This window comes from Silene latifolia, chromosome 2 (assembly GCF_048544455.1).
Source record: "Silene latifolia isolate original U9 population chromosome 2, ASM4854445v1, whole genome shotgun sequence".
Lineage (NCBI taxonomy): Eukaryota > Viridiplantae > Streptophyta > Magnoliopsida > Caryophyllales > Caryophyllaceae > Silene > Silene latifolia.
This window is the reverse complement of record NC_133527.1, coordinates 13,159,352-13,231,440: the sequence shown is the minus strand read 5'-3', so window position 1 is coordinate 13,231,440 and position 72,089 is coordinate 13,159,352. Positions and strand designations below refer to the sequence as shown.

The 72,089-nt window shown below is 37.8% G+C and overlaps 1 protein-coding gene and 1 long non-coding RNA gene across 3 annotated transcripts; one reads left to right on the top strand and one right to left on the bottom strand.

Moving 5' to 3' along the window:
* The first annotated feature begins 46,834 nt into the window (after positions 1 to 46,834).
* Positions 46,835 to 54,531, top strand: LOC141642295 (abscisic acid 8'-hydroxylase 4-like). 2 transcript variants are annotated; one of them, XM_074451067.1, is made up of 10 exons: positions 46,835 to 47,358; positions 47,973 to 48,294; positions 49,023 to 49,172; positions 50,180 to 50,428; positions 50,694 to 50,783; positions 50,937 to 51,015; positions 51,191 to 51,297; positions 51,416 to 51,534; positions 53,564 to 53,582; positions 53,639 to 53,715. In XM_074451067.1, exons 1-9 carry the CDS (start codon positions 47,153 to 47,155, stop codon positions 53,574 to 53,576), a joined length of 1,335 nt encoding a protein of 444 aa, XP_074307168.1. In that variant the 5' UTR covers positions 46,835 to 47,152; the 3' UTR covers positions 53,577 to 53,582; positions 53,639 to 53,715. The 2 variants fall into 2 exon arrangements, with proteins under 2 accessions (XP_074307168.1, XP_074307167.1); XM_074451066.1 differs by lacking the exons at positions 53,564 to 53,582; positions 53,639 to 53,715 and adding an exon at positions 54,167 to 54,531.
* A 2,363-nt stretch (positions 54,532 to 56,894) lies between these two features.
* Positions 56,895 to 64,250, bottom strand: LOC141628461 (uncharacterized). The gene is made up of 3 exons (XR_012537135.1): positions 63,877 to 64,250; positions 58,704 to 58,859; positions 56,895 to 57,360 (listed from the first exon to the last, which is right to left on the bottom strand). It is a non-coding gene; the product is annotated as an uncharacterized LOC141628461 (long non-coding RNA).
* Positions 64,251 to 72,089: the final 7,839 nt, after the last annotated feature.

Genomic DNA, 72,089 nt, shown 5'->3' with positions numbered 1-72,089 from the left:
TATTGCTCGATCGAGAGGAATTAACTCTTCCGTCGAAACCTTCAAATGGGGCACTTCTCGATCGAGCAGGTATTGTACTCGATCGAACACTAGTGGAGGGTAAACCACTCGATCGAGTTAAGATATTACTCGATCGAGCTGCATGATGATATTAACTCCTCCAATTCGTCATCTGGGGTACCATCAGCTGTCACAACCCCGTCTTCCAGCATTTTCGGTCCGTCATAAGTAAGACCGCTTCGGAGATTAATGGCATTGATCGGGTCACATGGGGGTGATTGATTCGCTTGATCTTGCGCGAGAGAAAGACGCGCCACTTGATCTTGCAATTCTACTATGGCACTGTCACTTTTGTCGGTCCTTTGGCCGAGCTGTAATGTCAAGTTCAGCACTAGGGACTTCAGTTCTGCGAGTTCTCCATTTGTAGAAGATGAATCAATCGGTTGAGGTATTGGTTTAGAGAGGCCTTAAGTGCTTGTTGATGTCAAATCTTCATATAGCTTAGAGAATGGCACTCCTTGCTTGAATTTTTGATAAGCACGGACGCGCTCTACATCCGCCATACAAGTAATAGGGTCATGCCCCTCTATACCGCATCTACCACAAACTGCCTCATACTCAGTAATAGCACAAACTTTTTCATGCTCACCCGTAGTCTGTATAATCTCCGGACTGCCTAACCTTCCACTAGGACTTTCCACCCCCGCTACTATCTGTTAGATTTTGAGTATATACGAAAAAGGAATTGACAATAAAACTGCACCGAATCGACTCCGCTTTCCTAATAGAATAACTCGACCCTTAACAGTGCCTGGGTATAATCGAACTTTCTACTGAGATAAGATGGTGCCCTCTGATTTTTGGCACAAAAATCTGAGACGTAATATAGAAAATATTTTGTTGTAGAATGTTAAACGTTCTTTTGATGCAGTAGAAGATTATGATTTTCTGTAACTTTTCTTCTCATCCTTTATCTATTTATATAGAAAGGATTGGGATTGGGTGGAAACAGGGGGATGCATTTGTGAAGAGTTGTAACTCTTCATAAATTAAGATTAAAAGTATTTAAATTATGCGGAATTTAATTACTGCCAAAGCGAGACCCCCGTCATAGTTATTCGAACGAAAACTATTCCGCAATCCCGTAAATAATTATACGAGCGTACACTCCGTACTTCCCGAACTCGTATTATATTATTTAGAAATTACCCATCAGTGAACCGATCTTAATTACGCCAAATGAACCGGTAATTACTCTTAAATCACCAACACTATCAACTCATTTTCATACCTACTTCCTCGAGGATTTCCATATTCGGCAAAGTGGATGGCCATTTGTTCAATTATGTGCCACCCTTTATCATCTTCAATAATCTTCTGGAATCTCCCATTGGCCGTATTATCAAGAATAACTCTCTGGTCCGGATATAACCCATTGTAGAATTGGGTACACAAGAACCAACGCTTAAAGCCATGATGAGGTACAGATCGGACGAGCCTCTTGAACCTAGTCCAAGCCCCGTTCAAGTCTTCAGTAGGTAGTTGCTCAAATGCAGTAATTTGAGCTCTCAACGCATTAGTGCGGAGTGGTGGGAAGTATCGTTTGTAAAAGGCTAGAGCAAGGGAATTCTAGTCAGTAACACCGGCAACTTCCCTGTCTAAGTCTCTCAACCACGCCCGGGCATCATCAGTCAAAGAGAAAGGGAAAAGAACTCCCTTAACCCTATCTTGCGTCACCTCATCAGCTAAAGGAATGGTGGAGCAATATTCTGTAAAGAGCTCTATATGCTTGCAAGGATCTTCTTCAGGTACCCCCCTGAAGAGATTTCTCTCAACCAACTGAATATAAGATGGGTGGATTCTGTAGATACCTCATTTCTGCACCTCCCGCAAGCCACCCGGTGATGATTGGGACGCATGTTTGGTATACGGAACGATTTGTGACAGTTCGTAAGTTTATCGTCAAGTGATCGCTCAAACACTTGTGTCCACCTCTTAATTGTCATCTACGCGCCGATACGGTCATTTTGTCAGTAATTAGAGTACATTTGGAGTCCGGGCCAAAAACCGTCTTCATTTTCTAATAACCGTTTAAAATGCCGAGTCAGAATGTTCTGGAATGTTCCGGATATTTCTATTCCATATTTTCCAATCTTTTGATCCTTGGTAAAATATCTCCCGTAATATTCACACAAAATATTAAGGAAACGAGATTAATCCGCTATTCCAAAATAGAAACGCGGAAATCTTCCTTCCGCAGGAGGAAACCACTTAGGAAAGGACGCAGCAGGTGCTGCGCCACTTCCAAGAGACGCTGAAGAGTCTATTGATCCAAAATACTCAAGAGGGGGGGGGGGTGAATTGAGGATTTAAAACTTTTTAAAGCTTTTTCGATTGTGCGTATGTAATTGATTATTTAAAGTTTATTGGTTAAACTTTAACTAATCAACTAACGATTGTAAGCAAAATAAACGAAACAAACAAAAGAAGAAGAGACACACGGATTTTTGAAGTGGTTCAGTTTCACAAGTCGAAACCTACGTCCACTATTCTCGATTAATAAATTTAGTACCTTTCTACGGATTACAAATTTACTAACCCAACTCGTACAACTAACTCTAGTCAGAACTCAATGAGTACCGTTAAATACTCGAGTGACTAACTTACGCTAATAAGAAAGCACTAATGATTCTTCTAATAGTTCACGTTAATGAACAAGTAAGAAATCAATTATAGCACTATTATCTTATAACGATAATGAAAGAACGAATGCACAAGTTTATAATTCACACGACCTTTTTTCGAAAATAAAACAAAACGGTTTTCTTGCTTTAAAACACGGTTTTTGTTTTGTGAAAATATATGAAAGTTATGCTCAAAGGTCTTAACTTAAATGATGTAAAGTATGGAGTATTTATAGTAAAAGAGGAGCAAGGGTTTCGGTTTACTAAAAACCCTAGATGTCGTGTGGTGTCTTGTAAAGCAAGAAGGAATTAGGTTAAATCTTTCCTTAATTCTTTTCCAAGACTTGCCTTAATAAATAATATTTTCCTATCTTAACAACTCACCAATATCTTGGAGATTAGGAAAGATAATATAAGGAGATAAAGAAATCTCTAACAAATATTATCCTAATACCTTAACCCTTATCCAAGCAAGGACTTATTGTGCAAGAAGGAAATTACTATTCACGTTTACTATTCACGCGGCACTATTCACGGGTACTATTCACACAGCACTATTCATCCCTAATATTTTTTATAAGATAGAAAAGAATAAATCAAATAATAAAGAGATAACAAATCTCTAATCAAATATTATTTTAAAGATTTACTCAATCTTTTCCTTCTATCTTTACAAAAATAATATCTTATAAGTTAGGAAAGTATAAATCAAAATAATATAAAAGAGATATTAAATCTCTAATCAAATATTATAAAGATTTACACAAAACCCTAACTTGTACAAAGAGTAACCGTGTATGAGAAAGAAACGACTCATAAGCCCATTCCTCTTTCACGAAAACCCTAGGTAAGATAAATTAGGTTTAGGGTTTTTAGAGTATGTAGAAACTAGAAACCCTAATTAGCAAGATGCCTCAACTCATAAGTTGATTCAATCATAATTACTAATTATAAGCTAATAGTAAAACCACACTCATATTAAAATAAGCTCCCTTGTAAAATAAACACTTTTACTAAAACATTTAAAACGGTTTTCCAAAAACAATTTAAAAACTATTTTGTCGTGTGTTTTATAAACTTCACATCTCAATGTTATAGTAGAAGAGCTATAACATTGAGTTCTTATATAAGTAATGTTATAGCTGTGAGGCCATAACCTTACCAATATAAAAAGTCCATTCTTACGTTACCATTACGAGATAATCACCTACGCTATTCTAATCTTCGTTAGGAGATCTTCGAGTGTAGGCTACTTCATTATTCAAGCTTCATCAATCTTTATCCAAGCTTGATCAATCTTTAATTGAGCTTCATCTTCTCATGAATGCTTGAATAATTCTTCCACTATCTTGCAATACCTTGATCCTTAATTGAGGGCTTGATCATAATATAAACGCATCATACTTCCATCACAATTCCTTAATGCTTGCGATTAGTAAGTCCAATCTAAAAGACTAAACAAACAATTACGCGCAACGAGTATATAGAAAATAAAGCACTCTTGACATCATCAAAACATAAAAATATATATCTATATGGTTCAACAAATTCCCCCTTTTTGATGATGGCAAGTCTCCTAAAATTGTGACTAAGTATATAGTTCCCTCTCAATATAATACCGTCATCTTTATAGATAAAGATCAACGCAAGATCAAACAATTATATTCAATACCAAAGCTTTAAGGACTTTAAGAGACAATCGGTCTTGACAAGGAGCAAGCTTAGGCATATACTAAATCATGGTTATTTCTTCCCCCTCTTGACATCATCGAAAAGACGAGAACAGACATAAAACGACTAGAATGATATCAACCGAGGCAAGAAATATATATAAACCAAAGCATATATTATAGCATAAGAACGATTTCAACATAAGCAAGCTCTAAATATAGAGTGTGTAATACAAACCCAGATGAATAGAGATTTTGTAGGAGAGAAGAAAATTAGTCACTCACCTAACTACGACCTACAAAAGCATGCATGCAATCTAACATGATAGACATCTCTAGCTACCGTACATATACACTCCAACCAATCGAGGTCCAAAACACATGCCGAGGACTTACAAAGTAATGTGAGGTGAGGTAATTGGGTAAGAAGGGGCAAAATAATTTGGATATGTGGAGGTAAAAGCCAAGCTAGCACCGAACACAACCAAATTTAACCAAATTCCACTACTCATCCCAACTTGCAAAATGATGCACAATGCCAAGTATGACACAAACTCACTCACATCAACAAGTTCTTCTCCTTATGTAATATGAAATGATAAGAGTAGGAGTATCAAGAAATTCTTGCTTTTCATCTTTTGTATCATTTTTCTCCTTTTTTTTCATATTCTTTTTCAATCCATTCATATCTTTTTGTTTCTTATTCACCTTCCTTCCAATATCCACCACAAATGCAACAAAATTGACCGCAACAAAACTTCCAAACTTCCCAACAAGACTAACTTGACTAAGGTAGGCTATATAGGAATGTAGTTAAATAAATAGGTCAAAACAAGGCAAATTTTGCTAATGTGAGGTTAGTAGGTAAAACGTAAAGGAAGGGTCGCCTCTCCACATGTGTCACCACCACAAACCCAAGTGTATACAGGTAATAAGAGACAAATTTCATGCTTATGCAATTTGATGTTACATGCCATGTAAGGAGTACTACTCACATCCTAAATGAAACCTATCATGAATGTCATTGGTTTATGAATCTCTAAACCTTAGAATGTACATGTGATGAACAAGAGTTACGGTTTGTATACAACACAAAATATAATAGACTAGCAAACGGAATATTCTCATAAAATAATAAAATACTATATAAGAATGTACTTGCAACGGAAAATACGAACACAGTCATATAATCTCATCTTAACTAGCCAGTCATACGGTTAGGAAACAATTATGATAGTTTAGGTGCCACCGATTAAACCAATTTCCAACCGTAAAGTCTCAAATCGTTCTCTAGCTAATGATTTTGTCAAAATGTCTGCCCATTGTTTTTCAGTACTACAAAATTCAAGTTTTATATTCCCCTTCTCAACATGGTCTCGTATAAAATGGTGTCTTATTTCAATATGTTTGGTACGTGAATGTTGTGCGGGGTTTTTAGAAATTATTATCGCACTAGTATTATCACATAAAATAGGAATGCATCCTACGTCAACACCATAATCACGTAATTGTTGCTTAAGCCATAAAAGTTGAGTACATACCAGTCCTGCGGCAATATATTCGGTTTCAGCAGTTGAGAGAGCGACCGAATTTTGTTTCTTCGAACCCCACGTAATGATACACGGTCCGACAAAGGTGGCGACACCTAACGTGCTTTTTCTGTCTAGAGAACATCCAGCGTAGTCGGCATCCGAATAACCGACAAGATCAAAATTGCATTCCATTGGGTACCATAGGTATAAGTTGGCCGTTCCAATCAAGTAACGTAAAATTCGTTTTACGGCCGTCATATGCGATTCTTTGGGAGACGATTGATATCTCGCACAAACGCATACGTTAAACATAATATCGGGTCTACTTGCGGTCAAATATAACAGTGACCCAATCATCCCACGGTAAGTAGTTTCATCAACTGATTTACCGTTCTCATCCAATGTCAATTTCTTGTTCTCGACCATTGGAGTAGGCATAGCATGTGAATTTTCCATTCCGAATTTCCGAATCAACTCTTTGATATATTTCTGTTGATGGATCTTTATGCCTTCATCTGTTTGTTGTATTTGCAGCCCTAAGAAGAATTTTAATTCTCCCATCATACTCATCTCGAACTCGGAAGTCATCAACTCAGAAAAGTATTTGCACAAGCTTCGGTTGGTCGATCCAAAGATGATATCATCGACGTATATTTGAACAACCAAAAGTCAGAATCCTCAGTTTTTAGAAATAGGGTTTTGTCGACGGATCCTCTACTGAATCCACTGTCAAGTAGAAACTTAGATAATCGATCATACCAAGCCCTAGGTGCTTGCTTCAATCCGTATAGGGCTTTATCTAATTTGAAAACGTGATCCTCAAATTTGACATTCTTAAAACCAGGGGGTTGTTCAACGAAGACTTCCTCTTGTAGATAACCGTTCAGGAATGCCGTCTTAACATCCATCTGGAAGAGCTTCATTCCCTTGTGTGCGGCGAATGCTATCAGAAGTCTAATAGCTTCAAGACGAGCAACAGGTGCGAAAGTCTCGTCATAATCTATTCCTTCTTGTTGATTATATCCTTGGACCACCAATCTTGCTTTATTTCTGACAATGACTCCAGCATCATCTAATTTGTTCCTGAAGACCCACCGAGTTCCAATGACTGTACGATCTTTTGGTCTAGGAACTAAATGCCAAACCTTGTTTCTTTTGAACTGTTGAAGCTCTTCTTGCATAGCTATAATCCAATCTGATTCAGCGAGAGCTTCATTGATATTCTTTGGTTCGATCATGGATAGAAAAGAGTAGAAGGAACAGAAGTTGTTTAAGGAACGTCTTGTTTGAACACCCTTCTTAATATTTCCAAGAATATTATCCATGGGGTGTGAATTCTTGTATTTCCACTTCGTCGAAGTGCTTGGTTCTCCATCGTTATTTGAGCTTGTCCCGACTTCATTTGGTTCGGAATTAGAGGAAGTTCCCCCTGAATCCAATCCGGGTGTTGTGTTTGAGCCGATTACAACCTCGGGCTCTACACCTTGATTTGGATTCAATGTTACAGTAACATCATCTATAACATTGGTTTGGGAGATCTTGTCTTGAGTCAATGTTATAGTATCATCAACTATAACTTTGCCTTTCTCCTTTTTATCTTTTGAGGAACGATCAAGTTCATCGTTTATTCCCTCAATCTCATTATCCTCTAATTCCAAATCCGGGGGATCGTCTCTTGAAAGACGAAAGTCGGGTTCATCCAAGTCTTCTTCCTCATCCTGTAATGGCTTATCGAACACGTTATCTTCATCAAAAATAACGTGGACACTTTCTTCAATACAAAGAGTTCTCTTATTGAAAACTTTGTAAGCCTTGCTATGATCTGAGTATCCTATAAAAATTGCCTCGTCACTCCTAGGGTCGAATTCACTTAAACGGTTCTTACCGTTATTATGTACAAAACATTTACTCCCAAAACAGCGAAGATGGGAGATATTAGGTTTTCGACCTCTAAGAAGTTCGTAGGGGGTTTTCTTGAGGATAGGTCGGATCATAGCACGATTATGGATGTAGCAAGAAGTACTAATGGCTTCAGCCCAAAAGTTACGAGGTAAACCACTACACAAAAGCATTGTACGTGCCATATCTTCTAAAGTTCTATTCATACGTTCAACAACACCATTTTGTTGAGGAGTTCTTGGTGCAGAAAAGTTATGTCCTACACCATTAACTCTACAATATTCTATAAACGTTTGGTTGTCAAATTCGGTACCATGATCCGTACGAATAGATACAATATTAGTCTTATATTTGTTTTGAACACGTTTCATAAGACAATCAAATTCATCAAAAGTTTCGTCTTTTGAATGAAGAAAGATAGGCCATACATACCTTGAGTAGTCGTCTACAAGAACAAAGACGTACCTGGATCCTCCTCTACTCCTTACCTTCATAGGTCCACATAAATCCATGTACCAGTTCCAAGGCTTGATTTGTGCTTACTACTCTTTTAGGTTTGAACGATGATCTTACTTGTTTGCACCTTGCACACGTGTCACACATCTTTTTTTGGTCGAACTTGATCTTAGGTAACCCCTCAACCAAGTCCCACTTCTTGAGCTTGTTCAGGGTTAGTGAGCTAATGTGACCAAAACGTTTGTGCCATAAACAAGGATCATCTAGTGTAACTTTCATGCACGAAAAAGAGTTAGTAGGCACAGCATTTAAATCTACCATATACACGTTCCTTTTTCTGTGGCCTTCAAGAATAACATTGCTAGTTCCTTCAATAATGATGCGACAACTATCAGTATAAAAAACTACTTTGTTACCTTTGTCGCATAATTGAGATATGCTTAGCAAGTTGTGTTTTAGACCATCCACGAGGTAAACGTCACTGATTGCATGAGACTTAGAAATTCCGATTTTGCCAACGCCAATAACTTTTCCCTTTTTGTTGTCCCCGAACGTCAGTTTTCCTCTGTTGAAGGGTTTGAGTGAAAGAAATAGATTCTTATCTCCCGTCATGTGTCTTGAGCATCCACTGTCAAGATACCATTGATTGTTTTCTTTCACCTCTTCCTGCATAATGGATTAGATATAGTTTTTAGGTACCCAAGCTAAGTTGGGTCCCTTATGATTAGTTACTCTATAAACTAGATCCTTTCGAATCCAGACTCGTCTAATGATCGTTTTTCTAACCCTTGGTTTATTTGACTTGGGAGGAGTTCTAGGGTTAGGGTTTTCTCTAGGTCTAGGAATTTCTCTAGGTCTTTCTCGACTATTTCCCTTGTGAATAGGTTTACTGGGTTGAGGTCGACAGGGGTTTTGTGAAGTGCTAGGTTTCTTAGAGTAGTCAAAGGCCATGTCATAGAACCAACGAAATTTATTATTTCTTTCTTCGTTAGGTTCGTTAGTGGGAGTTTCCTTATCCTCGACAAATGTGTCAACAGTTTTGGCATGTTCGGCATTTTTTCGTAAATCATGAGCCTTTTTGACACAATTGATTTGGATATGACCCGTATGACCACAGTAATTGCAAATCAAATATTCAGGAAGATCAACATACTTCCTTTTTCTAAAATCATAATCCGAAGGTGTTGATTTGCCTTTAGAGTGATCTCTACGGTTGTACCACTCATGTCCTAACCCCATCTTCATATTATTGTCAGATTGTTCGGTTAGGAAGTTTAGGACTTTTGTGCTACCTTCCCATTTGTCATGGACCTTTCTAGCGTGTAGAAGAAGGTCTTTTAGGGTTTTAATTTCCTCTTGACATTTCGTGTGATCTACATCATTGTCCTTTTTAAAGTTGTCACGAAAGTCTTGGAATCGTTTGTTAAGAATAAACACAACATCGGTGTGTTGTTTCTTAACATTGATCATATCAGTCTTAGATTCCTTCAATTGCTTTAAAAGAGAATCTATCTCTTTCTTTTGATCTAAGATCACTTCTTCATTAGATGTGACCTTAGTTTCCAAAAGTTCTTTGACTTTTCTAAGTTCTAAAGTTATAGCTTCATTAGCTATAACTTTGGCTTGAAGGTGCTTGATGTTAAGCTTTAGGTCGGAAGTTATAGCTTCATTAGCTATAACTTTGGACTCTAATTCCTTCTTTTCAGCCATAGTAGAATCTAATGTTGTAGCTTTCTCAGCTATAACTTTAGATTTCAACTTCTTAGCTTTAGTCTTGAGAGTATGATTCTCTTCCGCGATTTCGAGAATCTGTTCCTTTAGATCTTTTAATTCCAAATCCTGTTCGTGACACTTATCAAGAGATTATTCAAAGAATTCAATTAAAGCACTTTTAGACAATTTCCTAACACGTTTTTTAAGCTCAAGATAACTTACCTCTTCATCGTCGTCTTCGTCTGATTCTCCAAGAAAGCAGTAGTTTGAATGAGAGATTGTGCTTTCATCGTCACTGTCGGAGATTAGGTCAAGACTAACACTGCTGAGAGAAAGGTTTGCTACTTCGTCGTCTTCAGACTCCTCGTCATCTTCAGAGTCAAGGTCTCCCCAACACGAAGCCATCATAACTTGCTTGAATTCTCTCTTTGTCTTCTCACGTTTCGTCTTGTCCTTTATCTTCTCCCATGTTGGACAATCTTTGATCATATGACCAGATTCTCCACACTTGAAGCAACCTCTGTTTGCGAAGGATGACTTTGATTCAGTAACCTTCTTGTTGGACGATTTGTTGTTGTTGTTGTAGGATGATTTTGTTTGTTTATTTCGAAATATTTTGTTTTTGGAACGGCGTGCAAACAAAACAGTTTCATCCTCTAATTCAGAGTCCACTTCTTCACTCTTTAAGGCCATACTCTTATTTCGACTAGGTTCAGCATCATCTTTGTTAAGAGTAATTTCATGGGCCATGAGAGCACCAATGAGTTCTTGATAGGACAGGTTTTCAAGGTCTCGTGATTCCTCAATTGCAGTGACTTTAGCACGCCACTTTTTAGTAAGGCTCCTAAGAACCTTTCTAGCAATGTCCTCAGTACTGAATTTCCTACCTAGGTTTTTCAGTTCGTTTATGATGCTTGAAAACCTGGCCGACATACTATCTAAGGACTCATTAGGCTCCATAATGAATAAATCATATTTTTGCATAAGCAAATCTATTCGGTGCTTCCTAACAATGGAAGTACCTTCATAAGCTAGTTCAAGCCCATCCCATATCTCCTTGGCCGTGGAGCAAGAAGAAAATCGATCAAACTCCGTAGAAGTCATTCCGTTTTGCAGGAGACTTATTGCTTTGGAGTTCTTTTCGGCCTTCTTCTAATCGGCCTCGACATAGTCCTCTTCTTTCTTTTCGTAGGTAGTGCCTTCCTCGGATGCTACAAGAATTTTGTGCGGTCCGTTTTGGATAATCCTCCAGCACTCCCAATCGTGACCTTTCACATAGTGAGTCATCATGTTTTTCCACAATCCATAATTCTTCCCATCAAAGACGGGACACTTGAGATATTTGGAATCCATTTATCACGTGATAGGCAGCGGAATATAAAACGATAAGATAAATGAAAAACAAGGTAGATCAGCCTCTTTGCGGTTAGGCAATCAAGAGCACGAGGCTCTGATACCAATTGAAGAGTCTATTGATCCAAAATACTCAAGAGGGGGGGGTTGAATTGAGGATTTAAAACTTTTTAAAGCTTTTTCGATTGTGCGTATGTAATTGATTATTTAAAGTTTATTGGTTAAACTTTAACTAATCAACTAACGATTGTAAGAAAAATAAACGAAACAAACAAAAGAAGAAGAGACACACGGATTTTTGAAGTGGTTCAGTTTCACAAGTCGAAACCTACGTCCACTATTCTCGATTAATAAATTTAGTACCTTTCTACGGATTACAAATTTACTAACCCAACTCGTACAACTAACTCTAGCTGTAACTCAATGAGTACCGTTAAATACTCGAGTGACTAACTTACGCTAATAAGAAAGCACTAATGATTCTTCTAATAGTTCACGTTAATGAACAAGTAAGAAATCAATTATAGCACTATTATCTTATAACGATAATGAAAGAACGAATGCACAAGTTTATAATTCACACGACCTTTTTTCGAAAATAAAACAAAACGGTTTTCTTGCTTTAAAACACGGTTTTTGTTTTGTGAAAATATATGAAAGTTATGCTCAAAGGTCTTAACTTAAATGATGTAAAGTATGGAGTATTTATAGTAAAAGAGGAGCAAGGGTTTCGGTTTACTAAAAACCCTAGATGCCGTGTGGTGTCTTGTAAAGCAAGAAGGAATTAGGTTAAATCTTTCCTTAATTCTTTCCAAGACTTGCCTTAATAAATAATATTTTCCTATCTTAACAACTCACCAATATCTTGGAGATTAGGAAAGATAATATAAGGAGATAAAGAAATCTCTAACAAATATTATCCTAATACCTTAACCCTTATCCAAGCAAAGACTTATTGTGCAAGAAGAAAATTACTATTCACGTTTACTATTCACGCGGCACTATTCACGGGTACTATTCACACAGCACTATTCATCCCTAATATTTTTTATAAGATAGAAAAGAATAAATCAAATAATAAAGAGATAACAAATCTCTAATCAAATATTATTTTAAAGATTTACTCAATCGTTTCCTTCTATCTTTACAAAAATAATATCTTATAAGTTAGGAAAGTATAAATCAAAATAATATAAAAGAGATATTAAATCTCTAATCAAATATTATAAAGATTTACACAAAACCCTAACTTGTACAAAGAGTAACCGTGTATGAGAAAGAAACGACTCATAAGCCCATTCCTCTTTCACGAAAACCCTAGGTAAGATAAATTAGGTTTAGGGTTTTTAGAGTATGTAGAAACTAGAAACCCTAATTAGCAAGATGCCTCAACTCATAAGTTGATTCAATCATAATTACTAATTATAAGCTAATAGTAAAACCATACTCATATTAAAATAAGCTCCCTTGTAAAATAAATACTTTTACTAAAACATTTAAAACGGTTTTCCAAAAACAATTTAAAAACTATTTTGTCGTGTGTTTTATAAACTTCACATCTCAATGTTATAGTAGAAAAGCTATAACATTGAGCTCTTATATAAGTAATGTTATAGCTGTGAGGCCATAACCATAACCTTACCAATATAAAAAGTCCATTCTTACGTTACCATTACGAGATAATCACCTACGCTATTCTAATCTTCGTTAGGAGATCTTCGAGTGTAGGCTACTTCAATATTCAAGCTTCATCAATCTTTATCCAAGCTTGATCAATCTTTAATTGAGCTTCATCTTCTCATGAATGCTTGAATAATTCTTCCACTATCTTGCAATACCTTGATCCTTAATTGAGGGCTTGATCATAATATAAACGCATCATACTTCCATCACAATTCCTTAATGCTTGCGATTAGTAAGTCCAATCTAAAAGACTAAACAAACAATTACGCGCAACTAGTATATAGAAAATAAAGCACTCTTGACATCATCAAAACATAAAAATATATATCTATATGGTTCAACAGACGCAGTGCCTGCTGCGCCTCTTCCTCAGTCCTTTTCTGCGTATTTTTCGTATCTTTTCGAGATTCACTTCCAAAGTTTCTCCGAAAACCCTAATTTCGTCCGTGATTAGTATAACTAGAGACCTTCGGCCTCTCATATTTCTCACGCGAGTGTCCGCCCTTCTCTTCTCCCTTTGCATTCTAGACCAAGCTCTTCCTTTTTGGCGCCTACGTGCTTGATCTTTCGATCACGTAAGCTCGGATCTTTTTGAGTACCAGCCTCATTTTGCATGACCGACCAATTTGACCAACTCCACAATCAATCAACTTTAATCATCTTGTTCGTTTTCCTCCTAGAGGGCACTTTCGTCTACATTCGAGTCGAGCATCACTAAACGTTAACGTAGTTCATCTCATTTCGTCAAACATGTAAGTCTAAGGGTGTAAATCCTTATTTTAATATTGTTCTTTATTTTTTGTAATCATTAATGTAAGATTTATGTCGAAAGTATTCTTAAAACCGATTTGTAAAACCACGTTTTAAACCTTTTTTACGGATTAACAGGAGACAAACGTCGAGAAAGGACGCAGCAACTGCTGCGCCTCTTCGAAGGAACGCAGCACCTGCTGCGCCTCTTCGTGAGGCTGCCGCAGTTCCTGCTTCCTTTCTTCTTCCTTCGTCTTTTGTTTATCCTTTTGTTTTTGTTTCGTCTTTAATTGTTCATTGTTCTTTAGCATGATAATCTGAGTATGATAGTTTTAACATATAATTCATCATTAATATTTAATTCTTCTTTTAAATTCCCGACTTAAATCCCTTATAATTCATATTTGCGGGTTTTCATCATCCAAATCAATTCGAGTTTTTTGAGGTTTGATTCATTAATATTGAGTCTCTGGAATTCATCATTGGTATATTTGCATATGTAATTCATCGTCACCATCATTAATTCGCCATTAATAACTTAATTAACCTAATTAATTTGTATTTGTAATTGACCTATTAACCTTGTATCTTGTAATTAATTCGTTCTAATTAGTTTTTTCCATGTTTTATTATTTTTATGACCTTAATCACATGTAAATAATCTGTTATGCACTTCCACCCGAGTCAAATATTATTAATCGACCATTAAATTCACCAATTAACATTAACGAGATGCGATTCCGGCTTCACAGCCAGAACTCAACCCAGGAAAAGACGCAGCGAGTGTTGCGCCTCTTCCAAGAGACGTAGCTCTGCTGCGCCTGTTCCCGGTTAATTTCTGTCCCTGAATTCCCGTTTCTGCTTTGACCTAGTTTATTAATTTCGTGTTTAATTAACTATTAATCGTATTATCACCCTTAATCTGTTCGTTTATTTGTTTATTCTTTCTTTTCTAAAATCATCCGTTTTAAATGTATTTTCGACATAAATCAATAAATCCGATGTAATTATTGTAATTTTCTTTATTGTATTTCTTTTATTGTATTGCTTGTATGTCTTCACATGTAATCAACTTAAATTTCCACTTCGACTCAATTGTATGCTAAATTAATTGTTAACCGACTTAGTCTAATTCTCACATGTTTGGATTAAAACGTTGGATGTTGCATTGCATGCATATAAATCGACAATATATCGAGTATAGACAATTTTCCTAATCATTAGTAGAGGCCGCTATCGAGACGGGCGGGATTAGGTGTTTGATCAAAAGAGCTTCCTAATACGTACCCTCACCCCTTACTCCAGATCTCTGTGAACATCCGTGTTCATTGGCATCCACGAGATTCATTCTAGACATAGAATGCTAAGGGTAACGAGTGCTTAGTGTTTATGTCACTACTTTGTGTCTTGACATGGCACGAGATATTCGAACGGTTTCCAATTTTCCACAATAAATTGGTTGCGACTCCACAAATGCAAAACAAACAAAAGAAAAGCTTGCTTCGCTTTTCACCCCCGTGGGCCCGCGTCCACAGTTTGGCGACTCCGCTGGGGATAATACCCTTACGTGTAGCCAAAAGGGTGAAACTTGAACAAGGTTAGGGAATAGTTTATACAAGACAATCGTCGGTTTTTCATAACTCGGTCTTCCTAGATCGTTTCATTCGGCCTTCCTAGGCCCAACCCAACCCATTCGACCAATCGTCCCTTCTAAATGGTCCTAATTCTTATTTGGGCCTAAGGATGGATAACGATTGACGCCATCCATACCATGGTACTAACTCTTGTTTGTATCAAGGACTTTCACTACTTGAGGAAATGGACTAGGAATCGGCCTTACTCTTGTTTGGTACGAGCCTCTCCACATACTTCGGGTTTGATTGTTCGGTATGGCAACCCACCCTTTAAACTAAAACCTTTCTAAATGCACTCAGCATCCCGTTATAATGCCTGTATAAATGCTTGTACCATATGTGATCACCATTTCTAAAGAAAACCATGACGATTTTTGTAAAATCAAAATCCTTTTCAAAATGTAAAAATTTTCGAAACATAGGCCTAATATTAGCGCAAGACCAGTTGAAACTCTGTTCAATTGTCGAGTCAAAATTCGGGCCTCAAAGCCCATTTCAAAACCTCACTTCGAGTCCACTCCTACAACTACACTACAGTTGACTAGGACCAACATTTTCAAACTTTGTCGTTTCTTCAAAGCTCACTTGACACAGGTGGCACACTCCCACTTCACAAGTCAAAAACGTTTTTTTGGGGTAAGTGTGCTAGAATGGTTGATCGTGTTTTGATTCGTCATCAATCTCTTATCCAGTTTCCAAGATGCCTGACACAAGCGACGTGAGCAACAACCAACCCCGGAATGGTAATGATTAAATCCTAGCCGCGCTAGCTCGTCTCCAAGTCACTCAGGATCAAGTGTATGATCGCCTCGACACAATCGAAGGCCGAATATATGCCGTGGAAACAAGGATGCCTCCTCGAGAAAGTGAAGTGTCTGATTAATTTGTGAATAACTTCGGGGACGAAAACCCTCCCGTAGGTATGACTACAGCTGAGAAACGACTCCAATACTTGGAGGAACAATTGATGTATCTCAAAGGGGATGACATTTATAGGGAAAATAATCGCAAATACGAAGCCGTGAGTTCCAAGTTGCCAACCAATTTCAACATGACGGATATCCCTAAATTCAAGGGGGATGAAAACCCTTTGAACCATATCCGTGCTTTCAAGGATTACATGTCTATCAAAGGCATTAAACCCGAGATGTTCTTAAGGATCTTTCCTTCATCTCTTGACACCGTCCCAAAACAATGGTTCTATTCTCTAGAGCACAAGAAAATCGCTACCTGGGACGATGCCGCAATCGAGTTTGCCAAGCAATATGCGGATAATGCTGAAATCCAAGTCAACATGCGCACTTTAGAGGTTCTTACCCAAAATGACAAAGAAGGTTTCACCAACTTCCTAAGTAGGTAGAGGAAGACTAGTACCCAACTTGTTGAACGTCCAGATGAAGCTACCCTCGTAGAGAAGTTCGTGGACAATCTAAAGCCCATCTATGCAATTCATTTGAGGTACCAAAACATTAAGACTTTCAAAGACTTGACCGTACTAGGAACAAGGATCGAAGATGACATCCGTAAAGGGCTCTTATCCAAAACGGTAGGTCGTGAGTATCAAGGCTCAACAAGTCGTTCTTACGGCTCTATTAGCAAAACTGATGAAGTTAACCTTCTCGAGCCATCTAAGAAGAGTACCCCACCAAGGAAATTCACAAATATTGGGGACACATACTCCAATGCTCTAAAAAGGTTGATGAAACTAGGAAAACTTCAACCCATAGGCCCTACGCCCGAACCAGAAAAGAAATCAAAATTCTGGGATGAGAATTCATATTGCGAATACCATAGAGGTAAGGGACATGACACAGAAAAATGCTACAAGCTGAAAAATGTACTTCAAGACATGATCGAAGACGGTCGCCTACCAATACCGCCTGGAGGCAAGCCTAACAACATTCAGAATCCTCTTGGAATTCTAGTGATTACAAGTGAAGAATCTACCATAGATTGTTCACACCTCATTTCTCCACTCGAAGGTGAAATCCATGCAATAGAGAATGAAGGGAACTACTCTACCATTTCCCCAACCATAATCGATTTCATCGCATGGGCAAAAAGTGTGAATAGGCAAGTCATAGAACTAGAGAGTGTAGTGGCAACCCTACGTGATCACAATACAACACCTAAAGAACGTGCACCACTAATCTTATCTCAAAACACTACAATGCAAGGAGTAGTAGCCATGGTTGATGAACTAGTCAACCAAATCATCCAATTAGAGGTTGAGATCATAAGAATGAGGGAAGTTGCTACTGTCAATGGAGTATGGGCCGACGATGATGAAGATGAGTATCTCACTGAACACTATCTAGTCAAAATCAGTGAGCAAATAGTCCAAAATTGTGAAGATCAAGATGTAGACCACCTTACTCGTTCGGGACGTCCATACCAAAACACTTCTCAAAATGGTCCTATAGTGAATGGTCCAACCAACGTTGTCACACCAAATGATAATGAAGATGACTCTACTGACCATTTGCTAAAGCAACTACAAAAGACAAAGGCTGATCTTTCAGTCTGGCTACTAGTGGCAAGCTCATTCCCACATCGCCAAGCTTTACTGCAAGCCTTGGCCAAACTAAATGTGGCACATAACTCCACACCCAATGACGTAGTCAACTTGGTCTTCCAAGAATCACCGAAGCTAAGTAATCCTATTACTTTCTCGGATGAAGATTTGCCACCCTTTGGTGCTAGTCATAACTTGGCTCTTTATATCACTGTCATTTGCTTAAAGAAGAATGTGCCAATGACTTTGGTAGATGATGGCTCCGCAGTCAACGTCATACCCTTGAAAACGGCATACAAATTGGGCATGAAGGAGTCGGATTGGACCCCTACCAACCAAGGTGTTCGCGCATATGATGGTACACGACGAAAGGTAGTAGGACTTGTTAACCTAACCATAGCCACAGGGCCGATTGAGCGAAAGGTTAACTTCCAAATAGTGGAAATTGAAGCATCCTTTAACATACTTCTGGGAAGACCTTGGATTCACGCTTCCAAAGCGGTAACATCCACCCTCCACCAGAAAATCAAAATCCCACTAAATGGTAAAGTGGTGACGATCACTTCATCACCCATCAAAGCAATAATCAAAAAGAAGTCAAGTAATCAAGTCCTTGTGGATCCAGTATATGAACTTGGGGGCTTCCATAGCATAAATGTCATAGAAAGTGAGTTGGCACCCTTATACTTCAATCCCTAATCCAACTTAGTGGTCAACCACATACTCAAATCTCAGGGATACTTCCCGGGAATGCCTTTGAATCCTATCCGAAGAAACACCTTTGCACCCTACAAAGAAGGCAACTCACAAAGAATACCACTTGGATTAGGATACAAACCCACTTAAAAGGAAGTTCTCGAGATGCTCACTCAAGTTCAAAACCGTAAGAATGCGGGAATTCAAATGCGACCCTACCTCCCCACCCTAAATGGATACTTCGTTAGGGAAGGAAGTCAAGAACCCTTTCACGGATTTCCCGAACCTTGGCACTATCTCGAAAGGAAGCTAGCCGGAATCGAGATCTTTCACGATTGCTACTTCATTCCTCCAGAAACGGTTCCTACCATCAAGACTCGTCAAGCACCTTGCTTAGACGAACAAGCTATTAGTCTCCTATTTGGGGAAGATCGATTTGTTAGAGCCGCGCAGGATGAGATCATTACCATGATACTTCAAGACGATCACTTCAACCCTACCGCGTTAATCACAGAAACCAACATCAATCAGCAGAAAGGATGGAGAAAGTCGATTAAGTGGACAAACAACCAAGGAAGACTCTTCAAGCTCACCACTGGAGAAGGAGAGATGTTCAAAGGAGAGCCAGAAGACGATGAATTCGAGTCAGAGTCAGAGTCGGAGTCAGAGTCGGAGTCTGGAGAAGTACCTAAAGTGTCTCATCCTGTCGTCATCCCCATTCCCCTTGTTTCTCCTACCTTAGCATCAAATAGTAACAGTAGTTCGGGAAATGTCCCAACAACTGTCCCTTTGCCGCCACTGACTACAGATCAGATGGCTTCTTTGTTTCAACTTTTCTCAAACTTTAATATGAATAAATCAGGTTCTGCTTACTCTTCGTGTTATTTTGAATGCAATTCTGTTTACGATGATACTGAGGATGACCCAGACCCAGACTCGATCGAGATACCTTCCTACATAGCAAAAGAAATACTATAAGAGGGGGAAGCGGGACCAGTAATAGAAAACACTGAACCCATCAACGTAGGAACCGAACTAGAACCCCAAGAACTTAGGATAGGGACGACCTTAAGCTCTACTGAAAGGGCCAGTTTCATAGACCTCCTACACGAGTTCAAAGACGTTTTTGCTTGGTCCTACAAGGACATGCCAGGGATCGACATGGACATTGCAGAGCATAGAATCCCAATCAAACCGGGTTTCAAACCTGTAAAACAGAAGCTTCGTTGAATGAGGACAGAATGGGCTCTCAAGATCAAAGAAGAAGTCGATAAGCAATTCAAAGCCGGGTTCATCAAAGTTTCCGAGTACTCAGACTGGCTAGCTAACATAGTACCCGTACCCAAAAAGGATGGGAGAATCCGTGTTTGTGTTGATTTTAGGGACTTAAACAAAGAAAGTCCTAAAGATGACTTTCCTCTACCACATATCGACATATTGGTGGACAATACAGCAGATCACGCGTTATTATCTTTCATGGATGGGTACGCGGGTTATAACCAAATCAAGATGGTCGAAGAAGATATGCATAAGACCGCATTCGTCACTCAATGGGGAACCTATTGCTACACAGTTATGCCGTTTGGATTAATCAACGCCGGAGCTACATACCAACGCACCGCAACTACACTTTTACATGACATGATGCATAAAGAAGTTGAGGTATACGTAGATGACATGATTGTCAAGTCTAAGGATAGAGAGAGACACATTGCGAACCTTCGCAAATTCTTCTCAAGGCTTCGGAAGTACAACATGAGGCTCAATCCTCAGAAATGCGCATTCGGAGTAACATCTGGTAAACTCCTGGGATACGTTGTTAGCCAACGAGGAATAGAAATAGACCCTTCCAAGATCAAGGCTCTAATCGAAATGCCGCAACCTCAAACGGAGAAAGAAGTTAGAGGATTCTTAGGTAAGGTGCAATACATAAGTCGATTCATATCGAAGCTCACCATGATCTGTGAACCTATCTTCAAAAAGCTCAAGAAAACAGATCACACCATATGGGATGATGACTGTCAAAAAGCATTCGACTGAATCAAGGAGATACTAGCCAAGCCACCAGTGCCCATGCCACCTCAACAAGATCAACCTCTTGGTTTATATCTTACGGTAACTGAAATAGCCATGGGCGCCATGCTAGCTCAAACCGTAGGAAAAGAAGAAAGAGCTATCTACTACCTTAGTAAGAAGTTCTTGGAGTACGAGTGCAAATACACACCACTCGAGAAGACATGCCTCGCTCTTGTGTGGGCAACGAAGAAGCTACGCCATTACATGCTTAGCTACTCCGTCAAAATCTACTCCAAAATGGATCATGTCAAATACCTCTTCGAGAAACCCGTTCTCAATGGACGCTTAGCAAGATGGACTTTGATGGTCTCAGAGTTCGATCTCAAGTATGTTCCTCTGAAAGTCATAAAAGGGCGCGCCGTTGCCGAGTTCATCGCAGAAAATCCCATCAATGATACGCAAACAATAAACACCTGGTCGTTTCCGGATGAGGATATACTCCAAACCGATGTAGACTCCTGGGACCTTTATTTTTATGGAGCATCGAACTTAAGAGGATTCGAAATAGGAGTGTTGCTCATTTCTCCTGAAGGCGAGCACACACCAATCTCTGTCAAACTCGACTTCGAGGTGACAAATAACGCTGCAGAATACGAAGCTTGCCTCATTGGATTACAAGCGGTAGTAGGTTTAGGCATCAAGAATCTTCGAGTGCATGGAGATTCATCTTTGATCATCAACCAAATCACGGGATCTTGGAAAATCCGAAGTAAAAGCTTAGCACCGTATCAAGCAAGAATAGACCAAGTAGCCCAATTCTTCGATCAAGTAACCTACCTCGAGAGGAGAATCAATTTGCAAATGCTCTTGCAAAACTTGCATCTTTGATTAATATGCCGGATAGCATGGTAAAAATGCCTTTATGCATCGAACGACGGTCAGAGCCAGCTTATGTGCACCAAATCACCAATGAAGAGGAAATCGCAGAGGAACCTTGGTTCCAAGAAATCCTGAAATTCAAGCTCAACGGCACCTATCCAACCGATATGGACAAAAGGGGACAACGCGTCATACGCTTACTAGCTTCCCAATACGTTCTCATGCAATGAGAGTTGTACAAAAGAACACCTCTTGGTGTAATCCTATGTTGCCTTGATCATTCACAGGCACGGAAAGTGATGGAAGAACTCCATGATGGAGAATTCGGTCCTCATATGAGTGGACCCATGATGGCAAATAAGATCACACGTTTGGGGTATTATTATACCACAATGGAATGTGCAACATGTCCCTCCTTCACTACTCTATACAATGACATCTCCCTGGCCATTTTCTGCTTGGGGAATTGACATCATCGGCAAGATCACTCCAGCCGGAACAGGAGGTCACTGGTTCATCCTAGTAGCAATCGATTATTTCACCAAATGGGTAGAAGCGGCTTCCTAAACTAGTATCACAACCAAGAACGTGACAAAGTTCATACAAACCAACATCATCTGTCGATACGGTTGCCCACATGAGATCATTAGTGACAATGGATCACATTTCTAAGCTGAGACTGAGCAATTTCTAGCCAAGTACAAAATCAAGCATCACCACTCCTCGCCATATAGGCAACAAACTAATGGCGCGGTAGAAGCGGCAAACAAGAACGTTGTCACAATCCTCAAGAAAATGATTGACAACTATCGAGATTGGCCAAGCAAGATACCTTTTGCTTTATGGGGATACCGTACATCTGTTAGGACGCCCACTAGGGCCACCCCTTTCTATTTGACCTACGGCATGGAAGCTGTACAACCAGTCGAGCTAGAAATACCATCCCTGCGTATTTTACTCGAAAGTCAAATCCCGGAAGCCGATTGGAAGAGGGATAGATATGAAGAACTCATCCTCCTGGATGAACGTAGATTACGTGCATTACATAATGTGCAGACATATCAGGCACGTATCAAACGAGCCTTCAACAAAAGGGTTAAGCCAAGGAACATCAAAGCAGGAGACTTGGTACTCAAATCAATTAGAGCTCTTCTACCTGTCGATCCACGAGGAAAATTCAAACCCAATTGGGCTGGGCCATTTCTAGTCAAGTCCATACTTCCAAGGGGTGCGGTTATGATCACAGACTTAGATGGGAATGAATTTGCCAACCCGACAAACCTCGACCAACTGAAACGTTACTATGCCTAGAATAGGAGCAAAAACGTGCCTCGCGTAACCTCACGTGTCGCTCTTGTGGCACGGAATAAACGGCCCCTGGCCAAGCTAAAATAAGCTGATGTCACCTTGCTCTTGCATTTTGACAATTTGTCATCCTCGTATCATCAAATAAACTGAATCGCATTTTAGGAGTAAGTAAAAGCTCATGCTTATTTTCTAAGTTCATTACAAGCTCTTGCTTAGAACAATTATTCTTTTACATTTACTTGAACTACGCGCAAGGGTTTGATTTCATTTTTTTAAATGAATACGTAGGCAATCCTTCACAGGATACAACACATTATTTTAAATGTAAATAGAAGGACATTTGCAAATGCATTTGAAATTCGACAAGAATAATAAAAGAAAATCATAACGGTTTCGTAACCAATCGACCCTTTTTATTTCATTTCTAATAATAATAATATGCCACATAATATAAATAATGCAAAAAAATAGGCTAGGATTTTAAAAACCCTACCTTCTTATTACAATAATAATAGTAATAAATACTAATAAAGACTCAGGCTATTCTTCAATTTTCCCTTTGCCTTTGTCATTTTTATCATATTTCTTGTCCCGACCTCGAGCCGGACGCTCTTGCGCCACCTCAGACCTAATCACCAACGGTCTCTCTCGTGGTCTAGCCTTGCCATTCTTCCACTCCCTCGGTTTCTTCGAAGGATGAACAACTCGAAATCCGGCTTCTTCCTCTCCCTCGGTCAGATGCTTCTCCTTCTCCTTCTCTACATCGCGAACCTTGTAGTCAACCGGCTCGCGCTTCCTCAATCTCTCGCGCTCCTCCGGAGTAGTAGCTTTCCTCCACCGCAGATAGGAATCTGACACCCATAGAGCACTAACAGAAGAGTTCAAGAACCACATATTTCTTTGAACCCATTTGATGGCCCATTCTCTTCGACTCTTAGTAGTAAGCGCCACGGCAGTCTGCGGGATAGTGTCAAGCTTCGGAATCATCTGCTTCAATCCGACCTGCCTCATCAATCTCTCCGGGAAGATGCATATCATAAACTCCAAGCCAGGAATGCGCACAGACCGGGTAGGATCCAAGGATGATACTCCAGTGACAGATTTGAGATGCCACCATGGTACGATCCATCTAATCAAGGGGCCATCATCACTCTTCAGTTTGTTTTCCCAATAGTTGCAGACTCGAGTGAAGTCCACCATGTAGAGCCTAGTCCTCATTGCAATTGAGCGAGCATGATAAGCAGGAACATTGACTGGGGGCTCGATCAATCGCAGACGCTCCATAAGCCAGACCTACCAAAAAGCAGGTATTAACAAAAACACGAAAACAAACGAAAAAAACAACAAAAAAAAACAACAAAAAAAAAACAAAAAAAAAATAACAAGAAAGAGTTTTTTATTCTTTTACCTGCAAAATAATGGGACTTCCCAGATAAGAAAGGTCACGGTTGGCTTTCCTGTTATCTAACCCTAACAGGATCTCTCCTAAACACAAGCAAGCTGGGCTCCTGCGCAGCTCCATCTGCTCAATCAGGCTCAGATAATGGGGATCACCTCTCAAATCCTCATCCACGTGCCCTTGAAGGACATATACATGTAGTAGGCAAAACCCGAATGCCCTTCGCCTGGCAACATAAGAGATAGTGGGGTCTGCCCTGTTTATGAACCGATCAATGAAGTCCAACATTCACACTCCTTTTGAGGTCACAAGACGGTCAACCTCAGCTCTTGGCAACCCAAGCAAATCTCTGAACTTATTCTTATACCCTCGAGAAGTGGAGGGAATAGCAGGCATATGTTCCGGATCCCAACCACCAATCACAGCAATTTCTTCGGGAAATGGGCAAATGTCGCCTCCGGGGAAGGCAAATACGTGATAATTCGGGTCCCAATAATCAAGACAAGCATCTAGGAACGGGTTGACCACCTTGATCAACTTCAAGCTCAAAAGTGATCCGAAATTATAGGCACCCATGTCGTGTTTCTCCACATTGGAGAACTCATTTGTCCACTCCTTCAGACGAATTTCGAGAGTATTCATGGTGTATGCTTATTTTGAGAGCTTTATGTAATAAGACGAAGGAAAGACGGAAGAATTATGTGAATAAAAATTCCCTCGACGTCTCTATTTATACTAAAAGCTGTTTCCTAAAATACGTCAGGACGGATACACTGGGGAACAGGCGCAGCACTTGCTGCGCCTCTTCAAAGGGACACAGCTCCTGCTGCGCCTCTTCCTCAGCCTTCTTTCTGTGATTTTCCGCGTTGGATCTTTCCTAATTCCTTAAATAATAATTTCGTATTTATACGGGTTATTATTTTGGTAAATCCGTCAAATTGCCATGCTTCGTGTTTCCTAAATTCCACGGGCATGCATTTCGAGGCGATATCGACATTTTCGTCATTTTAGCACACTTATACATTTCTTTTTAATTTTCTTTTTTGGGGAATCATTTCACCAATTTAATTTATTCATCTTCAAACTTATACATCTCTTTTTAAATTTCTTTTTCGGGGAATCATTTCACTCCCGTTCCACATTACATTTCAAACTTACATGTTTCTATTTTTTTCTTTTTTTAGGGGATAGCCCTCCCTACCGTCCGGTCATTTCCGACAAATTTTTTGCATTTTTGAGTCGTTGTTTTGCGCTAATTTAGGCCATGTGTACAAATGCATATTCTATGTGAATTTCTGTGTAAATTTCGGTAGCATGACGGCATAAACCGTCATCTACCAAACTTGTTCAAAGCTAACCTGCAGGTACAAACAAAGCAACCCAACAGCAAAGGCACTCATGCCATCATATATACAACTAAAAGGGGATATGTACACCAAACTGGGGGCTCGAGCCCCAAACAAAGTCCGAATGTCCAAAATATAGGTCCAAAAATGTACAAAGTGTGCAAAGTACAGCCGAAGACACAAAAACAACAACCAAGCTACTGGTGGTCGCCGTCTAGCTCAGCGACTCTCGCCTTGAGAGCAGCAACCTCGGCGTCACGGACCTCGAGCTCCCTCAGCAAACGAGTTGTCTCCTCCCGAGACTGGGCTAGCTCTCGCTCCAGGTCGCTCTCTCCCTGCAAACGCAAAAATTGGCTCATGTTAATCATTCCAAACAATAAGGAAAGTTAGAAAATTCAAAAATGAAATAAACGGAAGGTTCATACCTGACGTCCTCGGCCGCCAACAAGTGCCTCGATGGCAGTAGCCCGCAGCCGGTTGGCTACCCTCCACAAAGCCACGAACCGGGATGGCGCAACCTGCATTTCAAAAAACGAGATTCTTAACGATTAGGCAAACTCAAGCAAATGTGTTCTTACACAAAAAATTATACAAGTTAGAAGAACTCACCCTCCGAATCAGATGCTGCCACTCATCCAAGCCAGCATCCGTCACCGCCACGCCAAAGTCACGCAGCTCGGAGATCGTCGTCATCCCCGTCGCGTCGGTGTACTCAAGGGTCTCGGGGTACTTTGGGGGCTCGATACCCACCGCCTCGGCCTCCTAAAAAGTCAAATGATTTCCATTAACCGATGATCATTCATCGTGTTTTCAAAATGATCAAAAGAAGGGTAAAACACTCACCACGACCGGCCAGTACGCCAACCTCCCGTAGAGGAATGCCGAGTAGTCCTCACCAGAAAGAAGGAGGACGTCACCACCAACACCTGCCAGGTTAGCCTCCCTCTCAGCTTCAGAAGGCTCCCTGAACATCGTCCGAGGAGGATCGATGGGAACCGTCAAGACGTCCCGAGAGCACTGACGAGTCAAACGCTCGCCCAAGTACCACACAGGACCCATCGACGTCCTCAGCAGCAACCGACTCGAGCTCCTAGGTCGAAGGACCTCAGCCACGAAGGGAGGAGCGCCGGTGTAGTCCACCCAAGGCCTGGGCACCTACTAGAAAAAACAAACGAAAGGTCACTCTTATGATCAGTCCTAAAAGTAATAAAGAAAGACAAAAAACGAAAGACGAAGTACTCACGCCGTCCAACTGAAGAGCGTTCACCTCCCGTCGATAGACGTCGTGAAAGGAACGCTGGCTCCTCATGCAGCACATCACCCAATCCCTCACAACGGGATAGGCCTTCTCCACCAGCTCCGTCCTCTTGGGCGCGAGGCCCGGGAAGTAGGAGTACACCCACGCCTGTAAAATAAGATAGTCAATAACGATCTTTCGTGATTCGATGAGAAAAGGAAATGATCTTTGATAAAATAAAATGAAGGTTCATACCTCCAACAACAGCCCAGGGCCAACAGCGGCAGGAAAAGTCCCCTTCTCCATCAACTCCGGACGAACCATGGCCCTCATAAAGCGAATAAGGACCGCAAAACCAGCAATGACCCAGTCCCAATAGCCTAGGTCGCTCAGGTCAGAAAGAAGGGGAATAAGCTTCGTCGATAGCCTCTATCCCTTGTCTCCGAGTTTGATCGAAGACAAGAACCACCAGAGCCACAAACGGACTCTCTGCTCTGCAGTACAGGGAGGAGGAGCCATCTCCCTCCCCTCGATCACCACCGACGTCGGGGTCTTCCCCGCAAAATAATCCCGGACGTAAGAACTAGGCACCAACCCGGGAACCGCAGCAGCCTTCGGCATCAAGTTCCAGCCGATCAATCTCCTAGCCTCAGCCGAGTCTACCCTCATGGTTGTCTCCGACCACTCCACCACCTCGGTCCCACACGGCAAGCCAGAAATCATGCTATAATCCTCCAACGTGACCCCCACCTCACCAAAAGGCATGTGAAAGGTGGAGGTCGTGTCCCAAAACCGATCCAAGAAAGCTCGGACCAGGCTAAGGTTAGCCCAAAGCTTCCTCCTCGTGATGTCCCTCCAAGCCTGCACCAAGGCACCAAACGCTCCTCGCTCTATGATGGCTCGCTCCTCAGCTGACAGCCTCTCGTAGCACCCCATCGCCGTCGTGTAGCCCGAGAACGATCTGATGTTCCCGGCCTCCTATTTTGATTCGAAACAAGAGATATCTTTAGCTTGAATGAAGAAGAAAGGGAATAACAAAAATAAATGAAATAAGATAAGTGAAGAGTGATGAGTTCGAGTTACCAAGCTCTTCACCGTCATGTAGGACAGGTGACCCTCTGCAGCCCAAATGAGGTGCCTACTGTCCCAAGTCTCAGTCCACGCCAGTGCTCCTCTCAGCTAGCGACCACCCCGTCCAACGTTGGCCCGTCTCGGGGCCTCCTCTTCCTCAACAACCTCCTCCTCGAGGACCTCGTCCTCAGCAGCCGTCACCGCGGCGGTAAGAGCCTGCTCTAACGCCTCCTCAAGCAAACGAGAAGGGTCAAGAGTGGTGTCCACGTCCATGGGAGCTCTCCCAGACGTAGAAGCCTCGTCCCTTGCAAGATTGAAGTGAATTTAGGCCGCGTCAAGCGACGAAAAACCTTGATTAAGGGATCAAGGGATTTTCGAGTTTTCAAAGCTCCAAAATCGCTCATTTCTCGCCATCTTTGGCAACTTTCCCATAAACCCGACCGCTCATGTGGTAATTTGGGTCAAGTCAAGCCGAAGTTAAAGCCTAGTCATGGGTTCGAGTCGTAATTTCGACAGCATTTCGTTATAACGGTGATTATGCCCTAGAAAAGTGTCCTGAAAAATCCGTCACAAACCAAAATTCCGAAATGGTAGGAAGTTTACCCATCATACAAGGATTCCAAATATCAAGTTTCGTCACAAATGGGAAATCCTAAGGCTATTTTCGAAGCGATTTACGGTTTAGCTGTGAGACCGTCTCGATTTCACTCAAATTCTCAAAACTCAACGAAAATTCGAAACAAATACATGGTTATGATCCTTATACTACCAATTAGCCATTTAGAAAGCCAATTTTGCAAGGCAAAATCATTTGGGGGAAAAGCCCCAAATTTTCGACATTATTAGGGTTGAAAACCCTAATTTGTCGGTCCAAATTGATCAAATACAGAAGATTAATGCAAAAACAATACACATACCTTGATTAGCCATGGCAAATGCAAGCTTTCAATCAAATTTTGACGGGAAATGGTTGGAATTTGAGAGAGAAATAAAGATTTTATGTTTCGAAATAATGACGCAGCAGGTGTTGCGCCTCTTCCAAAGGACGCAGCTCTTGCTGCGCCTCTTCCTCAGTTTCCCTCCAGATGAATTTTTCAAAGATTCGTTATAAGTTCGTTATTTGTGGGCCCATATTTGGTGCGCCTCTTCCTTGATGCCATATCACATATTTGGTCCGTTTGATATTTATTCTTCGCCCGGACCCGCATTTCCAAGACAACTGCAAACTACTACGCATTTTTTACCAAGACCTTACTTGTCACAACGAGCAAGTATTCTCTGACAGGTGTATCGACACGCCTTTATTCTGTTCCCCCAGCGAGAGTTCACGACCAACAACCGTTCTTCTCGAGACATGGAGATCAGTTCCCGATTATGTTCCCCAACGAGAGCACACGGACAGGCAATCGTCCCTCTCGAGACATGGAGATCAACATCGACCCCAAGCTCTTCCGAAGTTTGTTTGAAGCCGACCCAAGCAGATTTCTCTCAGCAGTTCCTGACTACGTCCTACCGCCTCTTCCAATATCGCGTTTTGTTTCCCCTGGAGTTTCAAGGAATTTTAGGTATGGTTTCTTCTTATGGCTGGCGAGCTTCCTTACGTAGTCCAATGGACTTTAAACGACCCTCCCAAATAGTCGACAGACTATAAAATGTTTCCGACGACAAGTCCTTGGCTTAGACCCCTTGAGCCGCCTCGCGTCGCCATAGTCGTCAGGTTGTAATCTTCGATTGAACTATACTTTGACTTTCGCCTTGTCCAGGCCTCGGTCAAAGTGGGGGCTCTGTAGATACCTCATTTCTACACCTCCCGCAAGCCACCCGGTGATGATTGGGCCGCATGTTTGGTATACGGAACGATTTGTGACAGTTCGTAAGTTTATCGTCAAGTGATCGCTCAAACACTTGTGTCCACCTCTTAATTGTCATCTACGTGCCGATACGGTCATTTTGGCAGTAATTAGAGTACATTTGGAGTCCGGGCCAAAAACCGTCTTCATTTTCTAATAACCGTTTAAAATGCCGAGTCAGAATGTTCTGGAATGTTCCGGATATTTCTATTCCATATTTTCCAATCTTTTGATCCTTGGTAAAATATCTCCCGTAATATTCACACAAAATATTAAGGAAACGAGATTAATCCGCTATTCCATAATAGAAACGCGGAAATCTTCCTTCCGTAGGAGGAAACCACTTAGGAAAGGATGCAGCAGGTGTTGCGCCTCTTCCAAGAGACGCAGTGCCTGCTGCGCCTCTTCCTCAGTCCTTTTCTGCGTATTTTTCGTATCTTTTCGAGATTCACTTCCAAAGTTTCTCCGAAAACCCTAATTCCGTCCGTGATTAGTATAAATAGAGACCTTCGGCCTCTCATATTTCTCACGCGAGTGTCCGCCCTTCTCTTCTCCCTTTGCATTCTAGACCAAGCTCTTCCTTTTTGGCGCATACGTGCCTGATCTTTCGATCATGTAAGCTCGGATCTTTCTGAGTACCAGCCTCGTTTTGCATGACCGACCAATTTGACCAACTCCACAATCAATCAACTTTAATCATCTTGTTCGTTTTCCTCCTATAGGGCACTTTCGTCTACATTCGAGTCGAGCATCACTAAACGTTAACTTAGTTCATCTCGTTTCGTCAAACATGTAAGTCTGAGGGTGTAAATCCTTATTTTAATATTGTTCTTTATTTTTTGTAATCATTAATGTAAGATTTATGTCGAAAGTATTCTTAAAACCGATTTGTAAAACCACGTTTTAAACCTTTTTTACGGATTAACAGGAGACAAACGTCGAGAAAGGACGCAGCAACTGCTGCGCCTCTTCGAAGGGACGCAGCACCTGCTGCGCCTCTTCGTGAGGCTGTCGCAGTTCCTGCTTCCTTTCTTCTTCCTTCGTCTTTTGTTTATCCTTTTGTTTTTGTTTCGTCTTTAATTGTTCATTGTTCTTTAGCATGATAATCTGAGTATGATAGTTTTAACATATAAGTCATCATTAATATTTAATTCGTCTTTTTAATTCCCGACTTAAATCCCTTATAATTCATATTTGCGGGTTTTCGTCATCCAAATCAATTCGAGTTTTTAGAGGTTTGATTCATTAATATTGAGTCTCTGGAATTCATCATTGGTATATTTGCATCTGTAATTCATCATCACCATCATTAATTCGTCATTAATAACTTAATTAACCTAATTAATTTGTATTTGTAATTGACCTATTAACCTTGTATCTTGTAATTAATTCATTCTAATTAGTTTTGTCCATGTTTTATTGTTTTTATGACCTTAATCACATGTAAATAATCTGTTAAGCACTTCCACCCGAGTCAAATATTATTAATCGACCATTAAATTCACCAATTAACATTAACGAGATGCGGTTCTGGCTTCACAGCCAGAACTCAACCCAGGAACAGGCGCAACGACTGCTGCGCCTCTTCCAAGGGACGCAGCTCTGCTGCGCCTGTTCCCGGTTGATTTCTGTCCCTGAATTCCCGTTTCTGCTTTGACCTAGTTTATTAATTACGTGTTTAATTAACTATTAATCGTATTATCACCCTTAATCTGTTCTTTTATTTTTTTATTCTTTCTTTTCTAAAATCATCCGTTTTAAATGTATTTTCGACATAAATCAATAAATCCGATGTAATTATTGTAATTTTCTTTATTGTATTTCTTTTATTGTATTGCTTGTATGTCTTCACATGTAATCAACTTAAATTTCCACTTCGACTCAATTGTATGCTAAATTAATTGTTAACCGACTTAGTCTACTTCTCACATGTTAGGATTAAAACGTTGGATGTTGCATTGCATGCATATAAATCGACAATATATCGAGTATAGACAATTTCCCTAATTATTAGTAGAGGCCGCTATCGAGGCGGGCGGGATTAGGTGTTCGATCAAAAGAGATTCCTAATACGTACCCTCACCCCTTACTCCAGATCTCTGTGAACATCCGTGTTCATTGGCATCCACGAGAGTCATTCTAGACATAGAATGCTAAGGGTAACGAGTGCTTAGTGTTCATGTCACTACTTTGTGTCTTGACATGGCACGAGGTATTCGAACGGTTTCCAATTTTCGACAATAAATTGGTGGCGACTCCACAAATGCAAAACAAACAAAAGAAAAGCTTGCTTCGCTTTTCGCCCCCGTGGGCCCACGTCCACAGATTCCAAAGGTCCTCGAATCAGTAGTGGGTAAGAAGAAACCTTTAGAAAGAGAATCCACCGTAGGCTCTGAATGACTGGCGATATTCGGTATCCTAGCAGATAGAGTCTACAGCAAAGCAGGTACGACAATGTTCTCTTCTAGAACAGATTTCCCGCAAAACTAATTAAGAACTTTGTAAAAATATGAGATCAAACTCAAGGAATAAATTACTTGAGACGAGAGACAAACTTAATAAAAGCAACAAAATTACGCCACCTCCCCGGCATCGGCGCCAAAATTTGATACCGTCGTCAGGTACCAAAAATAAATACTTGTTACTACTAACAGAAGTCAGTGGCAAGTAGGGTCGATCTCCACATGGAGATGGAAAAATGTCAGCTTAACTAAGTCCGTCAGGGTAGCCATTTCTTTGGGGTTTTGATTGTTTTGTTCTAATCTAATAAGGACAAGAAAGAGAAAGAGAATAAAAGAGTTAAAAGCAAACAAATAGAGAGAAGGTAGCTAAGACAATCGGTTCACCGCGATTTTCAAGTAAAGCGATCTAAGGTCTCAGGTCAATGCAAGTTTGATCTATCGGGCAGCGAATATCTCCTCTCGGTCTCAATTCACCCTAAGGCACTGTTAGCTTAGTTTTCGCCCTCACTAGAGTGTCCTAATGTTCGTTACAGGTCTTACCCCTTCCAATCTTTCGATCTAGGTCAAGGCGTACCATGATTTATTAACTATTTGCGTCGACTCAAATAGGCAAGAACAGTTAATTGTAACGATTAACAACATAGATCAATTTCGCATTAAACCTAATCGCTCAATTCACAATTCCATTAAAATCATGGCTCCCCTATGTCTTAGCAAGGAGGAATTAGCTATGCATTATCATTGAAGGAACAACAATCACACACAAGTAATAAAGATTAAACATGTTAGCAAGAACAAGGAGAGATTAAAGATAACAATTATAGAATAAGGAAAAGGAAAAAAATAAAGAGCAATAAAGGATTATGATTAAGATAAGAATAATAATACCGATTACAAAAGTAGCAAGATCCGAGTAAGGTTTCAGAGGAAAAAGAGTATGAGAGAGTAAGGAGGAGAGAAGAAGAAGAAGTAGTAGTCGTACTACTTAACCTAGCTTAAATCTAATTTACAAAGCCCAACACGAAAGATAGACTAAAACACGCTTAAGACACAAAGCCTCTCAATCGAGTGAAATGAAACCATTCGATCGACGACAAATCATGAAATTCCTCTCGATCGAATAAAAATGGAACTCGATCGAGTACTCCTTATATCATCCATTTCGATCGAGCAACAGAACAGCTCGATCAAGTGATTCTTTGATGGGTAAAGCATTCGATTGACCAAATAGTGTAGCAGAATTAGTCGATCGAGCTATATTAGCACGTATAGGCTCCTTGGCACCTTCCGAGGTCATCACACGCATCTCTAAGATTCCAAGCTCCGATTCCTTATTCTCTAGAAATGCATACAAATGGGACAAATTTAGCTCGATTTTGCTCCTTTCTGGTCCGTACCTGCAATTTATACAAGACAATCCAAAGTAGACTATTCGGGGGCTTTTATAGCTATACGCCACATAAATATCACAGAAATGCGTGTAAAAATGAGTTAAAAACCTTATATAAAATACTCGCATCACCTACCTATCACCCACATCTCTATACTCTCTCACCTAGCCTGGACACTAACCCAAGAAGGGGAAATAGTTCATGCTTGGAGTCATCAAGTCGGGATGTTTTCGCTGTCGACTTCGGTCTGCATCTCAAGGTAAGTCGTTGTTTCGTTGTTGTCTTTCAGTAAGTTTTTGGGTAGTCTAGTGATAGAATGTGGTTATTATTTGTAGGGTTCGCCTCAGAGTCTTGCCTGGCTAGTTGTTGGATGCATTTTCATAGATTAGCTATAAGGTAGGGTTTCCCTACTCATTTTACTGTTTAACTGATTTAAGATTGTGTGGTAATTGTTGTACGATTGATATTGTGATTATCTGCTGTTGTTGGATTCAAGTTGGTGTTAGTGTTGTGATGGTTGATGATGATGTTCGCGAGGTGCGTTCTCGGCTGAGTGGAGTCACTTGCGGGAGTGGCTTCACGCCCTAGTTTTGCCCTCTGTGGAACCCGCCACAGGAGGGGATGTGCCTATTAATGAACGGGGTTATTGCTCATTGATGAGCGGGACTTAGGTGGGTACGGCTGCGGTCCCCCACTGGCAAGGCTACACACTTTAGTGTGTAGTCAGTTACGTGATGAGATTGAGAGTTGGAGATGGATGATGTGACAGCTGTTTATCTTTATCTTACTTTGTCTTATCTTGATTGTTCAGTAAACTGACCCCGTGTTCTGTTTTAAAACTGTGGTGATCCATTCGGGGAAGCAGTTGGCTTAGCCGGTACAGCTAGTCTTGATACTTGCAGGAAATGGAAGGGAATCGAGTCATCACGCTACCGAAGTAGAAGTCACCGTCACTCATGCTTAGTAGTCTTTATAGTTATTCATGTTGTATCTTGCCAAGCTGTTCTGCGATGTAAAGTCTTAAGTTATTTAATAAATGTTCTTCTATTGTTCATTTGATCTACTACCTCGGGCAACCGAGATGGTAGCACCTTCATACACTGGGGTGGTCCTTGGTAAGGCACCTTGGTGTACGGGGCTTTTACAGAGTTAGTCCAGGATTGATCGAAGAACCAGCGTGCTCGATGGAGTACTACACGGGCTCGATCGAGGAACCCCCCAAGATGATGATTTTTCGCGTGTTTCAGCTACTGCATTGGACAAAAGTAGGTTCCTCGATCGAGTACACTCAAGGCTCGATCAAGTCACCCCTGAACTCGATCGAGTGTCCATTGAACTCGATCAAGTCACCCCTATAGCTGACGGCGCTGCTTCTAATACTATTTCTAAAGCAAAAGAAGCCGATCCAATTAAAATTCAATTACCTTTTCCTCAAAGATTGCAAAAACCTAAGCTTGAACAACAATTTGGGAGGTTCGTGGAGGTAGTAAAGAATCTTCAAGTGACAGTGCCATTTACTGAATTGGTAAATCAAGTGCCGACTTATGCTAAGTTTTTGAAAGAGATCTTGTAAAAGAAGCGGTCTTTTGATGAAATGGAGACTATCGCGTTCACTCATGAATGCAACGCCGCATTGCAAGCCAATTCTCCACCTAAGCTTAAGGATCCAGGCAGTTTTTCTATTCCTTGTACTTTAGGCCCTTTAACTATTGACAATGCTTTATGTGATTTAGGAGCGAGCGTTAGTGTCATGCCATATAAAACTTGCAATCAATTAAACATGACTAAGCTTAAATGTACTAACATGACTCTACAAATGGCTGACATGTCTATTAAGCGCCCTATGGGTATCTTAGCAGATGTGCCAGTTAGAATAGGGAAATTTTTCATCCCAGTCGACTTTGTAGTGATAGATATAGCTGAGGATTCTCGTGTTCCTATTATTCTAGGACGACCATTCTTGCATACAGCAGGGGCGGTTATAGATGGTAGGCATGAGAGTCTTATGTTCAATATTAGAGATTATACTATCACTTTTGGTCTTGATAAAGCACCATGTCCTCCTGATTCAAAAGCTTCTTGTCATATGATTAATACTCTTGATCCTACTTTTGACGATTGCCTTGCTTATTGTTTGGACAGGAATCAATCTGACGCCCCAGTTATTGCGTGATACCCATGGGGCAAGGAAGTTGATGAAATTGAGAGGTTAATTTATGGAGATGAACCTCCTCATGAGATGGTTTACAGCTGTGATGAGAGTGTTGACTTGTAGGCCGAGTTGGATGCTTTGGAAGCAAAGATATTCAGAGAGGAGCCAGTCAAAGTTATTGATGAAACTCCTATGACGGATGAAGTGCCATATCTCCTTCCTCAAGATGATGACTTGAAGAACGATGAACATTGCTCATATTTTATATTAGATTTTGAGTTTGATGAGAAACGACTTTATTCATTATTTATTTTCTTTGCTTGGACTATCTATTGGTGCTACTTATGTTTGTGTGTAGCACATGCGCTACTTTTTTATTTACTATTACGTGCTTTAAGTTGTATTGATTGTGATTTGTATGGGGCATTTGTTTTAAAATGTAGGAAATTTGCTCGCCAGGTGGATACTCGATCGAGTGCTGGCAGGCTCGATCGAGTACCTTTTGCTTTGGGTCAAGAAACGTAGCCAAATGATGATATGAATTATGCGGTTGCTTATTTTCCCTTTTTGCAGCTGGTTTGGGGGAACTTCTACGCTCTTACCCAGTATTCTCTTCCCTTGTATCTACTTTTATTGTATTATCTCTATTTCTTTTCCATTCCTTTTGTTAGATGTGTCATTTAGGTTGCTGGAAATTTTTGTGATTGCTATGCTGTAGGCGTCACAATGAAGACACTGTGACATTTAGGTTTGGGGGGGGGGGGAGTCTTATATTATGTTGTGTGCTTTTTAATCAAAAATTCCATAAAATTTAAAAAAAATCAAAATCCAAAAACATGTTTTTACTTTGTTTTAGGTCTAGTCTTGGTGAATTGAATGACAATGATGTTAAATTGCATTATTTTTGCATTTGAATCCCAAACAGTTGTTCATGTACATTGTTTTGACCCGTTATTCATGAAAACAAAGCTCATAATTCGAGTCTTAACTGTATTGACATGCCTTATACTAATTAGATTTGACAAAATTATGTTGGTAAACTATCTAAATTCTGAAGTCTATAGAGCTTCCTAGGCCAGAAACATCAATAAACTGGTCTCATTTGTCAATTAGGCTTGGGTGTGGTTTCTCCTTGTGGAATATGTAATATTAAACTGCATACGTGTGACATTGATTTCTTGATACTTTTATTGCTTTCATTTGACTAAGTACATGTGGATAGGCGGTTCTTACCGTTCAAATAAGCCTTACATTACCTTTTGTTTAGCCCGTTTGAACCCTTGTAGCCGTTCTATATCCTACATTTATTAGCTACAATCCAAGAATTTGCCTACCTTTTCGGGACAGTCGTAGTTGCTTATTTTTCATGTCTATTTTGCTACTATGGTTGGGATTGGGACTTATTATTGTCAATTGTGGGTGTAGTAGAATTATTTAGCAATTATGTTGTATCCTTGTATTGGAAAAAGAGAAAATATATGAAGCAAAAGAAAAAGAAAGAAAACAAAAGAGTAAAAATCGAAAAAGCGAAAAAAAGAGAATTGAAAAGAAAAAAAGAAAAGAAATTGGTTGCTTCATTTGGTTTTGTCAAAGATCAAAAGGATGGTCTTTAGAGTCTAATGCATATTTGGAGAGTACTTCATTCGCTCTCATGTATTGTAAAGTTAAGATTATTTCTCTAAGTTGGGTTCATTTTCTATCATAGATTTGGTTTTGGTTTTGGTTTAGCGTTGCGACTACCGTCTTAGCTCCACATATCCATAACATGCTTTTGCACAAACCATTTCTATCCCTTTAACCCATTTGTCACCCTTATTGTCCTTGATACATGTACTTTTGTCAACATATTGGATGCATACTAGTTGGGGAAATCTCTATCACATTAGATTGCATGCATGTTTCATAAGTCGAGTGACTGTTCTACTTCTTTCTATCTTCACATATAACTCATCCTTACATACTTATGAGTGCATGAGTTTATCCGCGAGAATCTGACTGATTTGTCTTGCAATATCGAAAGATATTTGGCATTTGTCTATAGTATGGTGACTTGAGACTTGAGCTACGTTTTCTATTTCTCGTACCTTTGAATCTGTTTTATTGGTACACTTTGGTCATTGCTTTGTTACAAATATAGATAGCTTGGGATTTGTATGTGCATTAACATTAGCTCTGAGTTATTTGTTTGCCATTTGTATGATTGTCTTATGTAATGTGTGATGCTTTGCTTAGGGACAAGCAAAGAGATGGTTTGAGGGGGTTTGATGAGTCATAATTATATACATATTGATGCCTCCCCTTAGTTGCTTTTGATACGGTTTTCGTGCTAGATTATATTATTTACATGCCTCTTATGTTAGAATGTCGATACTTCTGCTGTTTGATATTTAATGCAGAAATGATGCATTTGAGGAGCAAAGGAATAAAATGGGCATCGCGGAGTGGGCATGAAGGAATACACGAAGTATGGCACGAGAATCCATAAGAATAAAGGAAGAGAAGTTAAGAAGATAACACAAAGAAAAGAGCTGAATTAGAGTGGTGCCTCGATCAACTACACCTAGGCTCGATCGAGGAGGCTATGTACTCGATCGAGTAGCCATAGGATAGATCGGGGAACCAATTGTTTATAACTTTTCCGCAAATTTCCTTAAGTCGGTTATGTTTTATTATAAATATCCAAATCGTACCCTAGTTTATTTTTACGTCTTATTTTACCTAGTTTCATATAGCTACTTTAAAAACTCTCTTAGAATACTTTTATTTTAGCTTATTGTTCTTACTTCCGGATCTAAGCATTCCTTTAATTACGGTATTAATATTTCCTCAATTATTATTATCCAATCGTTATTCATCTTTCATTATTGTTCATCATGTTTCTTATTATTGTTTTTGTTATTCTTCCCTTTAGTATGAGTAGCTAAGCCTTTAATCTACGGTGAAAGGGGACCTAGGTTGTTAGAAAAGGGTTATTAATGAATTGATTGTTAAATTGCTTTTGATTGTTGTTTAATTATCGTCTTAAATCTAGTTGATTAATTACTGATCAAAATTGATTAATTAGTCTTGCATAAACTAGGATTTTCACCGACCGGGTTAAGACTAGTATAGGCCACGATAATTGAATTAGACCCACTTAATAATAGCGATTGCATGTTAAGTTTAGATCTAAAAAGACATATTAAAACCGACCGATCATATGACTTTCAACAATATAAATTGCTCAATTAACGAATTAAACCTTACCCTTGGATGACTACCTAGTGAACCCGATCCCTAGACTCTTTTAACATATTTGAATCAATCTTTGTTTCACTTGCGATTAGTTGTTAGCATTCAAACCAATCAAACCCCATAAATTTGTTACTTCGAGACGAACTTAAATATAAACAAATCAGATTAATTACCTCGCCTCCTTGTGGATACGATACCCTACTTACCGCTAGCTATTTGTTAGTAGTATTATAGGATTTATTTTGACTAAGGCCAAACGACTGAAATTAACCTTATCATGAAGTCCACGCCTAAATGCTTCTACCGTTGTGGGTATGCCACATTTTGGGATGGAGACCTTCTCTCTGTTGAACCCGTTCAGGTAGTCCCGAGTGGATTCCTCAAACCTCTGGACTACCCTGTATAGGTCACTTGTTTGTTTTTCTGGCTTGCGACTGCTGGCGAATTGTTAGTTAAAGGCATTGATACGTGCATTTTATATAGTCTTTTTAGGCCTTTTTATGCACGTATTTCTATGCTATTATCGTAGTTTATGCTACGAAATGCCCTGAATATGCTACCTTGGTTTGTTTTGTCTTATTTGCAGGAATGAACCAGAAGGTAGTGAAATCAAGCCTTTTACCATCCATTTAGCATGCATTTGGAGGAAGAGTGAATTTGGAGCGGGAATGTAGCTATTTTGAGATGCGCAAAGAAGAAAGATAGCTAGGCGAGCAAAGGAAGAACTTCAAATTGCTAGTGCCTACTTTGGAGAGCCATATCTCGAGTTATACAACAGATATTCAGGTGATTCTAATTGGAGATGAAATCTTGTCCTCTTAGCTTTCCAACGCCACCGGAATCGCCCTGTTTTAACGAAGAAATGGCAGCCGTTTGAAGTTCAATCGCAAAGCGAGAAATTGTCTTATTTGAAAGTACTCGATCGAGTACAATTATGTTCGATCGAGTCCTTTTTCTACTCGATCGAGTAGTTGCATTTTAGGATTTACTCGATCGAGTAGATTTTCTATTCGATCGAGTGGTTTAAGCTTTATTTTACTCGATCGAGTAGTTTAAAAGCACTCGATCGAGTGGTTTGCTATTGGGCTCGGGATTTTTAGTCCGTGATTGGGTTTATGTTTGTAAAATCTCGCTTCCCTATATAAAGGAAGTCGGGATTAGGTCATAATTATCCTGGATACTACTAGGACGACGCTTCTATCATACGTTACTTTTTCCTCCTGTTACTGTTGGACATTGCTTTTCTTCCCTTTTCCGAATCCTTACTCTGTAACTTTCTCTTCCCTTTTATTCTTCTTATTTAATGTTTATTATTCTTCTTTCCCTTATTCTTGATCTTTTATTATTCATGTCTAGCTAATTCCCTTTCTAGGATTTAGGTGATTCAATGGACTAATGTTAATTGCTAATTAGGTTTATAGGTTGTCGTTGTTGTTTTAGTCTATGTTGTTAATCGCTGCTATAATTGTATCCTGCTAGTTGAGTCGACACAATTAGCCTTTAATTTAGGTAAGCCTTGACCTAGACCGAAAGGTTGGAAGGGGTGAGACCTGCAGTGAACAATAGGATGCTTTAGTGAGGGCGAAAGTTAAGCTAATAGCATTTTAGGGCGAATTGAGACCGAAAGGAGATATTCATTGCCCCTTAGACCGACACATCGACTGATCTGTGACCTTAACTGCGATTGACTGACGTTCATTGAGGACCCGAAATCCTAGTTCTCTCTCTTTATTGTTAATCCCTTTATTTTTATCTCTCAATTTCTCTTGCCACCTCTCTTAGTTTAGAAATCATATTCAAACCTCCGTTACTCTTAGACTAATTTAAAACAGATAAATCTCATTTTTGCCTCCCTGTGGAGATCGACCCTACTTGCTTGCTGCTAGCTTCTGTTAGTTGTATTTAGGTTTATTTTTGGTACAGAAATGACCGTATCAGGCATTAACCAGATCTACTGGGCAAGCTCACGAACCACTGTAGCGCTGCCCCCGACAAGGTTGATCCAAAGCCTTTGCACATGAACGCTATCTTGAGGGAACCAGTTGTTGTCACCACCATCATTTTATGCTTGTACTGGTTGACGTGGTCCAATGGATCAGCTGTCCCATCATATAAGGTCATGGTTGGTGGAGTGAATCCTTTGGGTACACTGACGAGTGCTATGTTGTCCACAAAGGGTGAATCTGCATAGCTTTCTGGTGCTGCTATCTCCATGGGACGAGGCATTCCCGACACTTTGCTGATCATAGCCCTAAGCTCCTACAGCCGCTGCTCCAGTGAGGCACTTGCTCCCACGGGAATGTTGTGGACTGGCGAATAAAAGCTAAAGGGACTACAGGTTACTGGCGTTCCTCCTGTGGCGTACGGTGGGACAACGTAGCTGTAATACCCGCCCTATTTAAGGACCCTTTGACCGACTTTTTTGACCACGGAAGACCTTAGGAGGGGATAAGTGAGAGGATAAGAGACATATGTAGTTGTTTACTTGACCTAGTATGGACTACTCAGCCGAGTGGTGGTAACACTCGACCGAGTAGGGCCTACTCGGCCGAGTATGAGAGTACTCGACCGAGTATAGCCGATGTTGACGCGTTATTATAAAACGCAAGTTCGTAAGTCTTATTTCATTTTCGACGGTTCCATTTCTCTCTAACCCTAATATATCTCTCTCTCACCTATCACCCACCTTTCCCTACACACTCATCTAGCCTAGACACTACCTGTGGAAGGGGTTTGGGTTACATGTGGAGTATGCAAGTAGAGATGTCATCGTTGTCGTCGTCGGTCCGCATCACAAGGTAAGTCATTGTTTTATTTTCGTCTTACAGTAGGCTTTTTTGGGTAGTCTTCTAATAGGATGTGTTGCCGTTTGTAGGATTCGTCTTGGAGTCTTGCTTGGCTAATTGTTGAAAGCATTTTCATGGATTGGCGATGAGGTAGGGTTTTCCTACTTGGTTTACTGTTTAATTGTTATAAGATTATGTTTGTATTGTTGTACGATTGATTATCTGCTGATCATTGTTGGTGTTGGAGTTGGTGTGGTTGTTGTGATTGTAACACCCCATGTTAATTGAAGAGGTCCAATGATAGGCTTAAATGACTAGTGCTTAAAAGGATTAAAAGTACTACTCATATCAACAAAGTGCACTTTCTTTTATGGTCATCCAAGCGAAAGAACTCCAAAGTTAAGCGTGCTTGGCTGAGAGTAGTCTTAGGATGGGTGACCTCCTGGGAAGGTTTCCGGGATGCGCATGAGTGAGGACAAAATGCGCTAAAAGGACCCGTGTTGATCTGTGGGCCATGTACACAGCCTGGTGACCTATCATAAGTAACCACTCCCGGCCCGGTTTGGGTCTGGGTGTTACAAGTGGTATCAGAGCAACCCTGCGACCGTGTGGTGATGGGAGGCAGTTGTTATATGCTCCTTGAGGCGGTGGTTATGCGCTCCATTGTGATCACACATCTAGCGGGGGGAGGATTCTGGGTTAGCGGTTATCCTCCCAGGCGCAACGAGGAAGACGTTGCGTTCTTCAAGTGGGGGTGATTCTAACACCCCATGTTAATTGAAGAGGTCCAGTGATAGGCTTAAATGACTAGTGCTTAAAGGGATTAAAAGTACTACTCATATCAACAAAGTGCACTTTCTTTTATGGTCATCCATGCAAAAGAACTCCAAAGTTAAGCATGCTTGGCTGAGAGTAGTCTTAGGATGGGTGACCTCCTGGGAAGGTTTTCGGGATGCGCATGAGTGAGGACAAAATGTACTATAAAGGACCCGTATTGATCTGTGGGCCATGTACACAGCCTGGTGAGCTATCATAAGTAACCAATCCCGACCCGGTTTGGGCCGGGGTGTTACAGTGATGGTTGTTGGTGATGTTCGCGAGGTGCGTCCTCGGCTGAGTGGAGTCACTTGCGAAAGTGGCTTCACGCCCTAGTTTCGACCTCTGTGGAACCCGCCATAGAAGGGGATGTGCACATTAATGAACAAGGTTATCGCTCGTTGATGAGCGGGGCTTAGGTGGGGATTGGCTGCGGTCCCCTACTGGCGGCGAGGATTACCTGTTGCGATGGGTAATCTGGCATGGCTACATATTTCGGTGCGTAGTCGGTTACTATGTGAGATCGGGAGTTTGGAGGCGGATGATGATCAGGTGGTTGCCTTTTTGTACTTATCTTATTTTGTTATACAGTAAATTGACCCCGTGTTGTGTTTTCAAAACTGTGGTGATCCATTCGGGGATGGTGAGCAGTTGGTTTGTCAGGTATAGTTGGTCATTTGCTTGCGGGCTTGGAAGGGATTCGAGTCATCACGCTACCAGAGTAGATGTCCTTGACACATACGCCTAGTAGTTATCGTAGTTGTCATGTTGTATTTTGCTACGTTGTCCTATATATGTTGTAAAGACTTAAAGTTATTTAATAAATGTTCTTTTATTGCTATTTTGATCTACTACCTCGGGCAACCGAGATGGTAACATCTTCATACAATGGGGTGGTCCTTGGTAAGGCACCTTGGTGTACGGAGGTGTTACAGTAGCTAGTAGACAATGGGGTTGCATTCATAATGGGCCTGAACTGTGCATCCAGAGCCTGCTGTGTGTATATGTTTGCTCCTGAGGGAGCGCTATTCGTAAAGGGTTCGCCTTGGGTGTTCCCAAATACGGGCGGTGTACTATTGAGAGGTGAGGGGAAACTGGGTGTTAAGGTTCCCAATCCCACTGGGGTAATTGCCCTTACCGCTGTTCCTGTTGGTGGCGGCTTCACTCCCGGTGGTGATAGTACCCCGGGGGACGCGTCATCATTGGCTGTTGCGGCACTCCCGATGGTGATACCACTCACAGATCTAGCCTAGTTACCAAATCCTGTGGGAAGATTTTTCCCTGGTTCCCCTTGTGCGCTTTCTGATTTGGCGTACGCTCTGCCTTTTACAGGAGCATTCCCTTTTGGGACACTGCATCCATCCTGTCCTTGAAGGCACGGCTGTCCTTTCGCAGGATCTCGTTGTTCTTCTGTAGGCTCTCTACAACACAGTGCAAAGTGTTCATGTTTTGGAGTAGCTGTTGCCACGCATCCGGTGGTGCTGATCCAGCGCGCTGAGAAACCACTGGCGTTCCTGCTGATCAGACTGGGCTGCTTTCCCTGTTAGACATTGTTTGGCCATGCACCCCTGGCACCTTACTTGCCCGCTTTGATCCCACATCTAAGGTTCTGGTTGAATGCGGGGGCTTAGCTGGTACTAAAGTCGTCTTGGATATCTGGCTAATGGTAACCGTCCTGCTATTGAGGGCCACTAACTCTATCGTCCCTGTTGCGGCTGGAAGGGTCTGTGCCGCAGGCTGTGAGATAGAACCTGCAACGCTGGAGGTGGAACTTCGGGCACTGGACGTATTATGATTGGATCCCGACATGCTTGGACGTACTGCTTGGAAGGTTGACTTTATAATATGACCACAGTGCCCCACGGTGGGCGCAAAATTGTTTTGGTAAAAATTTACCTAATAGTCACTTTGTCTTTAGATGGGTTAAAGCGGTCTATTTCTAGTCGATTTTAAGGTAGTGTGGGTGTACTTATAAAATGAAGGAAAAAAAATAGGAATTGCAAAAAAGTAAAGGACACAAGAAATTGGTGATGCGGAAAACCCGAATGTGAGAAAACTGCGGAGGGAGTCGGTATCCCACCAAATGTATGCACTATGACTTATGGGGTACTGAGGAGGAACAATGTAATGATGCAATTATAATGAAAAATAAAGTATAATGCCCTTGTATGATGATGAGTGGTATTTTCTGGAGTGGAGACTTGAAGTGTGAGTGAGTGATTGAATGAATGAATGTCCTCGTTGCTTTGCCGTTGCTTCATATTTATAGCTGTTCCTTTTGACCCGCTCCTCCTCAGCGCCTACTCCCTATTTCTGCTCAACTTCCCTATTTTTGTGGGATTTTTTTTATTTAACCGAGTCTCGTGGGTTTTGTTCAGCTTGCGTGGGACTGCAACTTTGTGTGGAGTTTGCTTAAGATATTTTCTGGCCACGTCATCAATCCGTTGCTCTTGCTTTGCTCCAATGATCGATTGCCACGTCATCAAGTGAATTTTAGGTAGAAAATTACCCAAACAAAGATCAAGTTTTCAACATCTCATTTTTAAAATAGGAAAAAGCAAAGAAAGAGAGAAAACATCTATAAAACAGTATAATAGTTATTGTGTACGATGGTTGTATGATGCAACGGGCCCGGGGGGAGGGGGGGGGGGGCGGGGGGATTGATCACCATGACCCTTTTATAAGAAACCAACCACTTTAAAAAAAAAAGATTTACTTTATAATTTATAAATAGTGGTCATTTTATAATCTAAATGATTATTTGATACATAGAAAATTGTTGATTACGGCCTTATAAAAACCAATTTTTGAAAATTACAGTGTTATAATTTTTTTTTTTTTGAAAATTACAGCCATAATATCACTTTTCTTTGAAAATTGCATCATGATCACGTTTTCGGTGAATTTTGTTAAAATGTGACCGAAATACCCTTGTCTATTTGTTTGCCTACTTACCCAGTTCGTTTCACTTTACCTCTCATTTAACCCTAAACCTCTCATCTTCCTCCACACTACTCTCTTAAATTTTTCCCAAAATTGAAAAACCCTAATTATTTTCAATTTGTAGAACATGACAATCATTGTAGGAATTAAATTTGTTGGTGTGCCAAAAAGGGTAAGAAACAAATGAAGAGAGAAACGGTACTCGAGCACAAACAAAGCGCTATTTCAGTTGTGGATAGCAGTCGGCTAGTGTTTTCAAGAAGCTACTCCCTCCGTCCCGGTCATTTGTTGCCCTTTGGTTTTGGCACAAAGACCAAGGAAAAAGAAATGAGTCAATAAATGACAAGTGGAACAAATTGAGTGTGAATGATCAAATTGTTCATCAAGTTCATTCTTAAAATAGAAAGGACAACAACTCATTGAGACACCCCAATATGGAAAAGGACAACAAATGACCGGGAGAGAGGGAGTATTTTTTAATTTTACCAACCTTGTCTTTCTCAACAACAGGTCAAAGACCGACAAGGGGATCTAGTTTCATTTTTTTTTTACTTCCGAATTTCTGAGGTGTTGTAAATCTTTTTTTTTGACAACGGAGGTGTAGTAAATCTGGTGTAATGATAATGTGTTTTAGTCTGTTGTTCGAAGTTCCATGCTTGCCATTGTAATTTGCAAGTCAAATGAGATTCTTGTGCGAATAGTGTTATAAGCATAACTATTCTCAAAGCAAATTAAACACATTAATAAAATTGAAAAACTTTAATTATTTTCAATTTGGGGAAATATGATCATAAAGAACACTAATTAATTTTAAGAGAAAATGGATATAATAGAATTACAATTAAATTAAATTGATTAGGGTAGAATGTGAATAAAAGAGACGGATTAGATTAGGTAATATTATTGGTGAAGAAGAAATAGAGAATTAGAGAGGAGATGGAGTTATGAATTGTTAAGAAGAGGATAAACATAAGAGGTTGTTATAGGTTGAAGGTATTTTCGTCCTTAAAAATGAACTTAAGTTACAAAAATTCAAACTTGTCTCAATATTCCACCGGAGTAAGATTTTTGGTTGCAATTTCTGATCAAAAGTGTTATTATGACTATAATTTTCAAAAATAAATTTATAAAACTGTAATTTTCAAAAAATGGTTTTATAAATCTGCCATTAACAATTTTGTCTTCGATGCACTATTTATCATAAAATTGTCAGTATGTGCCTATGAAGAGCGTTACTATGAGCCTCACAATTCCATAGCTGGCGACGCAAAAGTGTGTCGACCCCATAAATCCTTTTTGCTCAAACGCAATTGGATAATGGCCTACAAATAGCCTACGTTTGCTATAACAATCCGTCTTATTGTAGATGTACACTATCCGTCTAAAGTTATAAGCGGATAATATCCCTTTCACAAAAAATAAGTGGAGTATCAATTTTTCACCCACTTGCACTATCTACACTCATTTTGTGAGAGAGACACTATCCGTCTACAGCTTTAAACGGATAGTGTCTGTCTAAAGTGAATTTGTTTTTGCTATAAATACCCTCATTTTCTCATTCTCCTAATCAACCTTAATTAGAAGCACAAGCATTGCACTTAGCATATAATTAACTTAGGTTTCTTATTTTAAGTTTAAACGCTTTTTTGCCTTTTTCATCAATAGCAAGAGTGAAAGATGTTTTTTTATGTGTCTACTTTGAGCATTGGAATTGTGTTAATTGTTTTTGGGTATATGTTGGTGAAAAAGTTTCATCAATGGAGACTTTTAAGACAATATGGAGTTAAGCTTCCACCTGGTTCTTTGGGTTGGCCTTACATCGGAGAGACTCCTCAACTTTTCTCTCAAAATCCACATGATTTCTTCATCACTAGAGAAAAAAGGTTTGATTTATCATTTTTTATCGATTTATTTCGGACACTGTTTTGTACGTACGTTTCCTTGTTCTCGCCATTATTTTCTCCAAATTTATTGGTTATTTCTATAGGTAATTAGGTATTTATCATCCACAATAAATATAAGAAGATATCTTACTCTGATGGTTAAGATTGAAATTTTGTGAATTATAGATCAACAAATTTAGATCCCCTAAACAATATTAGGGTATATATCTTCACTAGGGCATGCATGCAACGTGTGCATATATAAAACACAAGCATTGTGCATTTTTATATACCTTAAGGGATGAACATTCACCCATATGTAATCTAGATTCTAGTCTAGTCATAGTTTTCGTTTCACAAAAAAGTGATCATTTAATGATAAAAAGTTAACTAAAATTACACTTTCTAAGTTCTAACAATAATCTTGATAGTAACTTTTTATCAGAAAATGTTCACATTTTATCCGTCTTAATTTTAGACAGATTCAACTGCCTAAAATGAGAATTTGCGTTTTAGTTAAATGTTATCGGTTTTTTTTTTAACGTGGCTAATGTTAGATACAATTTTAGTACAAAAACCTAACTTGATGTTTATGTGAATCTTATTATATATAGGTACGGAGACGTATTTAAGACCCACATATTAGGTTGTCCATGCATCATGTTAGCAAGTCCAGAGGCCGTAAAGTTCGTTTTGATGACAAAAGCTAGCTTGTTTAAACCTACTTACCCAAAGAGCAAAGAAAAGTTGATTGGTAAATCGGCTATCTTCTTCCAACAAGGTGGATATCATGCTCAAATCCGGAAATTAGTACAAGCTTCTCTTTCACTCGACACCATTAAACCTCTTGTTTCCGATATCGAAGCCATTGCCAAATCTACCTTGGATTCATGGGCTCACGGTCGTCAAATTCATACCTTTAATGAATTGAAGAAGGTATGGCCTCCCATCCATTTCAATATTTCGAGAATTTTCGTGGTCCTTATTTTGAATACTTACTTTTACCGTAAGTAGATTATTAATTATACCGAGTTTTGATTACTTTTAAGAGTACAACTGTCTGTGTAGTTCACGAGTTTATAATAAAAAATTTAACTTCTATTTTAAAGATTATTAGTTTTATAATAAAGTTTTTGAATTCGTTCGCTTAAATATTAAACTAATAAAATATTACAATATAACTCAAACATTATACATATATTCAGTTAATTTTGAGTTTTAACGTTAAAAATTAAAATGTACTCTGTAACTTATAAATTTTAAAAGTTCAATAAAAATTCACGTAAGCTCAGTTGCTAAAATAAGGTCTAATGTAATACATGAGACGATGCATATTTCTTTTATATCCGTACTTTTAATAGACAACCAACATTTAAAACTGTCTCGTATAACCTAAATTCTTTTATATCTCGTTTGAAATTAACCTAAATTCTTAAGTCATTTTGATACCTTTTACTTCTATTAGCCTAATAATTATCTTACATTTAAAACTGTCTCATATTACGTCTCTAAAATTTCGCATGTGCACGCATGTAGGTAGGAGTAGAAGTTGCTAGTAAGGTTTATTCTAGAAAAAATCATTTTGATTTGATATTAGTTTTATATGATAAGACTTTGTTTCTTATATATTTGGTTTCTAAATTAAGAATTGTGATTGGTTGCAGTTCACTTTCGATGTCGCAGTCTTGACAATCTTTGGTGAGCTGGAGGATTATTACAAGAACGTCCTTAAGGAAAACTACGTTACCCTAGATAAGGGTTACAATTCTTTTCCTACAGTTATTCCTGGTACCCGTTACTTCAATTCTGTTATGGTACGGTTTTTTTTTTTTTTTTTTTTTTGAATAATTGTACTTATTACTCGTCTATCATTTATTCACGGTACAATTCTTTATAAGTTTTGATACTATTTTCATTATTGTACTCTAATATACAGTAAATGGTTAACCGTTGCTGATTTAATGAATTTGAGGTTATTTCATCAAGATTTCGGTTTAGTGACAAGATATTGAGAAATTTTGTGCTTTAGTAGACTGAATTTTGAGCAAAGTTTCATTTTGGTTATCCCACTTTTAACAAATTGAAAGTTAATTTTAATAATAACTCGTTTAAGATTAATAATGCGCAAATGGAAGACGAATTTTCATACAATTTTTATGTAAACTACTCTGTATTTTCTACTGTAATTTGTGATTATTAAAATGAAATTAGGTTAAATTAAATGATTACACTATAATTGAAAAACTTGAAGGCAATCAAAATGAAATTAAACAAATACTCCGTATAATTTTGATGAAATTTAGTTTAAAGTGTATCTAAGTCACCAAAGTACCTAAAATAGGATTTGAATGTAGGCTCAAAAAAACAAAATATATATGAGTTTACCGAAGCAATTAGCTATGAAAATAATATTAATACTTTGAATTAAAGAAATTTAAGTAGACAATGTCACCTTAAAATATGTGGTCTCATGAAAGACGTTCTGTCTCACAATATTACAATTTAAAATAAAATGGTATCAGAAGTACGTAACCAAATGTTTGTTATTTACCTCAAAAAAAAATGTTTGTTATTGATAAAAATTGCCATGGTTTACCATAAAATGGGTAACCTCGTTATGAAAACGTGTACAACATGGAAAAGTCATGTTAAGTCACGATCAATAATAAAAGGGTTATGAAAAACCCATAAAGAGTTACGGAAAAAGTGATGTCTTAATAACTTATCAATAAAAGGCCATCAATCTCTCACAAGCCTTATTGCTACTCAAAATTAATTAGTTTAATGTCACTCATATATTTCATATTTGTGCATAATCCAGGCAAGGAAGAAATTGGGGCAAATTATTCGGGAAATTATAAATGAGAAAAGAGAGAAAAGATTGGCAACAAACGACCTTTTAGGATGCCTCTTGAACTTTGAAGATAAAGATGGAAAAACATTAACAGAAGATCAAATAATTGATAATGTCATTGGTGTTCTGTTTGCTGCCCAAGACACTACGGCTAGTATCTTAACTTGGATTTTCAAGTACATCACTGATGATGACACTTTACTTAGCCAAATACAGGTAAATTTTTCGCCCCTCCTAACTCCAAGCATGCATACATGATTAATATTTGTGTACGATAACAAGTTGGAATGTTTGCATACAAGTACACATATGTCAGCTAACTCAGCTGGCTATCTAGACGTTGAACTGGTGATGATACCCACAACCGAGGTTTGAATTTCACTCGGTTAATTTGGATTAATATTACCCTCTTTAAGCCATAAAAGCTATTGAGTGGGCTTGTTTTATTACAAGTAGCTAAATGAATTCTATAAATCGTCAGAGGGAGCAAAAGGCAATTTATGAAGCAAATGACAACGGAAGGCGACCATTAACATGGGCACAAATAAAACAGATGCATGTCACGCATAGGGTAAGTAGATTTATTTAGTAGAATAATGTCAAATAATTTTCGAACTTTACAATAATATCATCTTTTTTTTTTTTACTTCACCTATAGAATAATGAATAGATGATCAATTTAATTAATTAGTTACTTATTGACTTATTGATTATGCAACTTTAGGTCATATTGGAGAGCTTAAGGATGGCCAGCATCATATCTTTTACTTATAGAGAAGCAGTTGAGGATGTCGTATACAATGGTAAATAATTTTGTTATTTCATTTTTAGAGATCCTAAAATTTGGTATGAGTACATTTTTTTTTTCCCTTCCGAACCAAATAAAATCCTAGATTCACCACTGATTTGATTTTTTCATGTTATAATTGTCGTACCCTTACTTTTCTTTTTCTCAAAAGGTATTTGAATATAATGCAGGTTACCTAATTCCTAAAGGGTGGAAGGTACTACCTTTATTTCGAAACATACATCACAATTCTGCCTTTTTTGACAATCCGCAAATATTTGATGCTTCCAGATTTGAGGTATGTCAATTTCCTCGCCCTATTTCCATGAGGAGTAGGGTTTCATATAATATACGGAGTAGAACCTTTTTTTTTTTTTTTTTTTAATAATGCTCAAAATAAATTAATGTAACTGCAGGCGGGTAAGAAACCCTACGTATATATGCCATTTGGTTATGGATCTCATGCATGCCCAGGAAATGAAGTCGCCAAATTAATGATCCTCATTTTCATCCACCATCTTGTAACTCACTTCAGGTACATTTCATATATACTCCATTTGATTAAAGATACAATTTATTTTCTATTTATTTTAGTTTAGTTTAGTTTATTTTATTTTTTTTTATGACGAGGGGTTGAATCCCCCCGGGTCCATGCATTCCCGCACCACCACATGGACCATGTAAGCCACCCCCTTTGGGGGCTGCAGTAGCCAAGTGATCATCGCCCCAGCTGGTAGTCGAACCCGGGACCTCTCAACTCCTGCACTTCTGCAAGTTTCAAGGTTTAACCCGGCTACCACTGGACTAACACCACTTGGTTTTAGTTTAGTTTATTTATACTATCTATCATATCTAGTACTTTATCACATTGAGGTGGAATGATATACACTTCATCCTTAAATGGGCTGATATTATCGGACAATGTTTGCGTCCCACTTGACCGTATGTACCGAGTCTAAATATCATCCTCTCATATACTTCATTTTAATAGACCTTATATTACGTCTAGGTGAGGACATGACACTAAGACGCGATACCCCTCTTAATGACTCGACCATATCTCAACCCGATTATCTAACCTAATCATGCACAAAATTAAAGGCATTATATGCTTCTGGAATAAACTTGTTAACAAAAGAACAAAAGAAAAATTGTACACTATCTACTGCTCACTTTTCACGGCCACCCCATTAATTTTGAGGCCGTACTCTCACACGTACTGAATTGTTGCTTTCTCATTTATAAACAAAGAATGTAGTTTTCAAAGGGAACAGCCTTCTAACTCCTCATTTCGTGGTTCATATTGTTTCATAGTTGCCTCATTTTTTTTGAAACTGAAATATTGTGGTTTAGTTAAAAAAAAAAAAAAAATCCTCCTTATCTTTTACTCCCTCCTATTCCGAATAACCGGGGAAGTGGTGATTGACCCCCATAACTTTGTACAATTGTGAAATTAACCCCCATAACTTTTAATTAGAGTAATTTGGCCCAATAACTTACCTAATAAGTGAAATTAAACCCCTTTATCAAAATCTCACGATAAATTCAATTTATCATATCAAAAAAGTAAAAAATAGTTATGTTTTTATGAAAAATACAAAATAAAGTTTACAAAAAAATAAATTAAAAAAAAAAATTAGATAAAAAAATTAAAAATACTTTACGATAATCAAACAATTATTATTTTTATATAAAGTACATATTTTTCAACGTTTTTTACAATTTTAGTAAAAAAATTGCAATTGCAAAATATTTTGTTAGGTAGTTGTGTTAAAATTCAAAGTCGGAATAAAAGATTTTCATGATAAAAAATATAAACAATATAATAAAAGGGTAAACCAATATTCAAAATACTCTATTTTTCAACATTTCAAAAAAATTCACAAAAAAATGTTAATTGTTTGTTTTTTTCAAAAAATCATACCGAATTACATACGTATGTAAAAAACAATTGAAAAAATATTTTGCAATTGAATTTTTTTACAAAAATTACAAAAACATGTTGAAAAATCTGTACTTTATATAAAAATAATAAATTGTTTGGTTTTGTAAAGTATTTTTAATTTTTTCTATCTAATTTATGCTATTTTTTTGTATTTTCTTAAAAACATAACCATTTTTACTTTTTTAATATGATAAATTGAATTTCTCGTGAGATTTTGATAGAGGGATTTAATTTCACTTATTATGTAAGTTATGGGGCCAAATTACTCAAATTGAAAGTTATGGGGGTTAATTTCACAATTGCACAAAGTTATGGGGGTCAATCACCACTTCCCCGTCCGACCCTAACTGTCCTATTTACCATTTCCATCTATTCACATAACTGTCTCATTTGCCATATTTGGACATGTTTTTTTGACTTTCCTACCCTTGACTCTTTTATTTATTTACCACTCCAACCACCCATAAACCATCATATTCAATACTTTTCATTATTTAACTCCTATATTCTTACCCTTATACAATATTTTTCATTATTTTAACTTCATTCCTTAATTTTCGTACTTTTCATTATTTTAACTCCATTCCTTAATTTCCGTGCCATTATCCAAATGAGACAGTTATTCGGAATAGGAGGGAGTATTTACTTTAATAGAATGGTAAATTAGGTAAACAAATAATTAAGATGGCGCCCATGGTGGATATAGAAGCAAAACAACATGTACTTCCTCCGTCCCGGTCATTTGTTATCCTTTTCCATATTGAGGTGTCTCAGTTAATTGTTGTCCTTTATATTTTAAGAATAAACTTGATGAGTAATTTGATCATTCACACTCAATTTGTTCCACTTGTCATTTAGTAATTAGACCTCTTCCTCTTTCCTTAGTCTTTGTGCTAAAACCAAAGGATAATAATTGATCGGAACAGAGGAAGTAATTATATAGCGGTTGAATCACATTATTTTTCATGTACTTAAATGTGTCACTCTAATGACAAGACAATATCTGATATGAAAAAAATTATTTTAGTTCATCTATGTCGAGTCTAAGGTTTTGACAACGTTTATATTGTAACCAATATGGAATCAATAATAATATAATTCACAATATGATAATATTGTAATAGTCTTAGATAAAATAATATAGATTTAGATATTACCTTTATAAATTAGACGGAGTATATTATAACTGATGATGTAAATTTATCATGTCTTGTGCGTGTAGGTGGGAAGTAGTAGGATCTAAGGAAGGTGTGCAATATATGCCGTTTCCGGTACCGGAAAAGGGACTTCCGGCCAAGTTTTGGAGAATACTTCTTAACTACAGTTAATCCATGCAACATAACGTATTGGTGTTAATTATCTCTCCATTGCATGGCGTAGAAATAGTGTTTTGGAGTTGAGATTAAACTCGTCAGAATATTCTTGAAATTGCAAGCGCGAGAATGAATGACACGACTAAGTATATGTGAGGTGCATTGCTAAGTGTATCTACAATTGTTAGCAGAGTATAGAATTGTAAATTACGAGCATGAAATTGTTAATTCCAGTCACTAAAGAATTAAGAAGTTGTCCTTGGCCATTTTGTTAGTTGTTGTGGCTAATTAAGTTCGATTTTTTTTTTTTTTTTTGTTAAACTGTAAGCTTTTCATTGATAATAGCATAATTTACATCACATTTTCAACCGACACCATACTAATTTGAGTGCAAATGTTTAAATTAGATGCACCTTAGACAACCTCTTTATAAGTTCGGCCACATGGTTTACACTGAGTAAAACGATTTCTAATGACTCCCTGAATTTGTTGCACAAGGATTGTGGGTCTTAGTACACACTGGTACAGTCGAGCATCATTCCTCTGTATCCAGATGAAGTACCAACTGGTCAGAACTGCAGCAGTTGAAACACTTTTCCAGAGCTTGTTCCATCTTCTATTAGCAAGTGACAAGAAATTGCCCTCTTTGCTAACATCAGTACTTGACCAATCCCCAATTCTCTGTAATACTTCATGGCTGTACTTACACTCAACAAACAAATGTAGATGAGTTTCAGAGTGCAGGTGACAGATGCTGAACAAGTCATCTGTACTGACCTGAAACCTGAACATTTTTTCCTTAAGCATAATAGATTCATAAACAATAAGTCATGCAATGAAGTTGTGTTTTGGGACTGCAAGAGGGCACCAGATGACCCTATGCCAGTCCACTTGATCTCTTTTCAACCTTAACCAGTAGTAGCAACCCTTACAGTATATACCCCAGAATTAAGACTCCAGTGACAATCAATAAACCCCTCAGACACAGTATCCTTGACACTGCATATTTTCCTCCAATACCAGATATGATGTAGAAACTACTCGAAATTATGGAATAGAACGATTTTGTGAACTGTTCGTTTTAGATTTTTAAGTATGCAGCGGAAATTAAATTGTTTATTTTGGTTTTTGTGTGATAATGAACGAAAATATAAAGGATATGACGTGAATAAACTCTCCTCCCTTGCAAGGAATTCGAACTCACACACGAGTGGTTTTGTGATTCTCACCTCGCAAGGATTGGCCCACACTCTAATCTCTCCATCGCAAGAAAGAAATAAGACACTTAAAACTCGCAAGCAATAAGCAACAAGAAAACTTGTATTGATTCTCAAACTCGATTGTGTAAAACTGAGTACAATGACCCTTATTTATACTAAACTAGTTCTCCTACTCTTACTTTAAAAAAGACAACGAAACTTTTCTAAATCATGCTGAAAACTGACGCCACAATCAGCTCCATAAAACCGACTCCTACTATGGCACAATTGCCTTATTACACTCTTGATAAGATTAGGAAAGAAACAATAAAGAAATAATAATACTACCTTAAATTTATTGACTAGAATAAGTAAAGCAGAAATAAGAAAACTAATAATCATAAAGCATCATCAGAACCGACCTTGAGAGCCCTCGGTTGGCGTGTTGGTTAAACCGACTCCACCCCGTCTCCGATCCATTGCTTCTCCATGTTATCATATTCATGACACTTGAGCCCATTTTCGAATCCTTCAGAAATGTGAGTTATATTTTGACTAATTAAGACTTCATTTTCATTTTCTTCAAGTGCTCCTGCATCACTCTCCCCTTCTTTTTGAGAATTTGACCTCAAATTATCGTCATCTAGGTATGATGACAAATCCCCAATATTGAATGTCGCACTTACACCTCCATACTCACTCGGCAGTTCTAGTCTGTAGGCATTAGTCCCATAGCTCTCAAGTATCTTGAATGGTCCATCGGCTCTTGGCATCAACTTATTCTTCCTTTTGGATGGAAAACGTTCCTTCCTTAAGTGTAACCATACTAAGTCTCCAACTTTGAAAACAGGTTGATTTTGATGTTTATTCACTTTCTCCTTGTATCTAGCATTAGCTTTTTTAATTTGTGCTTTAACTTGTTCACAAACTCGAAAAAATGCAGCTTGTCTTTCCTTTGCTTCGAAACTCATCACATCCTTGTTTGGGATAAGAACCAAATCAATAGGAAGATACGGATTCACCCCATAAACAATCTCGAATGGTGATCTTCCAATAGTCATTGACAGCGTGTGATTGTATGCTAACTCGACATGAGCTAATTTAACATCCCAATCTTTCGTACTCTTGCTCACCAACCTCGGTTTGTCCATCTGTTTATTTAGGATTTTTTTTTCTTGGTAAGTATTTCATGCCACTCACAGAAGGTCCTGTCTTTGACTCATTGTTCAGTTTATTTAGGATTTTTTTTCGTTCTATTTCCCTTCAAAATTTCCTTATTTATCCTATATTCGTTGGTTATTTTATTTGTCTCACCGTAGTTTATAGTAGAACCGTCTCATTGATCAGTTTATTTAGGATTTTTCTTTTCTTTCTATTTTCCTTCACAATTTCCTTATTTATCTTATATTCGTTGGTTGTTTTATTTGTCTCACCGTAGTTTATAGTAGAACTGTCTATATATATATTATCATTGATGTTTTTGATTTGTTTCGTCATATAATAAACAACTCTCTATAAAATATGGAGTGAGGCTATTGATTATTGAATAACAATGTATAATTATAATGAGACGAAGTGAAAAGCGGCCCGGGTCATTATCTTAGCCTAGCTTCGTCCCTGGATGGTCCTCCATCCAAACTCCGTTTTAACACGAGGAAATGGCCCAAATAGCTCAGCTATGTTATGTACGGTCTCAACTCTGGGATCCAATTCTATCTTGTAGGGATTGTGGCTAATTATGAAAGGACTCGGCTGGATTTGCACGACGTAATCATCTACTATTCCTTTTCGGCGCTTAATCATACTACAAATTCTTTGAAGCTCCGTGAACGGTACAGGTTTAAGCATGAAATCCCACGCTGGAGGTTTCCAAAACAGTTCGACATCAAATTTAGGGGACATCACTGCATTAGTAGACAAACATGCTCAATCATATTCGTATACCTTTTTTTATTTTTTATGATAATAAACCAAATATCACGGGTATTGTAAAATTCAATTGAAGTTATTTTAAAACTTAAAAGGCATGAGTCATTAGCGTAATGGAAAAACATTATATAGTGTAAGAAGACCTAATCGTCTATATGCTCAAAGAATAAAGACTCCCAAATTCCAATGGTTTTCTCTCCAAAATGCATTCACCAAAATTAGGAAACAAATGAAAACAATAATCTTTTTGATAAATAATATTTTACAATTAAACCCTAATCTTGTTTTTTTTTTTGAGGGAAACCTCTTATCTTTTCATTAAACTTAAAATTATGATCTTTTATTAAAATTAAATAAAATTGGTATAAAATTATAAACTATAAATTGTTAAATTTTACAGTAATGCAATCATTAATACTCTAGAGAACGACTTGAAATACTAATTCGTGACAAAAAAAAGTTCAATAATATAATTGCAGAAAAATTATAAAATTAAACCTTAGTTTTCTAGTAAAAAAAATATTTTCATTAAAATACACAATTTATAAATTTACTCAATTTTCTTTAATTAGTTTTTCGTTTCAAGTATTTCATTTTATATAAAAAATGATGAAGTGAAACATAAAAAATTAATGAGGTGCCAATTTAAAATTTATGAGTAATACTCAAAAAATAAAAACTATATATATACCTCTCATGCATTGAGCGGAATCCATACTAGTTAAATAGTATATATTGTTTAAGATGGTGCAATATGCGTTTAATGTTAATAAAACAGATGTAATTTAAATATTATATAATAATAGGCAAATTTAACAAAAGTAACTCAATCTTTGATATGTCTTTCAGAAATAACTCAACCTTTTAACTTGAACAATAATAATCCAACCTTTGTATTTTTGTCACAAAAATATCACAAAATATCACCTAAATTAATTTCTGCCTAATACTAAGAAATGATCTTTTGTAAAATAGTTTCATAAATTTTTATATAAAGTTACCTTTTGTGAAAGACATGTGCCACGAGAAAAAAATTTGTCACCTTTTAGTGAAAGAACCTCGCTTAAAATTACTCCCTCCGTCTCGATCAATTGTTATCTATTGTATTTAGCACAAAGACCAAAGAAATGCAAGTGAATGTCTAACAAAGTAATATAATTATTATTTCATCCACTTGCATACTACCTTTTACCTATAAAACTTATCATAAATAGAAATAGATAACAATTCACTGACAAACCCCAAAATGGAAATAGATAACAAATGACCGGGACGGGGAGTACAAATTTCTTAAGGAAGGAAAGTTGTGGAATCTTACTTTTAGTTGTCGGTAGGTCTTTATTATGTCTCAGATGCTCAAGTTGCTTTAATTCATCCATGTCGGGCATATGTGCGTCTAAAATGACAAGGTCGAACTTGTTCTTGTTCTCTCTTATTATCTTGAGAGCAATACTCACTTGGCTTGTTGTGGTGACTGCATTTATTAATATTATACCACGATAAAATCAGCCTAACTCCGATGGTTCTGCCCAAAAACATAGGCTTAAGAAAAAAAATCGACATGAACTACCAACACAAAATAAACTTTAAAACTCGAATTAACTCGAACTTGCGATAAGATTTATATATACATAATTTTCAGGTCAGTTCTTGAAATTTACATATGTAATTGTTCTCAAACATGGATTTGAAAAATAATCCTGATCGAAATTACCTAACTCGAATGACTTAAAACCCTAAATGACTCGAAACAACACACCTAAAAACCAGACTGAATCTTGAAGCGATCGGGATGACCCATCTAACTGAAGTCCTTAATATATGAAACCTCCAGTCTCCAGATGACCCAACCGAAAACCCTGCCTCGTTGACCTCTTTTCCAGGTTTAATCTTAATGTCATCACAAATACTTTGGAAGACTGTTTTATACAAAATTATCTTAAACTACCTATTAACTATCGCAATAACCTTATAAGATATAGTTAATAAAAATATTTTTTTTAAGATTATTAAGGTAAACATGTAGTATTATACAATAAAATTCGTGTACAACCACCTTACACTATAGCGCATCTTACTTACTATATATTAATCATCTAACCAAACGTTGACATGCCAGTTCATATTACAAGCATATATGATGTGTCAATCAATCAACAATATATTAGAATAAGATGCTTTTAATTAGGAAACATCATATTATACTGGCAAATTATCTGTTTTTCCATCCTCTATATACTAAAAGATTAACAAAGCTAGAATTTTCCCGCCTAAGTTTTGTGCCTAAGACGCAATATTATCCCTGAATTAATTCTATACCATAAATACTTTATGCTTATACTATAATTTGCGCACAAACGGAATTACAATATTTATAGTCATATTAATTACCATATACGGAGTATAAGATTCTCAAAAGGTTTGCTTCCTATCTCCATTTTGTTAAATAAGAAAAAATTTGCCTGCAAACTTCATTTACTTAAATAAGGAAACATATGAACATTAAACTACTAACTTTTCATTAAAATATAACTTTATATCAAATTAAAAAAAATTTTTAATTAGCATAAAAAAAAGTTTAAATACAAATTGATAATCTTTGTTAGAAAATGATTTTATGTATACTTTTTGTCTATAAAACAAAAATATAACTGATATTATTAGTTCGTGAAAATAAAAAAATCAGTAAAATAAGTTGAGAAATTTACAAAATAAAATTATTAGTTTTGTGATAAAAAAATTCATTAATATATACTATGGTTCATGACATTTTAAATGTAAAAATGAGTTAATTAATAGTAGATTTATTAAATGTAAAAATACGTTACCGACAGCATTTTAATTACAACTTTCTCTAATACAATTCTCTACAAGTGCCGTTCTATAGCACGGGATCTATACTAGTAATCAATTAATACAATTTTTAACATTAAATTCAAATTCATAAAGGTCAAATTAGGGTAATAATTACAAAACTAATATGATCGTTTGATTTATTTATGGGAAACAATTTACGTAAAACGACTAATAATATAACATGCGCAATTCAACGTATATTATACTTAAAAAATAATATCATTACAAAAAGATATAAACTTAAAATAATATAGTTATGTATGAAGTTAAAAAAAAAATTAACCCCTGGAAATTCTAATTTTTTCCATAAGAATTTTTATTTTTCTAGAATAGTTTGATCTACCAAAGTTTAACAATCAAATTACGTATGTAATAGCTTTCAAAAAATATACTCCCTCCTATATCGAATAAGTGTCCCATTTGGATAATGTCACAAAAATTAAGGAATAAGGTTAAAATAATGAAAAGTATTGTATATGGTTAGAATATAGGAGTTAAATAATGAAAAGTATTTTTTTTTTGAAGAAAAATAATGAAAAGTATTGAATATGATGGTTTATGGGTGGTTAGGATGGTAAATAAAGAAAAGAGCCAAGGGTAGGAAACTCAAAAAACATGTCCAAATATGACAAATGGGACAGTTAATTATGTGAATAGATGGAAATGTCAAATGAGACAGTTATTCAGATTAGAAGGGAGTATATTAAAACGTATATTAGGCTTCGTATGATGTATAATAATGAAATCTGACTCCGAGAGTCGAATTCGTACTGCTGCCAAAAAAAAAACAAATTTGGACGATTTGTTAACGTCAAACTATGTCGAGTCTATATGTTGTTTTTAACATCGTCTTAGCATTATTTCCGGTCAAGGAAAGTCAAGACTTAGACGAAGGCTAAAGAGCAGACTCCAGTAGAAACCGCACCCTGCGACTTTCACTTCTCCCAAGCCTATTTTGTCCGCCTTAAGTCTCATACGAAGCCTAATATACGTTTTAATCTACACAATTTTTTTTTATAAGGTAATGAAACTAGATTAATCGGAAATAACCCTATATCATTCTTGGGATATGTGCAACTCTATGGTGTTGTTTGGCCAAGCTTCAAAAGTGTTTTTGTAATTGAAAAAGTAGAAGCTTGGCCAAACACGGTAAATTAGAAAGTTTTAAAAGTTTTTTTGAAAAGTCAAAAACTAATTATTCACCCCCAAAAGTAGAAATAGATATTTACTATTTCTACTTCTACTTCTACTTTTCACATAAAGAACCAAAAAAAAACAAACAAAGGTTGTATTAAAGTATTTAGGCCAAACACATAAATTTTATGAGAAGCCGCTTTTACAAAAATACGGCCAAACAACAAATTTTTTTTCAAAAAGTTACTTGTGAATAAACTTCTTTTAAAAAGGAAAACCCATTCTACATCAGCAAGACCAAACAACACCTATATATAGCTGAGAAGTTGAGAAGGTAAGATCATCATATCTTTTACTCCCTTCATTCAAGTCCAAATACAACAAGGTCAGGTCCCACTACACACTTGCCAAAGCAAGATTTGCGACGTAAATATTTTCAATTTTACGTTATAAAATAATATAAAAGTTTGATATTCTAATTGCATTTACAAAGACGAATTAAACAAGATTACACATGAATATGGGGGTGTTTGGCCAAGCTTTCTAAGTGCTTTTCTAATTGTAAAAGTAGAAGCAGGGTCAAACACTATAATTTAGGGAGATAAAAAACTACTTTTGAAAAGTCAGAAGTTAATAAAAAGCTACTAGAAACAGAAGCACCAAATTGATGATTCTGCTTCTACTTCTCCCAAAAACTCTTAGGATTATGGAAACTAAAAAAAAAAAAAACTAAAAAGCAGTAGTAGGCCAAACACATCAATTTGTTAAGAAACTACTTTTTACAAAAGTTAGGCCAAACAACCACAACTTTTTCAAAAAGTAGTTTATGAAAAAACTCATTCTAGAAAGTAAAAGCTATTTCACATAAACTAGGCCAAACAACACCTATATTTTCTCTTATATATTGTTAGGAATATCGAATATTCTCTTCGAACATGAATAGTGGTAAAATATAAAATGTTGTATTTGGTCTTGAATAGAGGGAGTATCATTTTACATCTTGCATTAGGTTAATCTTGTAGTGACCAAAATTTAATCTTTCCGTTTTTCAAGTTAATCTTTCTTCAATATTTGGGGAATATGAGGAGCTAATTTTCTCATTTGTTGGTGTAAGTTAATCAAAGTATCCAATTTTTGCATTTTAAGACTCTTCAATCTCTTTTAATTTATCTACCGCTCTTTCTTTGTTCTTAATTTCAAATGTTAAGTGAATGAATGTGTAACTTGATCATCCTTGCATCTTGTTTACTTAATTAGTGCAAATTCTAGAGAAATAGTCTAATTTATCTAGGATTTTTTGAAGCAAACTTGTTGTATGTTGATTTGGTTTAAATGATTCATATAACAAGTAGGAAAGAAAATGTCTTTTCTTGTAAATAATTATTAACTTAATAAAAAATTAGTGTAGATCCCCGTACTACAGCACGATATTTTTTAGTTTTGTTTCATAAATAGACATTCTTATTAAATTAATTGCATAAATTAAATATACCTAATGTTATAATGTACTAATATAATCTTAGTAAGAGGTAGAAAATGAAAGTTTATTACAATGAAAGACACTTTAATTTAAGTTATTTTTGTCTAAGACCATTTTTACTTTACTATAAAAATTAACTCTATAATGTTATATCATTGCATGAAACTAATTTATGACATTAAATTAAAATTAAGCGATGTAAAAATGTAAAATTTAATTAAAACGCTTATAAACCTTATAACAAAAACAGATAAAAACAGTATACCACGCACTTAAAAAGACGATTTACGAATAGTTAGACTAATATTTTTTTTATTAAAAAAATACATAAAAATTGCTGCGTCCTTTAAAATATACACCATATTGATGAAGAATAATATAAGAAACAGATTTTACGTAATTTTAGGGTCTAAGTTATGACAATAATTATGTTAAAGACTGCATAAGAAGAAGTTTGCGTAATTTTAGAGTGGAAATGACGAAAAATAATATCTATGGAAATGGAAATGATTGCATAATAAATTATGAATTTTAATGAAGAAGTCATAAATATGAATTTTAGTTATTAAGAGATTAGAGTTTAATTATAAGAATATATTAATTTAGAAGATAATAATGTAATGAAAAAATAATAATTTGTTACCTTATTTAGCTAGATGCCTTTTGGAGGGAAAACTAAGAGAATTTTTATTCTTTTAGCAGTGGGGGATATTAATTTCGAATATCCACATGGTGGTTAAGCGGGTGAGAGACGATAATCCATATCTCACCCTAAATCCACTCATATCCATATCCTACCCTAAATTCGAAAAAAATCGTCATCCATATCCCACCCATTTAATTATCCACCGGGTAAAAGTGGGACTCCCATCCCTAATAACCATATTAACCCATCTCAATTTCCATAACATTTTTTTCTTTCGAAAATCTAGTTTTTAGGCTTAAATTAATCATTTAATCTGCATCCCAAATTGAAAATACATGAAATGAATAGCTAAAAAGGTAAACAAGAAAATCAAACCATGAATTTTGCACTTTCTCAAGTTAGTCTCAAGAAGCCTCAGATGAACCAGATCATTGTCAACGGCCAAAACTCTCACTTTCGTAGAAAAATGATCATGGGGTTGATCATGATCCCCTTGTTTTTCGACCGCCTTTTTTCTCCCCAAAATTTCCAAATAATGGAAATTTTTTGAAGCAAATTTATCATCTTTCTCGACTTGTAATATCTGTTTTAGTTTTATTCTAAAAATGAACAGAACCCAGAAGCAGAGAAATATAACACCATATTTTATATAGTAGTCCATGAATCACGAATATAATGCTTTATTATGTTTTGAAAGAGAATTGTGGAACCAAGATGATATATTTTTATTGCATGAATGACCTCCAATTGACGATTACATGTGAATAATTTATTATTAGTAGTAGTAAAAATAAGAATTCAAGTCTATTTTTAAGATCTTAGTATAGTATAACTAACGAACTAGAATTAAGGACGATATAACACCTCCAAACCATACTTTTGTCCCAAATACTACTATACATCTACTTGTATAATTGGTAAGTATTGTACAGTCACTATATATATTTATCCGAATTTATGTGTAATTTTTCCGAATTTACTGATAGATGAACCATCTTAACCAATATATTTATCCGAATTTATGTGTAATTTTTCCGAATTTACTGATAGATGAACCATCTCAACCAAACCTTAAGGTGATGGTTGAGGCCCAACTATTATAAATATTCCTATTACGCTCCCTCACTCAAATGCCCATTAGGCTTGAAGAGTGGTTGGTTGTGCACCGGCTCCCCCGTACCGTGTGCTGGAATTCCACTTCGAGTTTTTGAGGAGTTTTTAGGTTGCCAGGATTTGAACCCGTGATCTTCGGTCACACTGGCTCTGATACCATGATAGATGAACCATCTCAACCAAAACCTTAAGGTGATGGTTGAGGCCCAACTATTATAAATATTCCTATTATTTACAACATAACTCAAATTTTATAAAACAAAACTCAAAAACTTTAGTTTAGAGCTCGAATTCTACACCATACAATTAGTGATATGCGATGTTCATCCCTAAAGTCATCATTCACGTACCCCGGTGTTTTATTACCGAGTACTCGGTATTATTTATCACATGACATAACTGTTGTAGTCTAGGGCCATTTAAACATGCATTATTATTACGAAATAAGGGAAGTATTGTGAATGATTGGTGTCTTGTATTCCTATAAGACGTAAGCATACTTATATATTGTTGGAGGCAATATTCTCCGAATATTGCGTTTCTGTTATTTGTAGCACAAAATATGCACATATCTTTTTGTTAGCATACAATTAGGAATAGCATATCAATTATGTAACCTAGTATTTATCTCATAGGTTGTATATATATTTGAGATCAGTGAATGCAATGATACACACAAAATCACATACAAATCTCTTCTGTTAATAATTCTACATCGTATCAGAGCCAGGTTTCGACAATCACGAACCCTAGTCATGTCAGGCGATCTTGTACCGAACGCTCCAACGCCGCATATCACCAAACCCGCCTACGCCCTTTCCAATTCCGATGGAGTTTCCGCCAAACTTACTCACGTAGTACTCAAAGGCTCGAATTATACGGAATGGTCTAAGGGTTTTCGCAATGGTTTGGGGGCAAAAAGGAAGCTCGGTTTTGTCGATGGCTCTCTCAAACGCCCCGCGGCTGACCCTGAAGGATCTCGAGGATTGGGCTACAGCCAATCATACGGTAATAGCGTGGATTTTTAATACTATTGATCCCTCAATTCGATCGTCGATTTCATATCGAGATACGGCTGTTGAATTATGGGACGATATTCATACTCGCTTTTCTCGTGGCAATGGCGTTAAGCTTTATCATTTAGAATCTCAAATCTCTGATTGTAAGCAATCGGAGGAGGAGCCGGTGATGGATTTCTTTGGTCGTTTGAAAAATCTTTGGGATGACGTCAATGATTATGATGCCTATCCATCTTGTGATTGCTCCAGTTGTCGGTGCAACATTGCTGTCAAATTGCGCACTCGTCGCGAAACTCGACAGACCCGCCAATTCTTAATGGGTCTTCTTCCCGTTTATGCGACAGCGCGGTCCAATATTTTGAGTATCGATCCATTACCTTCCCTTGACTCGGTTTATTCCAGGATTGTGCAGGAAGAAGAAATGCGACGACTTACCCAGGAGCGTACCACCGCCATGGCCTTCGCTATTCAAGGAGGCGGACATGGGACTGGTGGAAAACAGGGGAAGCCGCGTATTCGCTGTTCAGCGTGCAATAAGCCCGGCCATACCGAGCCTAATTGCTGGGAGAAGCACGGGTATCCGGAGGGTCGTGATCCACGGTCTGGTGCATCGAATGGAACAGGGGCGAGTTCGTCATCAATTAACACCAATGTGGTGTTCGGTGAGCCCGTAATTGATGCCAATCATATCCGTCTCCATGGTAAGCATGTTGTCTCTTGGATCGTCGATACCGGCGCCTCCACACATGTGTGTGGAAATATTCATTTGTTAGAACAATATGTCGCTATTGCTCCTCTTGCAGTGGGACTACCTAATGGTGCTCGATTGAAAGCCACGCATCGCGGTTCTGCGAGAATTAACGAGAATCTTGTCTTGCTTGATGTGCTCTATGTTCCAAATTTCACGTGCAACTTATTATCAGTTCCTCAAATGCTAAATTCCCAAAATTTGTGCATTCAATTTACTAAATCTTCTTGTGTTATACATGACCCTATCTTGAAGACGAGGATTGGTGAGGGTTCTCTTCTGGAGGGTCTTTACCATCTGCCCATGGATACTCCAAGACGTGTTAATGTGATCGAAGATGCTGGAAATGTCGGTCTTTGGCACCAACGGTTAGGTCATCCATCTTTTAAGGCAATGGAATGTCTCCCTTCTCTTAGAAATTTTAAGCAATATTTGGATAATCATAAGCATTGTGACATTTGTTTTAGAGCTAAGCAGACTCGGTCCGCTTTTCCAATTAGTACTAATAAAGCCACGCAATTGTTTGAACTTTTACATTGTGATGTTTGGGGTCCATACGATCCAAATCAATCTTGTGGATCGCGGTATTTTCTTTCTCTTGTTGATGATTATTCCCGTAGTGTGTGGGTCTTTTTGTTCAAATCAAAAGATGAGGTTAATCGACTTATGAGAGAATTTTTTGCCTTAATTCTGAGACAATTTAATTGCTCCGTCAAACGAGTGAGGAGTGATAATGAGACGGAATTTAAACCTTTAATTCCTTATTTTCGTGAACATGGGATAATTTTCGAGACCTCTATGGTCAAAACTCCTCAACAAAATGCTAGAGTCGAGCGCAAACATAGACATTTACTCAATGTGTCTCGTGCTTTAAGATTTCAGAGTTCATTACCGACTACTTTTTGGGGCGAATGTGTCTTGACTGCTGCACATTTGATCAATCGAACCCCCACCCGTGTCTTACAAGGAAAAACACCATTTGAGCTTCTTTTTGCTAAACAAGCCGACCTTACTTTGCTCCGGGTTTTCGGGTGCTTGGCCTACGCTAAAAATTTACATCCTATTGATAAATTTGATAGTCGTAGTCGAAAGTGTGTTTTTCTCGGTTATCCTTTTGGCAAAAAGGGTTGGCATCTATTTGATCTTGAGACGGGCTCTTATTTTCAGTCAAGAGATGTTAGTTTCGTTGAAAATATTTTTCCATTTTCGCAAACTCCTTTGACGGGTACAGACCGTGTTCTTGACCCAATAGACACTGACTTGGACAACTCTGTAATGGATGATAACCCTGACCCTTGTGTGGCAAGTACGCCTGATGAGAACAGTGGGGGTCGGGTTGACACCGCTGCTGTCGAGGAGGGGGTCGATAACAGTGGTTCTATTTCGGGTACTGAGAGCAACGGGCCTGCAGACTCGGGTATTGGTTCTGATTCGAATACCGAGACAGTCGGGGCAAATCCAAATGCAGAGGCAGAGGTTCTTGGGCGTGGGAAGCGAGATAAAATTCCCAATAAAAATCATAGAGATTATGTTAGTTGGGATTGCATTAACACGTCCTTGGAAGAGTCACCCTCCGCCAATTTCGTCTCAGGTAGTGCTTTTCCTTTAACTCATTTTGTGAATTACGATAATTTTTCGCGTCCACACCGTCACTTTCTTGCAGCCTTAACTCGAGACGTCGAGCCCAAATCTTTTAAAGACGCCATGGGTAACGCTCGATGGAGGCAGGCCATGACCGAGGAGATCACCGCTCTTGAGGAAAATAACACCTGGACCGTGACTGATCTACCAGCCGGGAAAACAGCCATAGGTTGTATGTGGGTGTTTAAAATTAAACACAATTCAGACGGCACTGTGGAGCGATATAAGGCACGGCTTGTGGTATTGGGTAATCACCAAGAAGCAGGTATTGATTTTACTGAGACGTTTGCTCCGACTGTTAAGATGGTCACTGTACGTACTTTTCTAGCCGTTGCTACTATTAATAAGTGGGAACTCCATCAAATGGATGTGCATAATGCATTTCTTCATGGTGACTTGTCGGAAGAAGTGTATATGCGAATGCCGCCTGGCTTTAGTAAAGGGTTTGAGGGTAAAGTTTGTCATCTTCGCAAGTCTTTATACGGCCTCCGTCAAGCTCCGAGGTGTTGGTATGCCAAACTTGCTACAGCTTTATCTTCTTATGGTTTTTTTATTAGCGCTTCCGATAATTTTTTGTTTACATATCGCAAAAATGGGATTGAAATTCACATTCTCGTTTATGTCGATGATTTGGTGATTGCTGGAAATGATGGAAAAGCTATTTCTAATTTTAAGTCTTATTTGAACAAATGCTTTCATATGAAAGATTTGGGAAAATTGAAGTACTTCTTGGGTCTTGAGGTTGCGTCTAGTTCGAAGGGCCTCTTTGTTTGTCAACGGAAATATACTCTTGATTTGCTTTCCGAGACAGGCCTTAGTGGTTGTAAACCCGCTAGTGTTCCAATGGACGAAAAGCACCAATTGGCTCTCGCTAAGGATGCACCCCTTGATGATGGCGCCCGTTACAGACGGTTGGTTGGTAAGCTCATCTACTTGACTCTTACACGTCCCGATATATCTTACTCGGTCCATATACTTTCACAATCCATGCAAAAGCCGACTTGTGTTCAATGGGAAGCGGCTTTGCGGGTTGTCCGTTATTTGAAAAGTCATCCGGGTCAAGGTATCGTTTTTCGTGCTAATTCGGTACTCAAGCTGGAAGCTTATTGTGATGCTGCATACGCTAGTTGTCCGATAACTCGACGGTCCATCACTGCCTATTTCGTTTGTTTGGGTGGGTCACCTATTTCCTGGAAAACGAAAAAGCAAGCCACGATCTCTTTATCTTCTACGGAGGCCGAATATCGAGCTATGACCGCTGCGACGTGTGAAATATTATGGCTGACGGGATTGCTGGGCGGAATTGGTATTAATTTCCATGAGCCGGTGCGGTTACATTGCGATAATCAAAGTGCTATGCATATCGCCAACAATCCGGTCTATCACGAACGTACAAAACACATTGAGATTGATTGTCATTTTATTCGTACTCATATTCGGAATAGTGTGGTCTTACCGTGCTATGTTCATACACAATCTCAATTGGCTGATATCTTAACCAAGGCCTTGGGTCGACCGCAGTTTCACGTTTTACTCGACAAGTTGGGCATTTCCGACTCCCATGCTCCAACTTGAAGGGGGGGGGGGTGTTGGAGACAATATTCTCCGAATATTGCGTTTCTGTTGTTTGTAGCTTAAAATATGCACATATCTTTTTGTTAGCATACAATTAGGAATAGCATATCAATTATGTAACCTAGTATTTATCTCATAGGTTGTATATATATTTGAGATCAGTGAATGCAATGATACACACAAAATCACATACAAATCTCTTCTGTTAATAATTCTACATGGTATCAGAGCCTCGTGCTCTTGATAGAGGGTAACACCTCAGAGTAGATCCTTAGGCCAAACCACCTACCCACCTTTGTGCTACAAATAACAGAAACGCAATATTCGGAGAATATTGCCTCCAACATATATCGATGTATGTAGTAGTTTTACTTTCTGAATGTAGTGAGTCCCGTAAGTCATCACAAGAAATACTTGCAATCGCGAGTTCACGATCGTCTTTTAAAATGGGCTAAAACGACAATTTTAGCGGGCTACAATTTGTCCTAAAATATTGTTCAACCTATAGATAACGGTGTATTATATTATAGTTTGAAAGCCAATACATTGTACGTTAATGACCTTAACTATTTAAAAATGAAGTTATAAATATACATGGTTAAATAAGTGTTCCAAAATTCATTTTTAGAAACGAATAACTCTAATTATAAGTAAAATCGTGACCTATGTAGCTATTTTTTTAATACCAAAGAGATCTTAACTTAGTGTTTAAAATGTATATGTCCCTTCCGTCCCGATCATTTGTTTACCTATTTTATTTATGAGTGTCTCATTCATTTATTTACCTTTCGATATTGGGTATATTTTTTATAGGTAATTTAATCATCTACATAAACTATTAGCCACTACATAACCTATCATCTACTCCCTCCATTCAACTCCATAATGCCATTATGCTTTATCACGTTTGCCAACGCGGCTTTTACTCCGCAAATATATTTAGTTACGTATTTGCAAAAATTATAAAAGTTAGATATTTTTAATGTATTCTTAAAGACGAATCAAATAAGATATCACATGAATACATTTTCACTTATGTATCGAGAGAAAATTGAAGTTGAATGTCCGCTTGTGAATAGTGTGCAAAAGAGATAATGGCCTTGTGGGGTAGAATGGAGGGAGTATATACATAAAGACGAGGTGAAATATTCCTCATTCTCCCTATATTATACTCCCTCCTATTCTCCATTTTCTTCCCTCTTTCCTAAAACGGATTATTCAGGTTTTCTTCTCCTTTCTTTTTTTGAAAACTTTTAATCTTATTTTATTCATTCCTCTCTCCTATCACCAAAACCCCACCCAACTCACAATTCCTTATTTAATTCCTAATTATTCATTTCTCTCTCCTATCACCAAACCTCACCCAACTCACAATTCCTTATTTTATTCATTCCTCTCTCCTATCACCAAACCCCACCCAACTCACAATTCATATTTTATTTCCCTCCTTAATTCTTGTGCCCCCAACAAAGGGGAAGAATATGGAGAATAGGAGGGAGTACTTTCTAGTGCTTCACGAGACAAAAAAAAAAAGAATAATGAGTTAGCTACACTACTGTTTTCGTCTTTATAAATCAAAGGTTAAATAAATTGTAATATTGTTATAATAAATAAAAGGGAATTACACACCTCAATTAAAGAAAACTAGTGTAGATCCCGCGCAAATGCGCGGAATTTTAGATAATAATTTATAAAGACGTTAAATATTATAGCTTGGTAACATGCTTAAGCAATATAATAAAGAAAATTTGATAGTTTTCATACCAGATAAGATTGACGTTTTAACTGTACCTAATTACATAAATTACTTCACTATTACGTTTAATAATATTATACGATTACATTAACCAAAATAATAACCTCAAGTAATGACTTAATTATACAATAAAATTAGAAAATTGGCAAAAAGAGATAGTCAACTTGTAGTACTTTTGTATCAAAAGACAGGAAAATAGAATTATAAAAAAAAAATTGTGCATAATATTTTGTCTCATATCATACGTATTATTGATGTAGTACCACATGTATAACAAAATTAAAATATCTCATTAATGTGTGTTTACAAATTAAAAATTAGTAGTAGTATCTCCTATTTATGGTATAGAATTAATATGATATAATGTGAGGAGTGATGACCAATCATAAAGCATTTCACTTAGGCGGTATTAATATGATATAATGTGAGGAGCAAGGACCAATCATTAAACATTTCACTTAGGCAGGAAAAATTTAGAGAGTTTTTATTCTTGTAGTAGAGAAGGGATTCTTTCACATGTCGCCTCTATTAGTAATATTAAATTGTTCCACATGTCAAAATTTTATTAGTGGTGTATAGAAGATTCTATACACTGAATGTAACCGTATCATCTCCGAGTGTGTTTCTGTGGTCCAAATTATAATGAGGTAATTTGTTTAGACCCCATTATAGATAATGAGGTAATTTATTTAGACCCCGTTACAAATTTTAAATTGAGCCGGTGGATATATTTTTT

Bases quoted from the DNA above. Each gene is read 5' to 3' on its own strand.
- LOC141642295 (XM_074451066.1), top strand. From the start codon at position 47,153: ATGTTTTTTTATGTGTCTACTTTGAGCATTGGAATTGTGTTAATTGTT. The intron at 47,359-47,972 runs GTTTGATTTATC...TATTATATATAG, and splicing joins TTCATCACTAGAGAAAAAAG to GTACGGAGACGTATTTAAGA. The intron at 50,429-50,693 runs GTAAATTTTTCG...ATAAATCGTCAG, and splicing joins CTTTACTTAGCCAAATACAG to AGGGAGCAAAAGGCAATTTA.